Source organism: Lontra canadensis, unplaced genomic scaffold (assembly GCF_010015895.1).
Source record: "Lontra canadensis isolate GAN:19392208 unplaced genomic scaffold, GSC_riverotter_1.0 scaffold23, whole genome shotgun sequence".
Lineage (NCBI taxonomy): Eukaryota > Metazoa > Chordata > Mammalia > Carnivora > Mustelidae > Lontra > Lontra canadensis.
This window is the reverse complement of record NW_022631017.1, coordinates 11719094-11779648: the sequence shown is the minus strand read 5'-3', so window position 1 is coordinate 11779648 and position 60555 is coordinate 11719094. Positions and strand designations below refer to the sequence as shown.

Genomic DNA, 60555 nt, shown 5'->3' with positions numbered 1-60555 from the left:
ATTCTGCCTACCATGATCTGCTCTGTGATCCCCAAAGATTTATGTCCATCTCATATGCCAAATATATTTACCCCCTTCCAAGATCTCCAAAATCGCAACCCATGAGAGCATGAACTCAAAGTCTAAAATCTCATCATTGAAATCACTTAAATTAGGTATGGGTGAGACTCTGGATATAGACCATCCTGGGGTAAAATTCCTCTCCATCTGTGGACCTGTAAAACTGCAAAGTTTTCTGCTCCCAAAACACAATGGTGGGACTGGCACAGGACAGCAGTTATAAACATTCCTATTTTAGAAGGAAAAAAAGGAATCACTTGTCCTGAGAAATTTCAAAATTCAGTCAGGTAAACTCCCATTAGGTTTCAAGGCCTTGGGAATAATCCTCTGTGATCCTTACCTCTGTTTTCTGGGTTTAAGTCTTCATCCTGAGTTGTCTTCCCCTTTTCATGAAAGGATTAAGTGTTCAAAGCTGAATAGTTTTATCAGTCTCCTTCCTGTCTGTAGAATTTTGGGGATCCGGCAGCCTTTCATTTTATCTTCTTCATCCCTTTCAGTCCAAGCTCCTCCACTGAGTATAAACTTCTCCAGAGCCTTGTGGGTCTCCTGTGAATGGTGTGGGGATTCATTCCAGTAGACAAGAGATCTTTCCACTTATCTTTTCTAGATAATCCTACTTTTTTCTTTTATTGAGACGGCTAAGGGGATCTATGAGTCATACCCTTAATCTCTTCAAAGAGTTTTTTGGGGCTTTTACAAAGAAATCCTCTGCAAACATTCATGTATAAGTCTTTGTGGGGACGTAACGCTTCTATTTCTCATGGGTTAAATACCTAGGCATGGAATGGCTGAGTCATATGATGGATATTTGTTTAACTTTTTAAAAAATTGCCAAACTGTTTTCCAAAGTGTTTGTACATTTTACATTCCTTATCCCCTCCCACCATTGCATGAGAATTCCAATGCCTCCAAATCCTTGCTAACATTTAGTATGGTCGGTGTTCTTAGTTTTAATACTAGTTGACAATCCTTGCTTGCATTAACTTTATTAGAGCTTGCAAAATGCTGATTTTATATTTCTTTTTTTTCAAGATTTTATTTATTTGAGAGAGAATGAGTTGGAGGGAGCAGGTGGTGAAGAGAGAAGAGCAGACTCTCAGAGGAGCCAGAGAAGCAGGGATCCCAGGGAGCACAACAGGGGGCTGGGTCCAGGACTCTGGTATCATGACCTGAGCGGAAGGCAGGCACTTAACTGATGGAGCCACCCAGGCACCACTGGTTCGTTTGTTTGTTCTTTCTTTCCTTCTTTCTTATTTGAGAGAGAGAGAGGGCACATGCACATGAGCAGGGGGAGGGGCAGAGAGAGTGGGAGAAGCAGACTCCCTACTTAGCAGGGAACCCAATGAGGGTCTCGATCCCAGGACCCTGGGATCATGACCTGACCCGAAGGCAGACGCCCAACTGACTGAGCCACCCAGACCCCACTGGTTTGATATTGTTAACATTACTTCTACGCTGATCAGCTGGTTTTCTTAGTAAAATGGAGCTTTCTCTGATCAACTGAGGTTACATAGTTACCCTAAACATAGTTTGCATTAGAACAGAGCTTAAATCTTTAAGCTCTCCCTTTAGTTGCCCATTTTCAAAACAAAGAGTTGTTTTAATTCTCACATGCCTTTTTTTTTTTTAAGATTTTATTTATTTATTTGTCAGAGAGAGAGACAGTGCGAGCGAGCACAGGCAGAGCGGCAGGCAGAGGCAGAGGGAGAAGCAGGCTTCCTGCCAAGCTAGGAGCCCGATGTGGGACTCAATCCCAGGACACTGGGATCATGACCTGAGCCGAAGGCAGCTGCTTAACCAACTGAGCCACCCAGGCATCCCTGACATGCCTTTTTTAATTCAGGTCAGTCATTCTTCTTTTCCTAATTTGTAAAACAAGAGATATGATAGCAGGACTCAAAAGAGTTCGAGACTGAAAAGTTGCTGAAGGTCTCAGTCTTAGCCGACAATCAAAAATTCTGATATGAGTTTGCTTCTAGACTTAAAGGTCTCGGTTGTTAAGGTACTTCGAAGACTTGTCACAATATGCTCTTCCTGGGTGCCTGCTTCCTAGCAACGTGGTCAGAGTCTACTGAGAAGCATTTTTTCTCCCGGCCATTAACTCCCTCATTGGCAGCAGGGTCATTACCAAGTGTCTTCCAGTATATTACATCGTGCTTCCCAGCACCTGCCGGTGTGTCACAGAATCTGAACACTGTGGCCCAACAGGCCTGGAATACATTCCTTTTCCATTAAAGCCCCTTCATTGACTTCTGTCTGAGCAGATTGCTTTTCTCTCAGAAATTAGAATTAATTAGGCGTGACCTCCTGGGCTGTTTTCCAAGCAAGGATGAGGCATAAAGTAGTGAGAAGCAGAAAAGCCAGGAATCTGAAAGCAGGTTTAGACATGAAGTTAAGGGGTAGGCAGAACTGATTTTCAGTTGGAAGTCTCTGGAACAGAGGTAATAGTTGTTAAAATATTCAAATACTGGAGCGCCTGGGTGGCTCAGTTGGTTAAATGTCTGAGACTTGATTTTGGCTCAGGTCATGATCTCAGGGTTGTGGGATCGAGCCCCTGAGTTGGGTTCCATACTGAGCATGGGGCCTGATTAAAATTCTCTCTCGGGGCGTCTGGGTGGCTCAGTGGGTTAAAGCCTCTGCCTTCGGCTCGGGTCATGGTTCCAGGGTCCTGGGATTGAGCCCCATATCGGGCTCTCTGCTCATCAGGGAGCCTGCTTCCCTCTCTCTCTCTGCCTGCCTCTCTGCCTACTTGTGATCTCTGTCTGTTGGATAAATAAATAAAATCTTAAAAAAAAAAAAAAAAGATTCTCTCTTGCCCGGGTGGCTCAGTGGGTAAAGCTTCTACCTTCGGCTCAGGTCGTGATCTCAGGGTCCTGGGATGGAGTCCCGTGTCCAGCTCTCTGCACAGCAGGGAGCCTCCTTCCCCCCCTACCCCCGTCTGCCTCTCTGCCTACTTGTGATCTCTCTCTGCCAAATAAATAAATAAAAATCTTAAAAAAAAATTCTCTCTCTCTCCCTCTCCCCCTGCTCCTCCCACCCCACTCTCTCTTCGTTTGCATGCTCTCTCTCTCTCTCTTAAAAAAAAAAAAAAATCCAAATACCTCTGTTTGTTGGTAAAAAGCTGCTACTCTGAGAACCCCATTCCCTATCCCAGGACCTAACCCATCTTGAACCCTAGTCTCTTCTCTTGCCACCCACTCCTGACTGTTTTGATCAGCTGGGGTCTAGGCTCAACTACGGTTAAATATTTTTAATAACTCCCCTGGGTGTGGACACAAACTGGATTGGAATTCTAACTGGTGTGACTTGACACCTGTATTCTAAATTGAACATGACCCTAGTATTGTCAACCACTGTGGAGATGTGCCCACTCTTGGGTTGTGTACTTGTGGGTACTGGGTTGTGTTGTCACACATATTTTTTACTGTTGGGATCAAAAGTTTGGAAAACCCTAGCTAGGGCATTCCAGACAAAGGGGACCAAATACAGAGGTATGCAGCTTGTTTCTGAAAAGGAAAGACAAGATGACTAGAAGGTAGGTAGAGCCAGGCATGAAGGCCATTAGGTTCCCTGTCAGTCAAGAGTAGCCTGGAAGTTGGAGTGCCTGGGTGGTTCAGGTCATGATCTCAGGGTCCTGGGATGGAGCCCCAGGGAATCTGCTTCTCTCTCTCCTTGTGCCCCTCCCCGCACTCTCTCTCTCAAATAAATAACATCTTAAAAAAGTGGGGGGTGGGGGGGAGTATCCTAGAAGCAGTGAGACTCAACTCTGGGGCATAGAATGGAAAGAGTGAATTGGGGTCTGAAGAATGCTGGGGACATAAGGGCATGTGTAATATTTGGATATATGGGTTTTTTTTAAATTTTATTTTATTTTAAGTAAACTCTATGGTCAATGTAGGGCTCACACCCAAGACCCCGAGATCTAGAGTCACATGTTCCATCAGCTGGGTCAGCCAGGTGCCCTTGGATGTATGTTTTAAGCATGAAGGGAATAAGCACCCCAACAAAGATAAAGCAATGAACTTAGGTCCCGAAACTCGACAAGCTCCCTCCTGGAGAGAGATATACAGGGAGCCAGAAGGAGACAGTAGACGCCACTTTCAGCCAACAAATTTGAGCACTGAAAACCTGAATAAGGCAAAAGAGCCCACAGTACCTGCCCCCCCCCATCTGAATGCAAATAGACTCATTTGGTGACCCACCTCAAATCTCCCATAGGCCCTAAAGGATCAATTACAACCAGGCACAGCTCCTAAAATTACCAAAAAAGGGAAAATTCCATTTGTCCCCATACTCTCTCAATCTGCCCTGTTACTCTACCCCACCACAAGCAGCTTGTCATAGACAGTCTCTCCTTTGCCATCCTGCCTGCTGTTCCCTTGCGGAGTAGTCAATGAACTTCTATCTCTTTTGTTCTGCCTTGGGTGAATTCTTTCATTGCATAAGCCGCTGCTGCCAGCCCCCTCCCAGTTTGGACATCCCACATTTGGTGGCCCCCATCTGATTGGAGCACCCCACAGAGGCGGAGAGGAAACCATGAGGGCTCCCTGCATTAGTGGGCACTGAGAAGGAGGAGCCAGATAGTTGGGAACTTATAAAACTGAGAGGGAGGAGGGGTGCCTGGGTGGCTCAGTGGGTTAAAACCTCTGCCTTTAGCTCAGGCCCTGATCTCAGGGTGCTGGGGTCGAGTCCCACATCAGGCTCTCTGCTTGGCAGGGAGCCTGCTTCCTCCTCTCTCTGCCTACTTGTGATCTGTCTCTGTCAAAGAAATAAATAAAACCTTTAAAAAAATTATTAAAAAAAAAAAACTGAGAGGGAGGAGATAGAGATGCTGGAGGAAGGGAATCATCTGTGATGGGTTAGGTGGAGTAAGGAATCAGAGGGCTCAGAAGCAGAGTGGGCCTGTGGCTGGTATCCTGACTCAGGGGTCAACCCTGGCACTGGTAATTCTGAGCTCTGGGACCTTGAGTAAGTGATTTTTTATTTATTTATTTGATGGAGAGAAAGAGAGATCAGAAGTAGGCAGACAGGCAGAGAGAGAGAGAGGGAAGCAGGCTCCCTGCTGAGTAGAGAGCCTGATGTGGGGCTCGATGTGGGGCTCGATCCCAGGACCCTGAGATCATGACCCGAGCTGAAGGCAGAGGCTTCACCCACTGAGACACCCAGGTGCCCCAAAAAGTAAATCTTAAAAAAAAAAAAAAATGAGTAGGGGAAAGAGGAGATAGACACTCTTTAAGCCCAGTTTACAAGGCTGTTTAAGTGCTACAGGCAAGCATTGCTAAATTATGACAGCAGTTATAGTACCAGCTACCTAAAATTTTTTGCACTTTCTAGACTTGTGAGTTTCCTTGGCTATAAACTAGAGATTGGTGGGTGTAGGCCCTAGCAACTCAGAAAAGAAGGGAAAAAAGAAAGACAGCGGGGAGCTGAAAAATAAATCTCTTTCCAAGCACAGAATTAAGCACAAACTAGAACTTGTGACATCTTGATACCTCTGTTGGCCCTCTTCAGTTGCTTCTTATAGTTTCTTTTGAGCAAACTCATTCCCCTACATGTATGATCTCCACAGTACCAGTCAGGATCCGTGAAATAAAGATTTCTCATCCCCTAGCTGCAGAAGCAATTCCTTTACTCGGGCCTGGATCCTTTTCCAGACCTCTTTGTGGGCTTGAGAACCAAATAAGGCAATACACAGAGGCAGGCACGCATTGACGTTTACCGGAGGGGGTGGGGTTAGAGGGTGGAGCTGAAGTCAGCAAGGGAGACTCAGGAACCCAGCTGCCAGAGGGGGCTGGCACAGCAAGGAAGGACATGTGTTCATGTAACATGTTGTTCCTTGGAGCTGAAAAAACAAACACACACACCCAGATATGTCAGAGGCAGCCTTTCCAAATGGCCACAATTTCTGAACATTGCTACATTGCGCTCCTGGGATGATCTTCAGTCTCCAAAGCCAGACCTGAGGTTTGAATCCCATCTCCATCCCTTCCAAGCTGTGTGACCTCAGGCAATTTACTTAACCCTTCTGTATCCCACTTTCTACTTGTTTCAAGTGTACAATTAACATTTTATAAATCAGGTAAATCCCAGAGAAAACCAAGGTGAAAGATTAGTGCCTGTGTGGCTTGGAGAGGCTGGAAAGAGACCAAGAGCAAAAGAGGTGCTGTTGTGAGGGTTCCCTATGTTATAGTCTGTCTTTGCTCTCAGGCCAAGCTTGAGAGGAACTGATCGCTGCAGAGCCTCTGGGCAAGTGTGGGCAGGACTGGGAACGAGAGCTTTCATACTCGCTTCTGATGAACATTTATTGTTTTCTATGTGTCAGTCTGGCCTCGGTCCCAAGGCAGTCAGGCTTGTGGTTGGGAGGGAAGAGGTTTACCAAGAAGCTGGGAGCTCATCTATCATCTCTGAATGACTGCATGTAAATGTGCTGTAATCCACAGATTCTTCTTTTTAAAGATTTATTTAATTATTTATTTATTTTTTGGAAAGAGAGGAATTGCGTCTGTGTGTGCATGGGTTGGGGGAGGGGTAGAGGGACAAACAGACTCCCTGATGAGCTGGGAGCCCAATTTGGGGCTCCATCCCAGGACCCTGAGATCATGCCCCGAGCTGAAAGCAGATGCTTAACCGACTGAGCCACCCTGGTGCCCCTAAATGAGCCATAATCTATAAAACGCTACAGTATTATGACATCAGCAGCAGAATAATTATTTCTTCTCCCTTTTTCTTTCCACTCTCCTCTTTCTGCTTCTCTCCTTTTTTTTTTTATTATGGAAAATTTCAAACATATAATAAAAGTAGACAGGAGAGTATAATGAACCCCATATCTGTTGCCCAGCTTCAGCTAACCCTTCTAAGCTTGCTTGATCTGTGCTCCCATCCACTTCCTCCATCCCCATATTATTTTGAAGCAAATCTAGAACCTCATATCATTTCATGTGTATCTCAGCACATATCTTTAAAAGGCAGACACTTTAAAAATCATAAGCATGGTATTGTTAAAATTCTTTAAAGATTAATTGTAATTCCTTAATGTCATCAAATACTTAGCGTTCAGATCCCACATGCTGGTCCAGAGTCAACACCTTGATGTATCATATCTATAGATTTATTTGATTTTTAAATTTTTTTTATTTTGTATAGATTTGACTTACTAAATGTCCTAGCTTGGGCTGCACTAATGAAGTACTGTAGGCTAGGTGGCTTATAAACAACATAAATTTATTTCACACAGTTTTGGAGGCTGGAAGTCCAGGATCAGGGTGCCAGCCAGCCTGGTCTGGTTCTGGTGAGTCCCCTGTTCATATTTGCTATGTTTCTATATGTCTCTATATGTTCCCGCTTCTCTGTGTCTTCACATAGTCAAAAGAGGGCTAGAGAGTCCTCTAGCTTCTTCTTTTAAGGGCTCAGATGCCGTTCATGAGGACTCCAAGCTCATGACCTAATTACCTCCTAAAGGCCTGCCTCTAAATACAATCACAAGGATTAGCATTTCAACATATGAATTTGGTGGGGGGTGGACACAAATATTCAGCCTATTATATTACATTTATAAGAGTTCTCTTAGAGGTTTAGAAGACTCCAAAAATATTTTCATCATCCCCAAAGGAAACCTGGCACCCATTAAGAATCTGCCCCCCCGGGGCCCCTGGGTGGCTCAGTCGGTTAAGCATCTGCCTTCAGCTCAGGTCATGATCCCAGGGTCCTGGAATAGGGTCCCAAGCCAGGCTCCCTGCTTGGCAGGGGAGTCTGTTTCCCCCTCCCCTCTGCCCCTCCCGCACTTGTGCCCACACACCCCACTCTCTCTCACTCTCTCTCTCTTCAAATAAATAAAATCTTTAAAAAATCTGCTCTCCACTCATCTTTGACAATTCCCAGTCTGCATTCTAACTGTGAATTTACTCATTCTGAATATTTCCTATCCATGGAATCATACAGTATGTGACCTTTTGTGCCTGGCTTCTTTCACTCAGCATGTTTTCAAGGCTCATATACCAGTACTTTAACCCTTCTTGTAGCTGAATCGTATTTCATGGTATGTATATACCATGATTTGTTTATTCATTGATGGACATTGGGCTGTTTCTGCCTGTTGGCAATTGTGAATCCAGCGGCTGTATGTATGTGCCTGAACTTGTTTGAGGAACAGTCTTCAATTCTTTTGGGTCTATACCTAGAAGTGAGACTATGTCACAAGGCCATTCTATGTTCCACTTTGTGAAGAATGGCAAAACTTTTCCATAGCAGCTGTACTATTTTATATTCCCACCAGCTGTGTATGAGGTTCTGATTTCTCCACACCCTCCCCAGAATTTGTCATTTTCCTTTCAAAGATTATTATAGTCAACCAAATGGGTGTGACGTTATATCTCACTGTGATTTTGGTTTGCATTTTCCTAATAATTAATGAGGTTGAGCATCTTTTCAGGTGCTCATTTTTTAAACTGAGTTATCTTTTTGTTGTTGGGCATTTTTTAAATTGAGTTATCTTTTTGTTGTTGACTTGTAAGAGTGCTCTATACTAGTTCCAAGTATTAGACTCTTACCAGATATATGACTTCTTTTTTTATCGAATATGTGATTTGCAAAATATTTTCTTTCTTTTTTCTTTTAAAGATAGTATGTATTTGCTTGAGAGAGAGAACGAGAGAGAGCATGAGCAGGAAGGAGAGGCAGAAGCAGGTTCCCTGCAAGCAGGGAGCCCAACACGGGGCTCGATCCCAGGACCCTGAGCCCAAAGCAGATGCTTCACCGACTGAGCCGTCCTGGTGCCCCTGAAAAATATTTTCTTCTGCTCTGCAGGCTCTTATTCCGTTTCAGCTCCACTTGTTGCAATTCAGCTTGATATTAGACACCCAGAGTTAGTGTCAGAAACTAGAGGTTTAAGGGTACGGTTCCTGACAAGACAACTTCCACTTCAGACACCAGCTTCAGCATCTGGAGGTCTCTAGGCCACCTGCACTCTTGAACATGTGGCTACAAATGTAGGGGTTTCCATGACCCCCTAGGTTGGATAATTCACAAGAGTGACTCATAGAATGCGAGAAACCATTTTTATGCAGTTCCATTTTTATTATAAAGAATGTAGGTCATGGGGTGCCTGGCTGGCTCAGTCGGTAGAGCATGTGACTCTTGATCTCAGGGTCCTGAGTTCAATCCCATATGGGGTATGGAGAATCCTTACCAAAAAAAAAAAAAAAAAAAAGAAAGGATATAGGTCAGGAAGAACCAAACAGGGAGAGGCATAAGGGAAGTACTGGGAGGGGAGCATCCCCAACACAGAGCTGGGCTCTCTCCTCATAGAATCAGAGTACATCACTCTCCATGCACATCAATATATTTACCAACCGGAAAGTTCCATTGAGCTTCAGCTTAGAGTTTGTTTTTGTTTGTTTGTTTGTTTGTTTGTTTGTTTTTAAAGATTATTTATTTATTTGACAGAGAGAGATCACAAGTAGACAGAGAGGCAGGCAGAGAGAGATAGGGGGAAGCAGGCTCCCTGCTGAGCAGAGAGCCCGATGTGGGGCTCCATCCCAGCACCCTGAGATCATGACCTGAGGCAGAGGCTTCACCCGCTGAGCCACCCAGACACCCTCAGCCTAGAGTTTTTAATGGGAGTTTGATTATATAGGTTTAACTGATTAAACCACTGGCTACATGATTGATTTCATCATCAGGCCCCACCCCCACCCCCCTCTGCCCAGCAGTAGGGCTGGTTGCTCAGGAAATTCCAAGGGTTTTAGAAGCTCAGTGTCAGGAGACTGAGAAGACACTGACCAGACAAATTCTTTATTACAGAGCAGCTGCCTGCAAACTTTTTAAATAATGCCTTTTAACATGCAAACATTTTTAATTTTGTTGAAGTTCAATTTCACTGTTTTTTCTTTTGTTGCTAGTACTTTTGGTGTCATATCTAGGAATCCATTGCCAAATTCTAGATTATGAAGATTTACCCTCATGTTTTCCTATAACAGTTTACGGTTTGGAATCTAATACTCAGGTCATTGGTGAATTCGCAGTTAATTCTCTTTTATATGGTATGAGGTAGGATTTCAACTTTTTTTTTTTTTTTTGCTTGTGGATATTCAGTTGTCACAACATCTTTGGTTGAAAAGACTATTCTTTCCTCATTGAATAGGTTTGGCCCTTGTTCAAAAATCAGTTGCCCACAGATGTATGGGTTTATTTCCAGACTCTTAATTCTATTCCATTGGTCTATATGTCTATCTTTGTGCTAATACTACAGTCTATTGAGTACTATAGCTTAGTACTATAGTAGGTTCTGGAGTTAGGAAGTGTTAGTACCCCAAATTTGTTCTTATTTTTTAATATTTTTGTTTACTGGGGCCTCTTCTGAAATCATATGAATTTGAGGATTGATTTGTTCATTTCTGCAAAAAACCTTTAGAATTTTGGTAGGGATTACTTTGAATCTGTAGATTGCTTTGGGTGGGATTGCCATCTTAACAATATTAAGCCTTCCAATCCATGAACACCAGAGATCTTGCTTGTTAGAATTCTCAGTCTGCTATGATAGACCTTTGCAATGTTTCAGAAAATTCAGAGTGTTAAATGTACAAATGTTGCTGGATATATTTAAAGGAATTAAATCAGTCAAGTGTATAAGGTTTGGTTAGGGTAATTCTGATTAATTTTTTATTCTATTACCTTTTTTTTTTTTTTAAGTAATCTCTACACTCAACATGGGGCTTGAACTCACAACCTGAGATCAAAAGTTGCATGCTCAACTGACTGAGCCAGGCAGGCATCCCAAATTTCTGATTCTATTAAAGACTTATCTAAGGACAGTGGGAAATATTTATTTTATTATGAAACATTAGTTTTTAGAAAATAAGATAACAATGATTGGAAGTTTAGCTTAACGGTACAAAAAGAAATGGATTCAAGAATTTGAGACTGATTAATTTAATATTAATCAAAACACCAGAATTAGGGGTACCTGGGTAGCTCAGTCGGTTGGGCATTTGCCTTTGGCACAGATCATGACCGGGAGTCCTGGGATAGAGCCCCATTGTCTGGCTCCCTGCTCAGTGGGGAATCTGCCTCTCCCTTTCCCTCTGCCCCTCCTCCTGCTCATGCTCTCTGTCTCTTGCACACAAATAAATAAAATCTTAAACAAACAAACAAAAAACCAACCCCAGAATCAACCATTATTCCTTTCCAGGTACAAGAACCCTGCCCTGCTTTGAAAATAAAAAGTCCAGGGGCGCCTGGGTGGCTCAGCGTGTTAAGCCTCTGCCTTCAGCTCAGGTCATGGTCCCAGTGTCCTGGGATCGAGCCCCGCATCGGGCTCTCTGCTCATTGGGGAGCCTGCTTCCCCCTCTCTCTCCCTGCCTACCTCTCTGCCTACTTGTGATCTCTGTCGAATAAATAAATAAAATATTAAAAAAAAAAAAGAAAAAGTCCAGTTGTCTCCTGGAACATTCCATGTGGAGGAGGAGAAAGTCTAGTGGGTACATACCTTTTCTTTTCTTTTTTTTTTTGGTGCACATACGTCTAACATAGCATTATAACAACAGCTCTCAGCCTATCTCAGAGAAATGTAAATACTCAATTAATTTGATTGACTGAATGTGACTGATCAATCTTTTCAAAAACATTTTTTAAAGATTTATTTATTTGAGAGAGAGAGAGAGATCATGAGCATGGGGGAGGGGTAGAGGGAGAAGCAGACTCCCCGCTGAGCAGGGAGCCCAATGCAGGTCTTGATCCCCGGGATCACGACCTGAGCCAAAGGCAGACATTTAACCAATTGGCACCGTATAGTTGACACACAATGTTACATTAGTTTCAGGTATAGAACATAGTGATTGGATAAGCTTATACATTATGCTATTTTCACCCTAAAATGTAGCTACCATCTGCTACCATATGTTATTACAGTATCATTGACTATATTCCTTACACTGTTTTTTATTCCCATGATTTATTCATTCCATAATTGGAAACCTGTATCTCCCACTTCCCTTCATCCATTTTGCCCATCTCCTTACCCACCTTCCTCTGGCAAACACCAAATACATTCTCTGTACTTACAGGTCTGATTTTGCTTTTTGTTTGTTTATTCATTTGGGTTTGTTTTTAATTCCACATATGAGTGAAATCATATGCTATTTGACTTTCTCAGTCTGACTTATTTCACTTAGCATAACGCCCTCCAGTTCCATCCATGTTGTCAAAAATGGCACAAACCCATCCCTTTTTATGGCTGCATAATATTTGTCACTGATTCACCTTTCTTCTTTGAAAGCACTTAGTAGGCACTTGGTAAGTACTTGTTGATACTTGTATAAATGAATATTTTACATATTAATAAAATTTCAAATTATTTCTTTGTGTTGCAGCCACATTGGATTTTTTTTTTTTTAACTCCTCTAACTTACTACAGGAACTTTACACATTCTGTACCCTTTTCCAAAACATTCTCTCACTCCTCTCACAAATTTTGCCCTCTTGCTTTTGTTCAATCATAACTTCCTTTGGAAAGCCTTCTTGGGCCAATCTTCCCTATGATACACTCTTTTTTTTTTCCTCCTATGATGTGTTCTTCTTCTTCTTCTTTTTTTTTTTTTGTGGAAGATATTTTATTTATTTATTTATTTGAGAGAGACAGAAAGGAAGCAAGAGGAGAAATAGAAGGGAGAGAGAGAATCTCAAGCAGATTCCATGCTGATCACAGAGTCTGACTCGGGCCTCAGTCTCAGAATCCTAAGATCATGACCTGAGCTGAAGTCAAGAGTTGGGCCCTTAACCAAGTCAGCCACCCAGGGGGCCTTCCTATGATATAGTCTTAAGGCACCATTTCCCTCTCCGGACCATTTTGCACATAAATAATTTCACAACTGCTTGTGTCATTCTTCCTGTAATTCCCCCTATATTAGAATTTAGACCCATGATGTCAGATGCCTGAGGCTCTGTTTGGGCTTATTGTTTTTTCCTCCAAATCCATCTTGGCATTTAGAAAATAGAAGGTAACTAATAAATGCTTTTTGAATGAATGAATGATTATTAAATATGTAATATGATCCCCAAAACTATTTCAAGGAATCATATAAAAAAAAAGCATAGAAAAGTTAGCTATCAAAGCAATTAGGTTAAAAAAAGCTTAAAATGATATAATTTTCAGAAACACTATTTTCAAGTAATTGTCCAGGAATAGAATGAGTTTTTAAATGTTTATTAATCATAATTGTGTGTGGTTTTTTTTCATTTGTCCCTTGAGATCAACACCATCCAATAGAAATATAATGTGAGTCAAACATGTAATTTTATTATTTTTTTAAATTTTTAAAAAAGATTTTATTTAGGGGCACCTGGGTGGCTCAGTGGGTTAAGCACCTGCCTTTGGCTCAGGTCATGATCTCAGGGTCCTGGGATCAAGCCCCGCATAGGGCTCTCTCCTCAGTGGGGAGCCTGCTTCCCTTTCTCCCTCTGCCTGCCTCTCTGACTACTTGTGATCTCTTTCTGTCTGTCAAATAAATAAATAAAATCTTTTTTAAAAAATATGTTATTTATTTATTTATTTATTTGAGAGAGAGAGAGAGAGAGAAAGTGCACACAAGCAATGGGGAGGAGCAGAGGGGGAAGGAGAAGCAGACTCTCTGCTGAGTGGAGAGCCTGATGCAGGATCTACCCTGATCACAAACTATCTATCAGATCAAGACCTGACCAGAAGGCAGAAGCCCAATTCACTGAGCCACCCAATCAACTGAGTCACCCAGGCTCCTCTAAACATGTAATTTAAATGTGCTGGTAGGCACAATTAAAAAGTATGGAGAAAGAGATGAAGTTAATTTTATTTTTTTTTATTTTTTTTTTAAAGATTTTATTTATTTATTTGACAGAGAGATCACAAGCAGGCAGAGAGGCAGGCAGAGAGAGAGGAGGAAGCAGGCTCCCCGCCGAGCAGAGAGCCCGATGCGGGGCTCGATCCCAGGACTCTGAGATCATGACCTGAGCCGAAGGCAGCGGCTTAACCCACTGAGCCACCCAGGCGCCCTTTGAAGTTAATTTTAATAATATCATTTATTTAAACCAATACATAAAAAAATTATCATTTTAATATACCATTAATATAAAAATGAGATATTTTACATTCTTTCTTTATACACTAAGTGCATGTATTTTACATTTACAGCACATGTAAATTGGGACTCAAATAGCTATGTGTGTCCAATGGCTGCTGTATTGGACAACACAGTGCTGAATCAGTTTTCTGGTCTTCTCTGACCTGCTCTGTGCCTGTGAGCTCTAAGCTTGCATCACTCAGCTCTCTTGCCCTCAGGTTTCCTGATGGCTTTTGGGCAGTGGGAGTCACCATTAAAAGAGGGGATATGGGAAGAGAGGTTAAGTCCAGTTATGCCACTTCCAAACATCCCTACTCACAAACCCCCTCCCCAAACTGGGCTGCTGCAGTTCCTCTACATAAGGCCAGAGTGGTCTCTATTCATAGCCATAGCATTTGGCTGCTTTTGGTAATCTTGCTCCATTTCTTGCTTCGGGGTCTAAGAACTGCCACAGGGAGCAAACCCTTCCCAAGCGGGTTTCCTTAGCCCTGTAAATAATTACCTCTTCAGTTAACTCTTTGTTGAATGTGCCATCTGCTTCCTGCCAGTACAGTCACTGAACCAAGTAGTTACTGAACTATTATCATGGCCCATGCTCTTACTAGATTTTTTTCTATACTTGAAGTCAATCAAATACTTAAAGTATTAATTTTTTAAAAAGATTTTATTTATTTATTTGAAAGAGAGAGACAGAGATAGCAATAGTGAGAGAGAGCATGAGTGGAGAAGAGAGGGAGAAGCAGGCTCCCTGCTAAGCAAGGAGCCCGATGAGGGGCTTAATCCCAATGACCCTGACCCGAGCTGGAGGCAGACACTTAACCGACTGCAACACCGAGGTGCCTCTAAAGTATTAATTCTTTTTTTTTTTTTTAAGATTTAATTTATTTATTTGACAGAGAGAGAGATCACAAGTAGGCAGAGCAGAGGCAGAGAGTGGGGGGGAAAGCAGGTCCCCTGCTGAGCAGAAAGCCCAATGCAGAGCTGGATCCCAGGACTCTGGGATCATGACCAGAGCTGAAGGCAGAGGTGTAGCCCACTGAGCCATCCAGGCGCCCCTAAAGTATTAATTCTTATACATAGATATTTATGCCTGGCCACCAGTCATTTTTTTCCCTTAAAAAGAAAAAAAGTGCTTAGGAAATTGGTAAGGGGTGAATTTGCGAATCAGAAAAAAACTCAGTGCCATGATTCTCAACTTGAGGTACCGAGAAGTGTGTGCCAAAGTAATTTCTGTATTCAGAATCTTTTTTTTTTTAACTCTTTTAATTGGATTAATTAACATATGTTTATTGGTTTCAGAGGAAAGGTCTGTGAAGTATTTCGAATCTTTCTGTTTGCTAGTGTCAGAAAAATAAAAACAACTCAACCGGCTTAGGCAAATTGGGTGAGGTGTTAGGGAAGGTACATTAGGGAATTCCAGAAGTGGAACTGGGTTCAGGGCTTCTTAAACAAGAGTTCTAGGACTCTGTTCTCCATCCCTCAGCTCTCTCCCTTCCTTCAGATTGGATCCACTGCAGGCTGCCTCTTTCCTCATGGAAATAAGATGGCTGCCCAGGCTCAGGAGCCACTAGTCAGAGGAAGTGAGCACACCTCTAGTTGACCTAGCAGTAGGGCTAGAATTAGCAAATTAGCAGCTGACTGGTCTGATCGGATTGCTCATCCATTCCTGAACTAATTGGGGTGGGGAAGGAGTGCTAAGCACCGGAATGATTTAATTAACCCAACTGCCCCTGAATCAATACCAGGGTCTACGATGAGAAAGGTAGTTCCCCGGAAGAAATCAAGAAATGTTTACTACAATATATGATCCCTATTCCCTGTCCCTACCAAGAAATACTGATATGGCCCTTTGAAGATTCATGTGGTTTAAGAGTGGTTGGTGGTTGAATAAATTTAAAGTAACATTAAAATAATCTATAATTTAAATGGATAATTCACTTTTTATGCTATTATCAGAAGATGGAAAGTGTGTGTGGTTGGCTGTAGGAGGTTCAAAATGCATTCTGGAATACAGCTGGAGGGATTAAGACTGCTCCATTGAAAGATGCATGCTGGACGAGCATTACATACATTAACCCAAAAAAACAGGAAAGATGGTAGGAAATAGGATACTCTTTGAAAAGAGCATTTTTTGAATAGAGTTTGTCAACTGATCTACATACATACTTTCTTTAGGTCATTAAATGGTTAAAGAAATATGTTTAGGGGCGCCTGGGTGGCTCAGTTGGTTAAGCAGCTCCCTTAGGCTCAGGTCATGATCCCAGGGTCCTGGCATTGAGCCCCAAATCAGGCTCCCTGCTCAGTGGGGAGTCTGCTTCTCCCTCTTCTTCTGCTTGCTGCTTTCCCTGCTTGTGCTCTCTCTGTCAAATAATAAATAAAATCTTAAGTATGTATGTATGTATCTATCTATCTATCTAAAATATATTTATGTGCTCTGTGCCAGATTTGTTTCTAGGCCCAGGGATGCAGGAGTGACCACAACAGACAAAAGCTGAAGTTCCTGTAGGAAGAGACAACACATAACAACCCTGCAAGGCTGATATTATCCCATTTTACAGAAAAAAATAATTCTGAGACAGGTTAAGGGGTTCTTCTCAAGATACTTTAGTAGTAAGTAGGGGGACTTGGGTAGTTCAGATCCAGGAATGTCTGCCTTTAAAGCTTTTGCTTTGGCAGAAGAAAATAAAATTTAAAAGAAGAGAAAAGCTTACACAGAGGAGGGGATCAAATCAAGGCAATATAAGTGAGCCAGAAGAGAAAAACATAAAGAGAAGAAAAGTAAGAAGAGAAAGAGAAAAGGGTTTGCTAAAATCCCCCCTCACCTGGGAAACACCCCAAGTTAGGCCAGCACAAGTCCTGGTTCAAGAACTGTAGTTCCCATTCCCTCTCTTTCCCTGCGGTATGAAATTCCTATTTTACAGTGAGAAAACTAAGGCTCAGAGCCATTAAATTTCTGTATTTTTTCCCCAACGACGCATAAATATTTTAGAGCCACAATAGAAGATAAGATTTCAAAAGAAAATATCTGGGAGCAGTAAGTAAATAATGGCATATCCTTCACCTTGTGACTGAAAATACAAGGTACTGCTATTTTTCTTTTTCTGGGGAGATTTAAATTTTAGCAATAAGTCGGGCAGCACTGAAAGGGGTTAGGAGAGTAGATTTCAGGACACCAGACAAACTTCCCAGCGTAACTCACTGTTCCAGAGAGGGAGAGCTTAACCATTTTCGGAGCACGATTGAGGTATTTCTCTCCCAGTAGTTAACTATTCTTGTGGCTCTCTTTCTCTAGAGGGAAGTGGAAAACAGAGGAAGATGTGAGTGGTCTAAGGACCCGAGCCCCACCCTCAAGTCAACGTAGCAACCTAGCCTCTTTGAGGAGAAAGGCCGGAGGTGCCCTTCCTGGCATTCGTCTGGGGGCCCAGTATTGAAACTATTTCTTCTTCAGGAAGTTCCTTTTGCTGTTATTTGCTAAAGGTGAGCGTCCAGACCTCACCAGGTGAGGTCTCATTGGCCTTTGAGTTTCTATTAAACATTTTGAGTCCCGGCTAATGACGCCACCCCTCTCTGCCAAAAGCTTCGGTTTGGGTGAGAGGCGGGAAACCAGCCAGAGTCCGGCCGGCTTTCCGGGATCGGGCTTTTCCATAGTGTGGGACGTGGGCGGGTACAGCTTGGTGTGCAGCTCTGCTGGCTTGGTCATACATAGCTCAGTGACCTTGGGAGAAACTCGAAAGCACGTTTGTAAACGCGAGGGTCTTAATCCCAGTCTAACCGCTCTCGAGGATTAAGTAATTAACGAATTCATCTACTATCTAAATCTTATTTGGAGGAAACGGCTCAATCGGTGTTTGGGAGCGACTACAGTAGTGTTATGAAACCTCAGCCTATCCGGAGAAGAGGGAAAGGGGACTTGAGGGTAACTTGGAGAACGTCCACGCGTAAACACCCGAGGATGCCCCAGGGCCGAGTCGACTGGAGCTAGGCGGCTTAGGTCTCCCGCGGTCCCAGCGCCACAGCCAGAGCGCGCTCCCAGCAACCGCGATTCTCGTTGCGTTTCTGGCTGTAACGTCACGGCCTCCTTCGCCTCTCATTGGACGAGCCCGTCCAATCATGTGACTGCAGCGGGGCGTATAAATAGGGGCGAGGAGAAGGCGGTGGTCCGCCATTTCGTGGACGCCGGGTCAGCGGGAGCATCTGCTGGAGCCGGGAGGGGTGGGGAGCGGGAAGCGGGAAGACCCATCCGAGGGTGTGTTGATTTGAGCGTCAGCTTTTTAATCCAAGATCTCGGTAAGTGACCGGCTACTAAAGGAATGTAGTGGGAAATGGCATCTAACAGGACCGCGGAAGGACCAGGCCCAATGGCGGCGCCAGGTTGAGACAAAGAGACGCCGCCGCCATTTTGTGACGTTCGGCATGGGGCGGTGGCGGGGGCTTTTGGCCCATCAGAGAATGTACCTGGGCCTCGAAGTGGAGGTGTTTATAAACTTCTCCGGGGGCGAGGGGTAAATTGAGAAGTGGGATTACCCGAAAGTTAAGGCGAAGTGGGGGAGCCGCTAGCCGAATTGTATTCCGTGCTGCGGCCTTTCAATTTATGGCGCCTCCCCCCCCCCCCCCACGTTTTCTTTGGGAGCTAATCTGAAATATTTTTTCTGAAGTCACCAATCGAGATTGGACCTTTTGATCCATATTACGGGGTTTCTGTACTCACCTGTATTTTTATCTAATTTTAATGTGATTTTCTGTACCTTGTCACTTTTTTTTTTTTTTTTAACTGGAGGATCTTGCTTGAGTAGCCTTGTTCTCGTAGCAGCTTCCCGTTGATAGTTAACTCTGAAACGGTTTACGGCTAAGTTCTTAAAAAACCAATCTCCAATCTCCAGCAATGATTTGGCTTCAGAACTCCAGGGTACAGGGTGGGGTCATGCAAATAGGATGTGTCTGGACTAGTTTTTTTAATTGGATAAGCCCAAGAGTGCGAAGAGCGTACTGTTTATGAGAAACCCTTAAGCTGGGTTATTGGGTTGGCTACTCTTTTGTAGTTGAAACCGGTCTACAGGTTGATTTTGATTGATTGTCGAGGTGATTTTTTTTGAAGATCTATCAGATGCAAGACCCCAAAGGGCAGTAAATACGTGCTCTAAGAAATCCCCCCCCCCGTGAAATTAACAAATTTTGTTTTATTTATTTATTTATTTTTTTTTTTTTAAAAGATTTTATTTATTTATGTCAGAGAGCACAGGCAGACAGAGTGTCAGAGGGAGAAGCAGGCTCCCTGCCGAGCAAGGAGCCGGATGCGGGACTAGATCCCAAGTCGTTGGGATCATGACCTGAGCCGAAGGCAGCCGCTTAACTAACTGAGCCACCCAGGCATCCCACAGATTTCGTTTTAAAGTGCAAATCTGTACATTCCTAGTGCTGAGTGTCCATCCTCCCTAGTTCCAAACCATTTTTGTTATCGCCTGAGGAGTCCTGTACCTTATTAAGCAGCTGTTCCCTATGTCCCCTGCCCTCTTCCCCAGCTGCTGGTAACCAGTAATCTGTCTCTGGGTTTACTTGTTCTATATCTCATATATGTAGAATCTTAGCATGTGTACTTTTGTGTCTGGCATCTGTAAATAGCATGTTTGCATTCATGTTGGAAGCATTTATCAGTACTTCATTCTGAATAATCATTGTGTGGATAACACATTTTGATTATCCCTATCTTTTGATTTTGGCTGTTGAGAATAGTGCTGCTGTGATGGACATTTCTTAAAAAATTTTTAATAAACATACAATGTATTATTGGCCCGGGGTACAGGTCTGTGAATCTCCAGGTTTACACACTTCATAGCACTGTGATGTACATTTATTTTTTAAAAACTTAACACTAAGCTGCTTGAGGAGTGATGCTGGTTAAGTTTTTGTTTAGGAGGGCACATTAGTACCATTTTTCAAGGGGCTCAGCCTTAACTACTGTCGTGTTTTAAGCATTGTTTCATTTGGGTTTTGTGTCTCCAGGATTTGCTTCAGCAAGTTATCCTACTTTTTCGAAGAGCTTTATTTTTGAGATTAATTGTAAAAGTCCCTAATTCAGTCCCGAGATTGTAGTAAATGCCCCTTCGGTGTTTGTTTTCCTCCCTGGATTTTTCAGTGAGACCTTTTTTTCTTAATACAATTTGTGCTGGCTTCCTGGTGTTTGTCAGTACAGATTAGAGAGAAATAGGTGGTTCGAGGGTAGTAGTTGTTTGGTTTTTAGTATTTCGGCATTCCTTTTTAAGGATCTGTTGTTAACTGTGTCAATTATTAAATAAATGATTAATGTCTGGGGTATTTCTTTTTGTTACAGAAATGCATCGTGATTCCTGTCCATTGGACTGTAAGGTTTATGTAGGTAATCTTGGAAACAATGGTAACAAGACTGAATTGGAACGAGCTTTTGGCTACTACGGACCACTCCGAAGTGTGTGGGTTGCTAGAAACCCTCCCGGCTTTGCTTTTGTTGAATTTGAAGATCCCCGAGATGCAGCCGATGCTGTCCGAGAACTAGATGGGAGGTAATTTAATGACTAATTTATACTGATGGTAAATATTAATATTAAAATTTTCTAGGACATGTGGCTTTTAGAAGGCTTCTTGGCTATCTGAAGTTAATGTTATTAGAGACTTCTATAAGTCTTTGCTACAATGAAAAAGGACTGAACAGTTTTACTGAAGATACACAAGAAGGTTCCTTTTATTCTGGTGGCCAGAGAAGAGAATAAGTTTAGTGGGTCAGTTCTTGGTGGGTGGATTTTTGCATCCAGAATGTGATTAAAACATTTTAATCTACATCTCAAAGTGTCACCTATGGTGTCACCTTTGAGTTGTTTCTGAAACCATTGGAAATCAGATACTCTTTTCAAATAAGAATGGCCACAGACTGACAATTGTTGGATGATGATTACATGGGGCTTATTATACCATCATCATTTACGTGTTTTAGATATTTAGGAAGGGTGAAGTATGTAGCTATTTCCTTTTGTGTTTATGGTGTCCTCTTAACTGGCTGATAAGTAACACCTAAGTCTTAGAGGAAATGGGTGCTGCCCTTCCCCTCCTTCCTGGTCTTTGAGAACTATTGGATCTCATGAAACCAGGGGAAATGGTTAATACTTAAGATCCAAAAGTTAAGGGGTCTGAGTATTGACTGCAAAGCTGTATAAAAGGTCATTTATACAGGCAGATTATAGAAAGATTTTTCCAGGTCCCCACCTCTTCCTGATCATTGTCCAAATAAATAATGGTTTATCTAAACAGATGTGGAATAACAAAGAGGTGGGGGATTACTTTTCTCAGCAGCAGTTTCCTTAAGTGTCAGTTACTGAGTGACCACTGAGGGGTGATGGCGATGTGAAATGGCCAAAATGCTTCAGTTCACTGCTTTGCACGGAGATGGGTTGTGGAGGGAGGAGAAAGACCAGCACATACAGTAAGATCAATAAACAGGTGTTGGGATCTCAGGATCTCAAAGTCCCAGCAGGATGTACAGATGAACTAGTTCTTTGAGGATGAATCCATGGGTTTCACACTTGAAATGTTAACAAATAAACAAAACTCCCCCATTTCCATGGAGTTGAACAAAGCACTAAAATGTAAGAAAGTTTGTTTTATTAGAAAAACTTGCTTTGCTATTGAGGATTCTGTAGACATTGAGGTGTGTACTTTGCGAGAAGCTAAAATAGGAGTGCTTGCTTTTTGCTTTAATACACATCTCTTAGAAAGTTGGTTCAACTCGTTTAAATGTAATAATGTTTCTTCCCTTAGAACATTATGTGGCTGCCGAGTAAGAGTGGAACTCTCTAATGGTGAAAAGAGAAGTCGAAATCGTGGCCCACCTCCGTCTTGGGGTCGTCGCCCTCGAGATGATTATCGGAGAAGAAGTCCTCCACCTCGCCGCAGGTACTTGAGAGCGTGTTTAGAGGTATTGGTGTAATGGAGTAGCTAATAGGAGCAGGTATTTCTCTTAAGTTCGTTGGTGGGTTTTAAACTTTGAAGAATCGGAGGTTTTTATGAAACATTGGCTGGGTGTAGTTTGGGGTATGTGAGTTGTGCTGAGTGTTGGCTTTTGTCTTTAGGTCACTGTTCATGTTGGTAGTCAGTAACTTCTATCTTGGATCTATCTTCTAGTTCATCTTCTAGTTGCATCTTTCCAAGTCTTCCCTTATACTTCAATTTAGGCCTTTTTCCATTTCTTGACTCCATAATGACAAACATTACATTCAACTCTAGCTCTTCACAAAAATGTGTTTTCTACTATCAGCACGGTTGTAGTATTTATCAACCAGGCAGCTGTTGTAATGTTACAACTGGTAAAGTAGAAATCATTCTGAAACTAACTTAAGTCACTGACCGAAAAAGGGGGCTAAAAAAGTAATCCCAGTCATCTATTCTTCAAACCCAAATAGGAGAGATTTCAGTTTTTTTATAATTGAAAATGGCATCATTCTTGGACCAGGCAGTATTGTCTGGATGCTAACTCCACATCTCCTCAAACCTCCAAAATAGTTTCTATAGGACTGAATTTACCTCTTACAGGTGAGTGAAGTCCTTCTAGGAGATAGGAGTTCAAAATCTTGCCCCTTTTGCTATTTTGAAAAACAAAACAACACACTGTTGCCCATCATAATAAAGAGTATTTGTTAGCTAAATAGATGGTTGTACTGATGGCTTGTTTTTCATTTTTTTTTGTGCTTTTTGGTCCATCTATTAATAAAAATGAACCCCGTTACAGAGTCACCATCATGTCTCTTCTCACCACCCTCTGAGTCTGCATTAGCCAGTCAACTAGCCCTTTCAGCGTCATGTGACCAGCGCGCCCCATTCAGCTTGGCTGGTGTCGTTTCACATGACCCAGGCATGGCCAGTCGTCAGGTTGCACCGCCCTTTGGTTCCCGAGCATGCTGTTTTCTCTCAGCCTTCTCTCCAACCTTAACCAAATCGGCAGCAGCCACCTCGACCGCCCACACATTCCTGGCCAATCAGCTCAGCTGTTTATTTACCAAATGTCTTCACAACAACTACAGCAGCAGCCTTCGGCTAACAAAAAAGCAGGAAAAATCCACAACACCCCCTTCGCCAACCAACTAAATCCAACGCAACATCTGGCAAAACCTTTTCAGCAAATTCTTCCTGGCCGTCAGTCCGGCAGCCTCACCTCACCATTTCTAGCTTGTTGAAACCCAAAACTAGTAAGTTTTTCCTGCTTATACAGTTTACTGCTGGTTAAAATAAGGAGTAAGCGGCTTAAAGTAATTCTTTTTTCTGGATCAAAGGCTGGCTGTGCATAATTGAATGGTAACGTACATATATATTGCTTGAATAAAACTTTTAAGGGTGATAGGGAACTCATAATGTAACTAGACCTTCAAGTGAAACTTATTTGCATGTGTGAGATGCCAAACTAAAAATTTTAATAACTCTAACAGATTTAGCTTTCCTTTCTAGCAAAAATTTGTTGAATCCTATCACCTTTAAATGGTTTTACTAACAGTTTTCAAAATTTAAATTTTGGGGGTGAAGTGGGCCAAGCTTAAGGTAATTTTTTATAAGCCTAAACACACTCTTAAATGTGACGATCACAAATGCAGTTCTAATGTAGCACTTAATGGCATCAGTATTTTACACCTAGCGCGTTTTCACAAAATTACACTATCCACCTGGTACCTAAGTCTTGTCGTGGACTTATAGGTTTGCATGGGTTCCAAATACTGGTTTATGGTACTGTTTTTGGAACTACTTGTGGGACTATATTTTGGTGTGGTGTTTGGGTAGTGGAGTTAGTTTGACATGAAGTTTTGCATTGGACAGATCTGCTGTGAAGCATTCTTTGTTAAAGTGAATCCATGGTTGGAATACCTGCTTTTCACACTTGAGCTTTTGGTTCCTTAATCCTTCTGTGCCTTTTTTTCTTTTCTGTTTTTTTTTCCTATTTTTTATTTTTTTAGTTTCATTTATTTTTTTGGACGATGGGTGCCAGTTCTTCGGCACAATCACTGGGCCCAACAGTGAGATTGAAAAGTTGGGAAATGCCTCACGCCATAAATACTAATTGACAATTAGCCTAATTTTCCTGTTTCTGCTTTTAGATCTCCAAGACGGAGAAGCTTCTCCCGCAGCCGGAGCAGGTAAATAACTACCTTTTTTGGTTACGTTCTCAGAAATGACAACATTCTGTTCTTAAACTGTTCTATAAATGACGTGGTTAAAGGTAAAAAGACTGTGGCTTTAGTAATTAATCAAGTGGTCTATAGAGCCAGTGTTGCAGGAATGAACCAACTTCTCGTTTTTGAAGACTTTGTACAGATGTTTGTTGTGTGTAATTCTGAATGGTCCTGATTTTCTTCCTCTGGTTTTAGGTCCCTTTCTAGAGATAGGAGGAGAGAGAGATCACTGTCTCGGGAGAGAAATCACAAGCCGTCCCGATCCTTTTCTAGGTCTCGTAGGTAAGATCTTTAAGGATTTAGACTGTTTATAAATAACATAGTTAAAACAGGAATTGGTCATCTTAAGCCATTTTGATTATTTTTAACTATTTTTCCATAAAAGCCTTTGATGTAGTTGTGTTACTGAGAAATGCATGTAACTTTTGTTCTTGTTTTTTTAGCCGATCTAGATCAAATGAAAGGAAATAGAAGACCAGTTTGCAAGAGGAGTGGTGTACAGGAAATAACTTCATTTGACAGGAGTATGTACAGAAAATTCAAGTTTTGTTTGAGACTTCATAAGCTTTGGTGCATTTTTAAGATGTTTTAGCTGTTCACATTTGTTTGTCTCTTGGAACAGTGACACATAAAGATGTAATTCTCTATGATTTGAATGGATCATACGAGGCATGTAATATCAAGAATTGTTACTTTACAATGTTCCCTTAAGCAAAATTGAATTTGCTTTGAAGTTTCGTCTTACATAGACTGATAATAAACCTCCTAACTCCTGCCCAGCTAAACCTTGACATTTAATATTACGAGAACAAAACTGGCAAAAATTGAATGAAGTCTTTCCATAGCTGGGATAATAGTATGCAGCTGTAGTTAAATAAGCAGCCTTTAAAAGCTGGTATGAACACAAGCCAGCAGGTAAAAATTAAGCTGCACTGTTAAACTAGATTAGAGGTTTAAAAAAAAAAAGAATCCAACTAGTCTTCGTACTGGGCAGGGTGTCCAGTTGGTATAGAATTGGAAGTTTCGAGAAAGTTAGTTTAACTTTGTTTTAGGTCCTAAGTTCCTTATATGATTGCTGTATATGAACACACAGCTCTTGTAACATTCTCTATTTGGTAATTTGAAACTTAAAGATACCAGTGTTCTGCCAGTTTAAGGGTACATTGTAGAGCTGAACTTTGAGTTACTGTGCAAGATTTTTTTTTTTCATGCTGTCATTTGTAATATGTTTGTGAGAATCCTTGGGATTAAAGTTTTGGTTACAAATTGTTGTTTAACCTGAAAGCCTGTTTTTCCTTGCAAAACTAAAATCTGTGAGCTTGGTATCAAGTCCAGGTATAACATTCCTATTGGAAGCCATACTTATATTTTCTTGTAAAGTGCTTTTGAATTAATAAAATATTAGCATAATTGTATAACAGTCGAACCCACTATTACCATAGTTCTTGTCCCATGGAAATCAGTTGGTTACACAAATCTTACAAGAAACACAATTGAGGCTGAAGGGAACTTTTGGTTGTCACCTACGTGATTGTTCGTACTTAACCATTTTTTAGGAATAGGAGCTAGTTCAAAGACCATGATACTCTGTGACCAACATTTTTAAAGTATAGCAAACATGGTACATTATAACCCAAAGTGACCCATTAAAAAAGGGTTTTATCATTAGCATGAGACCTTTGCAAAGCTTTAAAAATTGCTTCCATTTTATAATTTGAGGTGTTGCATGGGAATTCTAAATTGATCCATCATGATGTAAAATTCTCTATATGGTTCAAATGTAACAGTGCAGAATTGAATTGGAGGCATGCATAACCTTCCTCTTAGAAATCCAGAGGAGTTGTAATTTCAAATTTTTGTGCAATTAGATTAAATCACAATGCAACAGTCTTGTGGCTTAGTTTCCTTAAATGTGCTACTTAAAGGTAGTTTGGGATTATTGCTGTACTGACTTTAATATGAAAGATGAGTCATTGCATTGAGTCTATAAAGATTTTCTAAGATGTAGGTCCTAAAAAAATTGTTTGCAATGGTCATTTTTAACCTTTCATGCAGATCCCAACAAAGGAGGAGAGTCCTTGGTATCCTAAGGTAGAATTGTCAGATTGCGTATGAGAGCCGCTTTAGAGAAGACCTCTAAGACTATTGATGTATTGGGAGCTCTGGTTTTTTGGGCCTTCTGTCTTTCTGCATTTTTTCAAAGCCTAAAATTGTCCGGGTTTAGAACAAGGAAAGATAGCTAAGAGGTTATGGAAGGAATACGGTGTATCAATAATCAAACTGCTCTTATAAATGGACATTCATATGCATGTTTTTGGCAGTATACAACTTGCAGACTTGTAAGTTGGGTTTTTGTAAAAAGGATAGTAGGTTATGGGTACAATGTGGCTTTATAAGTTGATCTCAGAGTGATCCCGACATAACAGGCCAAATTTGCAATCACTTTAACCAGAAGCACCCAGCACAGTTTTTATGGCTTGTTTAAAAAAAAAAGTAGGGAAGGTGGTAGAAGCTGTTAAAATCCCTGCACATTCAGCTTCTGGCTATTAAAAGTTTTGGTTACTGTAATTTCTAAAATTGTAGATTTTCACTAGCCAGTTTTGTCCCTGCATCCTTTTAAGTACAATAATGAAAGATGAGTGACAAAAATTGACTTCTAGTGTAATGACTACAGGTGTTCACTGAGGTCACTATTAATACTGGGTGGTGATTTAAGGAAATAAGCATTTATAGTTGGTTTTTATACTTTTCCAGAATAATTATCTGGTTCTCACCTAATTGTGGGTTACTTCTGACCTTCATGTCTTAAGCAGAAAGGTGAATATAAATTAGCCAGAGAAATTTTAAATTTATCAGATGTAGATACCTTTTATTTACTGTTAACATACTTTCACAGTTCTTTACCTAGTTGTGATCCATAGACGTCATTCCCCCTTTTTAGTTAGACTCACCCATATCGGATGGGAAGTCCTGGTTGCTTTTTCTTAGAGTGTTAATATGGTTCATGTTAGTATAGTGCTTTACCAGGAATGCTGTTGATAAAAGTTTTTCCAAAATACAGCCTTGATTCCAGGCCTGTTAGCATTTTTTTTTTTAAAGAGTAATCAAACACTGGTTATTTGAAAGAGTTCTAGGTGATAAACATCCCTGATTAAATAAATTACTGGTTTAGTGCTTTGTTTTAATTTGTTTTTATTTTCAGAGTCCTGAACATGATTTTTAGTTGTCAGATCTAGTTGGTGGTAATTGTCTTCCAGTTGTTAATTTTTGTACTAGACTGTTGCCTTCTGCTTTTCTTTTCTTCTTCTCTCTTTTTTTTTTGAGACCATGATAGATTTTTATAATTAAAGTAGCTGAAGAAAAACTGGGTTGGAGTATATTTTTATCAAAACAGTTTGATAGTGTTGAATTCAATTTTCTATACCTACACAAATGCTCTTAAAGATTTCTTTGGAGTATGGCAAAAGAATTCAGCTGTATAGCAGACTTGCAAGATCCTGAGAAGAAATCATTGAAAATTTATCTCTAAACCTAGGATAACTGCTCGATTTTCTTCTTTCCCTTTATTAGATTGCAGAAATTTAGGATAACAGTATTTAGACTCGTTAAGTATTCCATTTCTTGTTACAGAACATATGACAACAGCTGAAATGTTTCCAAGACTAACATGATACACAGGTATAATAATTAGCTTAATTAGTTTTTCTTCCATTCCCTGTGACCTATATATAAAACACTGTAGTACAGGTCTGTACTTGGTCTTGAGGAAGTGAAACTTTCTGGAAACATTGTTACTTCTTGTCATTTGGAGAGGTCCTTATATGGAGAATATTTAACAATTTCCAGAGCAAAGTTGAGCTTTCTAGAAAAATTAGGTGACTTTTATTTTTATTTAATCTCTACAACCAACATGACTCAGAGTCAAGTGACCTGCTGTACCCACGGATCCAGCCGGGTGCCCCAGATTTTACCCTGCTTTTCAAGTCCCATTTACTTGTAAATAGCACCTTTATTTCAGTGTGTACCTCATTAAGGTTTCATATGGGGAAAGTTAGCATCCTTTAGGGGTGTGGTTTTTACCTCCAAATCTGCAGATCAAGCCAAGGGGGAAAGTTGCTTAATGCTACCCTTTTTGGGGGTGTTAACTGTTAGTATTGTTCATTTGGGAAAGGAAATGTAAATTACCAGTATAAAAAACTAAGGATAGCTAAAAGTTCCTCCCTGAAAATGATTTCTTAATTTTTTTTTAAATTTTTTCCCCCCAAAGATTTTGAGAGCAAGCATGAGAGAAGGGAGCCTAAGCAAGAGGAAGGGCAGAGGTAGAAGCAGGCTACTCACTGAATAGGGAGCCCCATACAAGGACCCTGGGATAATGACCTGAGCTGATGGCAGACGCCCAACCTACCAAACCACCCAGGCACAAATTTTTGAGAGCGCAGGAGGGAGGGGCAAAGAAGGTTCTTTTCTGAGCAGGTAGCCCCATGCAGGGCCTGAATTAGGGCAGATCCTTAACTGACTGAGCCATCCAGACACCCCTAAGTTCCTTTAAGCTTAAAGCAGCTGGTAATCCTGGGGCACCTGGGTGGCTCAGTGGGTTAAAGCCTCTGTCTTTGGCTCAGGACATGATCCCAGGACCGAGCCCCGCATCGGGCTCTTTGCTCAGCAGGGAGCCTGCTTCCTCCTCTCTCTGTCCGTCTTTCTGCCTACTTGTGATCTCTGTCAAATAAATAAAATCTTTAAAAAAAAAAAAAACAGCTGGTAATCCTTAACCCATTCCAGCTGGCTCTCTGCCACCAGAATTTCTTTATAGTTTAGATAAAATCCATGTTGTTTAAATGAGAGCCCTTACAAATAAATACAAATTGGAATTTTGTAAATTAAATTTTTATTTTTAATTTTTAAATATTACTTATTTGACAGGGATACAGAGCACAAGAAGGCAGAGTGGCAGGGAGCCCGATGTGGGGCTTGATCCCAGGACCCTGAGATCATGACATGAGTTGAAGGCAGACGCTCAACCGACAGACCCACCCATTCACCCTTGTCATTAAATTGTTAAACCTATCTCACATGGTAGTACATGACACATGACACAGGGACTTAGTGGAATGGGGTACAGGGAGGTATACCACCACCAAGCCTGGTACCTAGAAACAATTGTTTGACCTGAGTTCAAGTTCAGGAATTGAGGCCTAAACTATGCTACTTCCAAGTTTCACCCATTATAGGCTAGGATAATTTAAGAGGTGTTGGGAAGGAGAGCGCCGAATCCTAAACACTAGACCACCAGGAATAAGAGGTGTTGGTTGTAGAGCTTTACATCCCCTAAGAGGAAGGTTCTTAGAATGAGGTGGCAAATCTTCAGTTGAGGGTCCTTCGAAAAGTCCCTGTATTAAGGGGACTAAAAGCTTATTAAGAATCTGAGGCCTGAGGCACCTGGATGGCATCTGCCTTTGGCTCAGTTATGATCTCAGGGTCCTGGGATCTAACCCTGCATTGGGCTCCCTGCTCAGCAGGGAGCAAGCTTCTCTACCTGGCACTCCTGCTTTGGGCTGTTTCTCTTTCTGTCAAATCTTAAAAAAAAAAAAAAATGAGGTGAAGAAATGAGTAACTTAATTACAAAGCAGTTCAGAGAACGAGCAATTGAGTGTGTAGCTGCATTAAAGGGTTTGGAGGTAAAAATAGAAGGATTTTACAACTGAATTGGAAGTGGTTCCAGTCACAATTTTTTACTTCCCTTAAGTCCTACTACCAAATAAAACAGGTGAGGGATAACTTGTTCGATGTGAGTCCTTGCAGGATGCCAAGAAGTTGGGAGTATCAGCACTAGTGGCTGGCTCATGTGTTACAGCTGTTAGGTTTGACGGGGATACAAAATTGACCAAACTTGGCAGCTCTGCTTGGACCTCAGTGGGCAATATATAACTGTCCATCTGACCTTAAAGTGGCTCCCAGGAATGAGGTTGGGAGTAGAAGCTGCCTTCTTTGTAAGTAGTATGGAGTAGATGAATGCCGATCATTTGGAGAGCGCTAGGAACCGAAAAGTTTGAAAGGAGATGGCCTTTAAGAGTGCCGGAAGCTTCAGTGAAGACAGTTGAAGTGGTCAGGAAAGGGAAGTTTTGTCTTTGAGTACCACTCTGCCAGTCATGGTGCAGGGCCTTTTTCTTACGTGATGTTTAACCACTTGAGAGGTGAATAAACACTGTTAGGGCAGAAAGAAGTTCCTCACACATTACTCATCTGACTAAACAAGTAGTGTATTCATAACCCATGCCGGGCCTTGTTTTCTGTTCCATTACACTGCAGCTTTCTAAGCCCACTCATAAGATAGCATTTCATTGTCATGAAGTGATGATCAGGATTTGGGGCCTCTTTATTTTTATAAAAATTTTTTATTTTTTAAGTAGGTTGCATGCCCAGTGTGGGGCTCGAACTCAATCCTGAGTTCAGGATTCACGTGCTGTATGCTGTACTGACTGAGCCATCTGGGGCCTCTAATAAGACATACTCATGGGTCTCCTGGGCAGCTCAGTTTGTTAAGCAACTGCCTTGAGCTCAGGTCATGATCTCAGGGTCCTGGGATCCAGCTGTGCATCGGGCTCCCCCACTGAGGCTCCCTCCCCCCAGTGGGGGAGTCAGCTTGTCCCTCTCACTCTGCCTTCCCCCTGTCCACCCCCCACTGCTGTGCTCACTAGCTTGCGTGCATATACACATACACTCAAAATCTTTTTTGAAAAAAATAAAAACATACTCCTGGTAAAGAGTGTAAATCATACATACATTGGAAAATAATGTCTAGTCTTTTTTAGAGGTAACTTGTTGAAGTTTTCTTCTAGAAAGCTGTGTGGTAAGCAAGTATTTATACAGCTAGAAATGCTAACCACATGTCCAGCTTTTTCCTTTTTACACATCTGGCACCTGCCCATCTGAGGTCTATATACTAAATACATGCCATCCTCTGGGCAGGTACCACAAGCAATAAGATGTAAGACATTTCTTGGCAAAAGCCAGTCATTGTCAGCAGAAGACGAAGCTGTGCCGTTGTGCATAGGTTGGCATTCTGTGTCTGTGTTCATGATTAGCCATGTGAGCGTGCCTTAAACTGTGGCTAGTCGTGGTGCCTACTCCATTCTCCTGCTCTTGACATCTCCATAGTTTTAACTCAGGAATGTGAGAGCAACATCGGTGAGTGGCATTTTATATCAGGACCAGTAAATTTTGGCGGCTTTTTATAAACTTAATAGAGAAAAATGCATAATTTCCCCCCCTTCTGTTTTTTAATGGAGTCTTACAAAGAATACCACAGAATTCTGTGGCTTGGCAAAGGCTGTTGCAGATTCACGAGAGCACCTTCTCTGGTTTCAAAACTGGGTGGCTCAAGTTAGGTGTCTGTTGTGCAACATTTCTTAGTTGCTGGGGAAACAAAGCAGGCACATTTGAGTGATCACTTAGATTTTGACAGTGGACTTGTTGATTAAAGCTATTTAATTGTCCCCCAGCAGCTGCAGTCTGTTGACCTGGACGAATGCTCCATTCCTTTCTTCAGATGATTTTGATTAATTCTTAAGGTATGGATGAAAGGAAGGGTTTTTAAGTACTTACCATGTGCATCATCCAAGACTGGTTCCTGAACCAGGGCCAACTTTTTAGGTTGGATAGCAAGTTGACAGGAAGGAAAATGATTAAGAAGGGTATTAGTTATAGGACGGATGTGATCATCCCGCATTGTTGAAATTGAAGTACAGAGAAGGCTGGGCAAGTTATCCCAAGTTGCACTCTAGTAATGCTTGAGTTAGAACAGCATAACTCCTGATTGCACAGCCAGGTGTAGGTTCATGGGAAAGGGTCTTAGAATCGTAGCCCCACTCCTATGTTTAGAGGTGAGAAGGTGGATTTGCCTGAGGTCACACAAGGATCCCTTGGCAGAGCTGAGATGAGGGACCTCTTCCAACAGCTAATCTGTTTTTAGTTTCAGGGAGCAACATAATGTTAAGGCCTTCAGGCTTTGAAGCCAGTAGCCAGAGTCTGAATCCTGCCCGCCTTCCTTCTAGCTCATGACTTTAGCTACATTATCTCTTAAGGTTTTATTTTCTCATCCATAACACAGCAGTAGAAAGTTTCTGTCTTGTGAATGTAATGATGTGATGTGTAGGTCACTCAACATGTCATGACACATTGCTAAGTTAGCAATAGCTGTTACGTGCTAGGCTCACACACCTATGTAGTAAGTACTCAAGGAATGGCTTTTAAGTGAAATTGACCCCTTTTGTTGCCAGGCAGGCAAGAGTGCCCCCCCCATTAAAAAATAAAAGCAAAGCAGTTTATAAAAAGTATATGTTTCTGTATGAAAGTGTCAGGTTAGACTGCTAGAAGCCGTAACAAGTGAGATGCTTGAAACTGCTTGAAGCCATTCCATACTTGCCCTATGGGAAAATTAAGAGTGAAGGTATTTACATAAACCTGGATAAAAACTAGAGCCAGGAGGTAATGATAGATTAGACTTACTTGAATATGATGAGAGGGAGAAATCAGCTTAATTGAAGTAAGGATAGTGTGCCTAGACAACAGACTGCTGTACTGGAGAAATGAGGAAGTACCATGCTCTCACAGATGTGCTGGGCCTGAACACTAATATTCAAAATAACTTCCCTATTACAACATGGAGCTGGGGGAGTGGAGTAAATGATGAGGGCCTACCCCATGGGGTTATGAGGTTTTAAGTGAATTATTAATGTGCTTGATCAAAACAGTTCCTGGCACTGAAATACTGCTTAAGTATTAAATAGTACATATCCTTTGATAGAAGGAGAATTAACTGGTGAAGAAAAATTGAGCAGTCTGAAGTTATTTCTAGCCAATGTCTTTATTCCATTTAGTTAACACTCTCCATAATGGCCTTATGCAGCACTTTTTATACTTCATACCCGCAGTTGGCTCAGTCCCATAGGCACGGGCAATCCTTTGTGTGTCAGACATCTAGTATGTCTGTCGCCGTCCCCTAAAGCCTGTTGTGCTCCATGGCTGGTGTGACAGCCTTAAAAACACATCAGTTCCCCCAAACAACCACTAGGAGGCATTACTACCCCGTTGTGAATACTGGGCCAAATTTTTTTGTCTCAGGTTACACATTTACTGCTTAGATTGCATCTCCATTGACTCCAAAGCCTCTTCCACGGTGACAATAACAATATTGACAGTAATAAAGAGAATAGTTAGCATTCCTTGAACTCCTGTGTTAGCATTTTGCTAAGTGTTTTAGATCTACTTACCACCAGCTTCCTTAAAACCTCTGTCTTCATTTCTGTTCTGCTGTCATTTTGCAGGTGAAGAAACGGGATTAGGTCCAAGACCCATATGAGGTGTTTTGTGTAGACAAGGTTGTACTGGAGCTAAGTGCTGAAGCATGGGATTTGGATACAAAAGCCTTATGCATAAAAGCAAAAGCAGGAAGTTTCAAGGTTCTGTGTGGACTGACAAGTTTAAGACCCTATGAATGGGTTCAGGGTTTAGAATGGGAGGTTAATGGTAAGTCAGAGCTAGTGGAGAGTTTGGGGGTTATCGGGGATTGTGATTTTCAGAGCTGAAAACTAGCCAAACCCATTTTGGGAATGAAATCTTATGCATAAAACAATTTAAATGGTATTGCTATAAAAAGTGCTAAGTTCTAGTAGATGATACTAGCTCAGAAAGACAGGAAAAATGAATGTTGTTTTGGTAAATGCAGCCTTAGATTGACCTTCGAACCCAATTTTTCCTGTATTTTGGTCATAGAAGTAAATGCAAATGGTTACATTTACATTCTAACACCATGTTGCAATTCTAGAAGTGACAGGACAGGAAGATCTACCCTAAAACAACCTAAAAACACAGGTTAACTTCAGCCTGTTAATATGCATATCGTTGAATAGGTTTTATGTTTAAAAAAAACACGTGAAAAAAATCATTGGACATATGACAATGAAATGCTTGTGAGACTCCTGCAGCACAGATGAGAATTCCTTATGCTGCCCACATCTTTTCAGAAGCAGAGCCCCAAGTGAAGGATTAGGGGGAGCGTGTCGCTCAGACCAAGTTGCTCAGCCGGAGCCATCTCTGGGCGCTCAGCTCCCTGACTCCTGGCCCAGGGCTGCTTCAAGAGGCCGGTCGTGACATCTGGTCTGGCGGCATGCTGCAGCCTGGCTGTCCCACCCCTTACTGGGGAGGGCCCTGGCCGCTGGCCCATCTCCCTGGCAGATAAAGGCTCAGACGGAGAGCAAACAGTATGCGGCTCCAGGAGTCCGTGAGGGTCTGATTCAGCCGTGGTTTGTGCTCCTGCCAGCCCCAAGGCTGTCCCCTGATCTCTGCTCTCTTTGTATCACTTCCCTTGCTGTGGCCAGATTGGAACTCTTTTTTTCTTTTTTTTTTTTTTCTTTTGATTTTGGAACTCTTTATTTTTTTAAGTATTTATTTATTTTTAGTAATCCCTAAACCCACCATGGGGCTCAAACCCATGAGTTGCCGACTCAAGAGTCGCCCCCCTCTCTTCCAACTGAGCCAGCTGGGCGCCCTGACATGGGAACTCTTGAGCAACAGGCAGACCCCTGTGAGTGTGAGAATGGTGCCAGCTCTTTAAGGAGGGTTTTCCCAGCCTCAGAGGGCCTTATCGGCCCCACTCCTCTGGGCAGCTCAGAGCCTGGCCCTATCAGCCTCGGTTTCAGTATCGGGGTGGGGCATGCCCGCGTTGTGGCGTGGGGCACCGGGTCACTAGGGCGCAGATGCGTTGTAGTGGCAGGTGGTGGCTCGTGTGCACGGGGAGAACAGGTGAGCTGCCTACACCGGGGATTTCAAAAACACCATTTATCAGTATTTGCTTTTTGGAAAAAGCAGTCTGCTTATAAATGGCAGGACATTTAGAGATTTAACTTGCTCTTTTTTTCAGAGAAACGTTCATATTAAACCATTATTAGGGCATGTTTCTTTTCATTCTTTTAATTTTTTTTTCTTTTTTTTTTTTTTGAGAGGGAGAATGGAGGGGAGGGAAGGAGGGAGAAACAGAAGCTCAAGCAGACTCCCTGCTGAGTGCAGAGCATGCTGCAGGGCTCCATCCCAGGACCCTGAGATCCTGACCTGAGCTGAAATCAAGAGCTGGTGGCAAAGCCTTTGACGGCTTTGGGAGCTGGGTCTTTGCAGTTGAGAAGGGGGAGCTCCACTGCTTCCATCCCTGGCGTGTTGAGACAGAATCCTGAGGTAACCACGTCCGTGTAAAGCATCAGCAAGCGTGCCCGGTTCAGAGGCAGCCCCGAAAGTCGCCAAGCTCAGCATTTTCCTTCACATCGGCTCCCTTCCGTCCCCTTTAATTTAATTACATTTAATTCAACCATGACTGTGGTGGAAAGAGAACACATATCAACAAAAAGACACAAAGGCGACCCCAAAGCTTCTGGTTTGCATAAGCAGTTTTGTTTTGTTTTGTTTTGTTTTGTTTTTTGTTTTGTTTTGTTTTGTTTAATGCTGTTTTCTTTATTTTGTGTGCCTGGAGTGGGAAGTTTCTTCATTTGTGTTTAGAGGGGATCAGAGAGGCGATACCACGGCTCCACTCTGCAAATGAGGAAACTGAATTCCAGAAAGAGGAAGTGCCTTCCGGGAAGTCACAAAGATAGTAAGAAGGCTAAGCTGATTTCTGAAATTCACAGCTTCTGAGTCCAGGCCCAGCACTTCTGTCAGGCCCAGGAGGGGCCTCAGATGTGGGTCTCAGACACCTGTCCTTGCACTGTCACGTGTGCTGGGGGCCTGTGCCCGGAACACCACGTTTCCCTCATGACCACTTGAGGCACTTAACATTCCCCACTGAAGACAGACTCCTAAGTCCTAGAGTCCCAGGAATGGGCGGGTTGTGAAAAACAACCCAGTTAGGTGGGATTTTGGGGCCCCTCCGTTTTGCTTTCCCATGTTTTGCACTGTCCTTAGGCCTGCCAACACATAAGTGCTATCCTGAGCTTTCCCCTCACCTTTAAGGGTGCTCTATACCCTGTGTTTGCTTTTTTTCCCCCCTGGCCTTTTCTTCTAGCTGGCTGTCTTGGGGTTCCCAGCAAGTATTTCCATTGTTTGCTAAGAGAAAAACAATCATGCACTGTTTTAATGGCTGAGGTAACAAATATGCATTGTTTCAATGGTTAAAATTGTGCATTGAAGTGGAGGTCAAGTGGACTGTGGGCAGATTGTTTCCTGGAGGTCTACTATTGTAATTCTAAAGAATGCCGAAAAGATAGAGACATCAGCCCAGGAACCCCAACTGTGTGTTGATTGTAAACTTACACCATGTGTGATATAGGCCCTGCCCTACGCTGGTCCGAATGATGTGCAAACCTATCTCCCGTGCCAACAAGACAGTCAGAACTGGGAGCCCTGAGAGTCAGGTGAAGCACGACAAGAGACCTTCATTGACTCCGTTTGCCCATCTGTAAGAGGGGGCAGTAGCGCTTGAGGTGGCATGTACCTCACGAGGTGGCCTGCGCCCCCTCTGTGCCAAACCTGGGAGCAGAAGGACCACAGTGTTCTTCCATCTGCGCTCTGACTCTGGCCTCATCCACTGCTTCGGGCTGAGGAAGCCCTCGACAGAGACAAGTTTGCCACACCGGGACCAGAAGGCCCACGAGGTCCCTTCCAACGCTGACATTCTAGGATTTGGCAACTCCCCCCAAAAAAGAAGGTTGTTTCTTTGTAAAGATGGCAGGGGGAGGCAGTCATCTTCCCTGAGGGGGAAGGAAAGATGTCAAATGCATACGGTGGGTGACAATTCAGCCGAGGCCACATCAGTCTATAAGGCATTTTTGTTCTAAGGGGATAAGGCAACTAACGGTTAGTATTTGGTCAAGATTGGAAGAGTCTCTTAAAACTTGGTTCTTTGTTACTTGGTCCTTGGCAACTTTGTTAAGAGTTCTTTGGCACAGATGTGGAAGCAGAGCTCAGAGAAAGGGATACAACGTAGCCCAGAGGAAATGGCACATCCAGGACTAGAACCCAGGGCCTGACTTCCTCAGACCTGCGCTCTTCCAGCACGTCCGCCGAGAGGAGAAGCTGCTAACAGGCCTGATGTTGGGCTTCATGGTGGCTCAGAGGCCACTTGGGGAACATGAATACCCACAGAAGCCCCAGAGGGAAGCAGGTTCTTTCTCAGAAAGGGTCACAGTGTGGGGGAAGGATGCCGATGAAAGCTGCAGATCACCAGGGCCAGGGGTTGGCTCCACAGCAGCCCCTGGGTCACCTCACATCACTCAGATCAGCGGCAAGCAAGTTGTGCCCAACACCTGCTTGCATACTGAGGACTGAGGGTCTATGGCTGCCTGGGGTGGGAAGGGCACAGCACTCAGGCTGGAGACCCGCATTCGGCTCCTGGCAATACTGTTACACAAGCCTAGGCAAATTACGTTGCTCCTTGAACCTGAGTCTTGTCATCTGTAAAATGGAGCTAATTATCCTACTTCATAGGGTTATTACAGGGTTTAAATAAAAAGACCAGTAACCTTGCTGAACGCTTGGTAGGTGCCAGGTGCTGTTCACCTGTATTAACTCAATCTTCAGAGCAGCTTTCAGAGAGGAAGTGCTATTCGTCTTTCCAGTTCAGGAACGAAAACTAATTTGCTTGATGTTGCATAGCTGGAATTGGGACCTGGACAGTCCGGTTTCAGAGTAGCTGTTTGGTGGGGATCTTAGATAAATACATTCTCGGGCTGGTGAATCCTGGACAATGGCTTTATTTTTTTTATTTTTAAAATTTGTATTTATTTATTTGAGAGAGAGCACAAGTAGTGGGGGGTGGGGGAGAAGGAAGAGGGAGAGAAGCAGACTCCCCACTGAGCAGGGAGCCTGATGTGAGGCTCCATCCCAGGACCCTGGGATCATGACCTGAGCTGAAGGCAGATGCTTAACCGACTGAGCCACCCGTGCATCCCAGGACAACAGCTTTCAAAGACTATTGAAGGTACATGGAACCTTAGAAGGGTCCTAGGCTAACTGTTTGTTGAATGAGGACCCCAGAGGTCAGAGGGTAAAAGACCTGCTAGAGCTCTTGGTGCTTCTGGTGGAGCCCAGCGGAGGACCCAGGCCTCCAGGCTGTCATGCCTAGTCAGGGTGCCATGGCTTACAGTCCTGCTGTTCTGTTCTAGGAAACACAACCCAGTGAGAAAGTGCATTCACTTCCATTATCATTAATGCAGAGTCTCGGTGAACTCTTAAGGTGCTGCCATCTTGCCCACATGTTGTATCCATTGACCCCGTCCCCAGACACAGGAAATAAAGTGCATCTCAAATGATAATGAAAGAATACAGCACTATGCAATGCTCAGTGGTAATACCTCCGAAATCCTGCATTCTAGAACACATAAGGATAAAAAAATTATATCAGAATGGCTGCCTGTGGGGCAGGGGAAGGAGAGGGACCCACGGGTTAAAGGGGAACATGTAGAACAAGAGGGGACTAGCCAGGACCAATGATGACTGCGAGCCATCCCCTAGGGGATAGAATTAACTCATCCCATTGCACCAAAGGGCCAAAAATAAAACTGAGTAAAATTAAGAGGCTGAATGAAATCACTTTGCCTGAAACACGTTGGCTCTGGGCTCAAGGAGGAAAGGTGGGGACACATCCTGGGCTGCCACACAAAGGCCAAGTCCCGGAAGAGTGTTCCTGGGCGGGACAAGTGAGATCAGGGGAAAGTCAGTCACACCTACCTCTGAGCTCAATCTCCAGGTGCGAGACCAAAGGCAGAGTCTCCCAAACCCTAGGGAAGGAGTGAGGGAGCAGCATCTGGATTAATGTTAGAGGTCACACAGTCACCTGCTGTCACGCCTTCCTCACCAAGGTTTAGCCAAACCCAAACCCACTATCAGGAAGGTTCTAAGGGTGTCAGGAAGACATGGATATAAGCCAATAACCCCACGATTGTATGATGATTGTAGGCTTAGTTGTCACAGGGGTCCTGCTAGGTGCTGGCCCAAGTGGCATCCGCCTCCCATGCCAACAGCGTGCCTGTGAGGATCGGGTGAAGGAAGAGGGCGTCTTCACCACTCAGCTTATCCATCTGTAGATAGGGAACAGTTGGAGGTAGATCTCCCTTAACAGCCCACCTGGCTGCTGGCACTTCTCTGGGAAGTGGTCCACCCCTCCCATTTTCCTCCGCTGCCCCCTCTGCCCCCTGCACGGAGGCTGCAGTTCTGGACTTAGGCCACCAGGTGGCAGCATGGGAGAAGAAAGCGGGTTCCCAACACCAGGCTGAGGACGCCCAGATTTGCCCGTGGGCCAAAGAAGGGTTCCCTGCGGTGCGGCGAGAGAGTGGCTCATTATTACACGTAGAATGAGGCAGAAGCCTGTAAGCCCAGTGGCTGGGGAGGGGCAGCAAGGAGAAGCAGGCATGATTTTCTAGAAAGTAAACCTCTAGGCCTCAGTCCTCATCCATTCACCACCACAGAGGTGGGTGATTTTTTTTTTTTTTTAAAGATTTTATTTATTTATTTGACAGAGAGAGATCACAAGTAGACAGAGAGGCAGGCAGGCAGAGAGAGAGAAGCAGGCTCCCTGCTGAGCAGAGAGCCCGATGTGGGACTCGATCCCAGGACCCTGAGATCATGACCCGAGCCGAAGGCAGCGGCTTAACCCACTGAGCCACCCAGGCGCCCGAGGTGGGTGATTTTGTGTGTGTGTGTGTGTGAATGTAAGAGTGGCTATGTGTCTATATGTGAATGTGGGTGTGTATATGTGTAATTGTGTGTGTGAGGGTGTGACTGGTGACCCCGTTGCGGGAGTGTGGGGGTGGGGGAAGGGGGAAGAGGCAATCTCAGGTGTCGCCAGCGAGGCGGGGAGGAAACCATAAAACCTGGGCGATGTCCTCTTTATCAGCAGGCCCTTCTCCTGGGTCAAGAAGGGCAGAGCCCAAAGTTCACGCAGATAGTAGCAACTGGGAGGCCTGAAGCAGGACGTTGGCACTGGAGGGGAGGAGGTGGCTCTCCAGTGGGACAGGAAGGGCCGACATGAAGCTACATTTAGTCTGAGACTTAAGAATGGACCCCGGGCGGGGCGCCTGGGTGGCTCAGTGGGTTAAAGTCTCTGCCCGCGGCTCAGGTCATGGTCCCAGGGTCCTGGGATCGAGCCCCGCATCAGCCTCTCTGCTCTGCAGGGAGCCTGCTTCCTCTTCTCTCTGCCTGCCTCTCTGCCTCTTGTGATCTCTGTCAAATAAATAAATAAAATCTTAAAAAAAAAAAAAAATGGACTCCGGGCCCAGCAGAACCAGGTTCCAAGCAGCCCAGCTGTTTTCAAGTGAGCCATATATGGGGCACCTGGGTGACTCAGTCAGTTAAGTGATGGCCTTCAGCTCAGGTTATGATCTCAGGGTCCTGGGATCAAGCTCAGGTTGGGACTCCCTGCTCAGTGAAGAACCTGCTTCTCCCATGCCCTCTGCCCCTCCCCCTGCTGGTGCTCACTCATTCTCAAATGAATAAAAATAAAATCTTAAAAAAGAGAGAGCCATGTACGTAATGCTCTTAGAAGGTCTAGAATGTGATGAGTGTGTGTGTGTCTGTTCGCTGTGGAGGAAACATGAAATCGTGCTGTTCCAGAAGGCCCTTGTACAGACCCGGTCCTTACCTGCCACTCCTAAGGTCAGTCTCCTCTGCCCATCCCCAGCCTTCCAGAGAGGACCTTTCTAGTGGTGGAATGGGCCTTGTTAAAAAGCCGCAGGTGCCCTGTCTCTGGAGCAGAGTCATTTTCAGGGGTACAAGCCTGCCTGGAGAGGCCTGCCAGGCCAACACCTTCTAGATCCAACGTCAGCTCTGACACTGCCCCCTCTAGGCGGCTTTGAGTACTGACTCACGCTTCCTCCTCAAGTTTGCCCTTGTTTTTTCTTTTCTCTGTATTAAGGACTGGGTGGGGAGCAGTTGGTGTCATCAGGGATTACTTTGAAACTACCGCTGCTTCACTTTGGGAGCTGGCCTGAGTCAACTGGTCACCATGGAATTTCTTTTTTTAGTGCATAAACAGCCAAGCTCTCAGGCAGCTGTTGCCCCGTCCAGGGCGGAAAGCAGCCTGTTGGTGTGGAGTCGCCTGGCTCATATTTCTTGGGCAAACAGATGCCATGTCTCTCAACTCACCGATTAGGAAGCCCAGAAACCATGCTTTGGAGACCCCATGTCTGGTTATGTCTAGTTATTCAGGTGACTTCACCTGGGAAGCCCTCTCTGAATGCAAAAACTACAAGATATGAACAGGTATAGTCACTGGGGTGCTCCGTGTCTTAGGGGCCACCCCAGCAGGCAGTGAGTGCTGAGTGCCAAGTCGGTGAGGAAACTCTGTTTTGGAGCCAAAGCATTAAAAAAAAAAACAACAACCCAGCCACAAACCACTGAGCCTTTAGTGAGGGCTTGTTTGGTGCAGGTTCTGAACCCAGGGAACGCCTCTGAGGGGAGAGGAGGAAGGAGCTGGAAATTTATAGTAGGAGGAATTACGCTGGATGGGGTAAGGCCCTTCCAGAGGTAGGACCAGCATGAGCAAAGGTGTGGAGGTAGGGAAGGATACATAATGAAGAGTTTGGTTGGAACAGAGTTTACAACAACAAAAGTTTATTTAGTTAAGAGAAGAGGGAAGGGGGAGAAAGGAAGAGAGAACCCTTGAGCAGACTCCCCACTGAGTGCAGATATGGGGGATCCCTCCTAGGAACCCGGGATCATGATGTGAGCCCAAACCAAGAGCCAGACGCTTACCTGACGGAGCCACCCGGGGGGAGCAGCGGGAAATAAACCCACCATACATCCACTGAGTGTCTTCTGTGTGCTAAACACTGTTCAAATCACCAAGATGAAGAGAGTGAATGAAAGTCCCTCCTCTTTGGTATTCTAGTTTAATAACAGATATAAATCACAAATATGACTTGTTATAAGAATAAATATAAATAGTAACAATATAAATAATGATAGACCGCTTTTAATGAGAGCTTACTACATGCTCTAAGTATTTTATATTTATTTACTCACTTAATCCTCCAAACACCCACATAAAGGAGGCCTGGGTCTTGTCTCCAGTTCACCGGTGAGGAAGGTTAGGCACGGAGCCACGGAGCGGAATCCAAACCCAGAGCCAGTGCTCTGACCATGACACTTCCCTACTCCAGTAGCCTCAGTAAGAAGGGGTGAGAGGTCAGGTTGCCGGGTAACGTGGACTAATCTGGAGGGGAGCAGAGGCCGGGCAGGGGTGTGGGGATCCAGTGCTTTCCAGAAGACTAATCTAGGGATATGTCTGGAGTCGACTGGCGGACAGGAGGGACCTGGGGGCCCAGTGGGGTAGTGCAGCCCCCTGGCCACACTGAAGAGGGGAGAGGCGTGAAGAGGAATCAGTAGGTAGGACCTGGAACATTTCTCAGGCCTTACCTTGCCTGGAATTAATGAGCTTGGCAGATCACTCCCCATCAGTGGACTGACAGTTGACCGTGGATTGTTTTTATTAGTATCAATTGCAGTTCATGAGGGGTGAGAGGGCCTTTCTGGTAGGTTTGAGCCCTGAGCACACAGCAAGGAGCTCGAAGGGCCTTCAGGGCTCCGTCAGAAGACAGGATGATTTGCAGTATCCAGACTCCCCCTTCTCCGCAAATTCCATTAGGCAACCCCCAAGCTCCGCCTTCAGGTGAGCCACAGACCCACTCCCACTTCCCCACCCCTGCTCCTCTCCCAGCCCTGCCCTGCAGGACTCCCCCCAGTTCTTTGTCAGAAGGCGGAGCCCCAGCCCCTTACAAGTGGGCAGACTACTGGTCCCGTGCCCGCTGGGACACCGATGGGGGGAGGGGGCGGGAGGATTCCCTGCTCTTTTCTCTCCGACTGCCCCTGCCCAGGACTCCCCAGAAGCACAAGCCGACTGCCCGTTTTAGCCTCTTCCAGCTCGGGTCCACATTAAGAGCGGCCCAGCCGCTGCCTTTGCAGCGCCGCTCCCCACGCTCCCCACGCTCCCCACGCTCCCCACACTCCCCACACAAGGGCACCCTCTTGGCCCCTCGTTGTCTTCTGCCCCAGGGAAAGGCCCACCCCTGAAATCCCAGAAGGGCTTGGACCCTCAGGTCAACCTTCCCACCAGGGTCTCTGCCCTCTCAGTGTACCCCTTCTCCCTTCCTTCTTCTTCTCCCTCCCACTTGCACTTTGCTTGGACCCCCAAAAAACAGGGCCAGCATTGCACACGTACCCCCTCTGAGGTGAAGGGGACAGGGCTGAGGTTACCCCCTTGCACTGGCCAACGATGTCAAGAACGAATTTTAGGGTTGTCCTTTAAGTCCTGTCCTCAGAGCAGCAGGGCCCTTGAGGGCTGGGGATTCCCGCCTGGGAATTTTTCCAATTTTCTGCCAGCTGTTTCTGCTCTTTCAGTGGTTTTATTATTTTCCTTTCTGTTCCAACCCCTCCTTTCGCTTTCAGTATGGCAGGTCAGGCCAAATGGTGGTGGAGGGTGGGGACCTGGCGTTTGCTGAGGCAGGAGCTGTGGCCAGGGCCGGCTGTGCCAAGGGAGGGGATGGGACAAAGGAGGAAACAGGAGGGGAACAGGGAAGTGAGACCAGCAGCAGGGCAGCCTCTGGGTCTTCTGGTGATTTTCGAGTCATTCAGCCTGGGCACACGGCCTCGGCTTCTTCTGGCCCCCATTGAAAACGCACATGGGCTCCTTGGGAGGGTGACACATTAACCCAGTAACACCAATCCCCTGGGCAGATGTTCTAGCTGCCGCCTGACAGAGGAGAAACCAAGGAGAGGGGAGCAGAGAACACATCAGTGGTAAAGAAGAGCACAGGAGGGGTTGGGAGAGGGGAGCACATGTCTGTGGCAGTGCCAGATAAAAGGGGTGAACCCCTACCTAGGAGAACTTTTTTTTTTTTTTCACTGCATCATTAGGCTCCAAGAGGGCAGGTGGGGTGAATAGGATCCCTTGGTGAGATCATTTCCCTGGTGTGATGTCGACCCCACAGCACCTGCCTGGGCCACTGGGTCTCTGTGGGATCATTGGACAATTTCCTGATGGGACAGCCTCTGGCGTCTGTCTTCAGGTAAAGATGAAACTCAGCTGCGTGTAACAGAGAAGCAAAATAAGGGCTTAAATCAGAGAAAGCGGGGTGACTGGGTGGCTCAGTGGGTTAAAGCCTCTGCCTTCAGCTCAGGTCATGATCCCAGGGTCCTGGAATGGAGCCCCACATCGAGCTCTCTGCTCAGCAGGGAGCCTGCTTCCCCCCCTTCCTCTCTCTGCCTGCCTCTCGCCTACTTGTGATCTCTGTCTGTCAAATAAATAAATAAAATCTTAAAAAAAATCAGAGAAAGCTTTATTTTGCTCTCCTGTAAATGAACGGTGGAGGCAGACAAACCCGAGCATTTAAAAAAGCAGACTTAAAGGAAGAAATACCCGGGTTCCCCTCATCTTCCTGACCTACGTCCAGGCATTTTCCTCCAGCACACAGCTCGTTCTGCACCCCATGTGGGTTTCTTTCCTTCCCTGTCTCATGTCCCCAAGACCCCACTAGCCTCCTGGGCTCCCCTTCCAAATCCTTGTTTTAGGGTCTGCATCTATGGGGACCCTAACCAAGAAGGGTCCAAGAAGCTAACATTTTTGAGCCCTTACTGCATGTGAGGCATTGTCTCATTTTTTCCTCAATCCTGGGTGATGGGATCCAATTATTAAGTCCTAGTTTAGGGATGAAGCCATTAGCTTGCCCTGGGTCACTCACTGTTGGAGCCAAGACTCAAATCAAGCTGATCATTTCGTGGGTGATCATTTCCTTGGGATGGGTTCCTCAGCCAGAACCCTGGGTCAGAGGGTGCACATCTTCAGGCTTTTTTTTTTGTTTAATTCAGAAAGGATTTTTTTTTTTTTTTTTAATAGATGGGGAGAGAAAGAGAGAGAGGCCAGGGGAGGGGCAGAGGGAGAGAGAGAAAACCTTAAGCAGGCTCTGCGCACATCAGGGAGCCCCACATGGGGCTCGATCTCACAACCCCAAGATCATGACCTGAGTGGGAATCAAGAGTTGGTCGCTTCGCTGATTCAGCCGCCCAGGCGCCTCAGAAAGCATTAACAAGCCGGTCAGCCTTATGCTAACAGATCCGCTGCAGCTGTCTGTGAGTTGAACTGAAAAGGGATGGAGCCAAGTAAATGAGTTCCTGACCCAGCAGAATAGTCCATTTCCTGCCTCCCCCTCAGCTTTCCTGGAGGGGCAGCTCTTGCCCAGCTCCCCGCCCCAGAGCTGGCGGGCGGAGGTGCACGGGTGGGCAGACAGGAAGGAGAGGGAAGGATCAAGGAGGAAGGGCACCTGGGTGGCCACCATGTGGAGAGGGCCTGGGGAGGGAATCTTTGATGCACAGCTCTTCTAGCACATTCCTTTTCTTAACAGAACTGCTGGTGGGGCTTGCGGGGGGGGGGAGGCTGTGCCCCAGCCGCCTATCTCTCCCCCTTAGATGTCTGAAGCGCCAACCAGCCACTCCCTAACCCAGGCGTGCCAAATGCCTGAGGGTGGCAGGCAGACAGGCCACTGGAAAGAGGCACGAGAATCCTTCCCTCCCCAGCATGTGAACACGCTTCAGATGTCCTCGCTGAGCTCCAGTTGAGGGCTGTGCCTTCCTGACCCTCTTTCTAATAAAACTCTCCTACCAGGCTTTATAGTAACCCAAACACGTTCACATCAGGGAACTCCTTTGATCCTTCCAGAACCTTAAAATGGGCTGTACCGGGGAATCATTATTCCCATTTCACAGATGGGGAAGCTGAGGCTCTGATTAAAATGATGGTTCCAAGGAACACGCTATAGCTCCAGACCTCTGTAGCCTTGTCGACGAATTGTCATGCCATCGTAGTGATGACAATAACAATGTCCATTCACCTTTCTTACAGACAGGCGCCGTGAGGCTCTTTGTCTTACGGAAGTGGTCTTCCAAGCTTCATTGAACCGTCTCAGGTGAATAGTTAACAGCAGAGCTGGGATTTGAACCTGAGCTGTCCGGCTCCAGAGCCAGGGCTTCTCAGAGTGTGGTCCCCAGACCAGGATCTTATAAGAAATGCACATTCTCGGGCCCTGCCTCCGACCTACTGAGCTCTGGGCAGGAGGCTGGGAAGCCTCTGGTTTAACGAGGCCTCCAGGTCATTCTGATGCACTCTCCCATTTGAGAACTGCCATCCTAATATGTTCTTTTAACTCAGTGCATTTCAATCCTGGCTGCCCAGTTGAATCACTGGGGAGCTTTAATTAATAAATACCAGTGCTGTGCAGGACTGGCATCTCTGGGGTGGGGCTCCAGCATCAGCATTCTTAGAAGCTCCACAAGCTTACCTGTCTGCCTTTGACACGCACTGCACCAGGAAGGTGAGCCCCAGAAAGTTCCACATTTTACCAGAAGGTTCTAGAGTAGAATGAGAGGGCATCTTGTTTCAGAAGATCCTGGAGGGCATGAGGGAAGACTTGGAGGAATCCAGGAAGGAGAGACTCTGGGGGCCCAGCCCCTCCTTCTTGAGATGACTCCATGCCAGCCCAGGAAGCCCGCAGCCCTGGTGGGGCCACAACTGTTTGTTTTGGCTTTTGCCCAAGCAGGCAGTTCTGTGTGGAGCTGCAGCTCTTTTTTTTCTGTGGTTTAACTGTTGGCCCAGTTTTTCCAGGGCTGATTAGATATTCCTCTTGGGTCCCCAGGATTCCCGAAAACAGCTGTTTCCCCTTAGAGCCGAAGCAAGGTGCAAGGTGGGGTCTGTCCCACTCTGAGCCTCAGGTTCAAGGATGCATGAGTTTATCACTCAGGGTCCATCCAGGAGACAGAGAACACACCAGTCATTCTCCCAGAGAGAATCCAATATGAAGAATTGTGGATTAGGTACCGAAGGATAGAAAAGACAGAGAGAGAATGCTGGAGGGTCCCAGGGTCCCAAGCACAGGAAGCAGTAAGTAGGGTTTCCTTAGGGCTGGAGGAGCAAGACAAAGACAAGTTTGCAATTTTTCAAACTCAGACACTCTGAGGACCGTTTGCAGAGCTGGAAGACATTTGGGGAGGGGATGCCCGCTGGTGGTGCTGGTGTTCCTGAGGGAAAACCATGAGCCTGGTCCTAAAAGTATTAGGGAAAAAACCAAACTGGAATTAATTGCTCCTCTTGGAATGAACTGCTGGCCGTCAGATGGAAAAAGCTTTGCTCGGGTCCAGGGAGGTGGGGAGCAGCTGGGTTTCTGGTTGCCTGACTTCTCTCTGTCCTCGTGGACCCACCCTCCTCACCTCAGCTTCACTCTTATCTCTCAGTTTACTTCTTTCCATAACCAATCCCAAAGGTGGCTGGTTCAATCAATGAACCTTTACTGAACACCTGGTATGGCCCCGGCTCTGTGGACTGGGTATCTGAGAAACGGAAATACAGTAATAGCACCCACATTCACCAAGTGCTTACCTGCCTTACCCTGCTCTAAGCATCTCTCACGCAGTCGCTCGTTTACGATTACGCTCATTTTACAGATGGGGACACTGAGGCACAGAGCCATTTGGTAACTGACAGAAGGTGATTAATGAGCTAGCAAGTGGCAGAGCCAGTGTGACTCCACTGCCCACGTTCTTCAGCAAGTTACCTCATCACCTCAAGTCCTAGAGAGCCGGACCTGGGAACAGCTGACTGCCCCACAGCTAGAGAAAGCCATGTGGGGCGGGCCTCCCAGAACTGGTAACTCATGTCATCCATTCAGTCAAATAAGTCTTTAGACTGGGGTGCAATGGTGAGCAAAAATAGACATTCTACCTGCTCTTGGGAAGCTTCTAGTGGACACACAGATATTAATCTAATCATCACACCCAAAAAAAGTTAGCAGCAATACATAATTCCCTTGGCTGTGAAAGCTGCAATCACAGAGGTTTGTTATAAATGTGGAAATGAGAAGGCTACTCCCTGGGGCACTTGGGTGGCTCAGCCTGGGGCCCCAACAGCCCTCCTCCCCCACCCCACACATCTGCCTTCTGCTCAAGTCATGATCCCAGGGTCCTGGGATTGAGTCCCGTGTCCGGCTCCCTGCTCAGTGGGGAGTCTGCTTGTCCCTCTCCTTCTGCTCTGCTCGTGCTCTCTCTCTCTATCTCTCTCTCTGGTGAATAGATAAATAAAATCTTTAAAAAAAGAAGAAGAAGGCTGCTTCCTGGAGAATGTGATGGTTGGGCTGGAACAGAAAAAATGAGTGGGAGTTAATCAGATGAAGAACAGAAAGAAGAGAATTCCAGGCAGAGGGAATAGCATGTGAAAATGTTCTGAGATAGGTGGGCATATGAGTACGAGGACTGTCAGTCCTGCCCCTGAACTCTGACCATCGCTCCCAGGCATGAAGCCCACCTGTTGGAACCTCCACCACTCCAGTTGGGAGCCCTATGGCCAATCCATCCTGGATCATGCTGGAGGCTGGGCCCCCTCCCTAGTAGTGTGGTTATGAGTTTCCCTCAGCTTCAGGTAACAGGCTGGCCTCAGAGACCTCTGGAGGGAGGCCCGAGAAAGCTCCAAAGCTGGAAGATGGTCAAGGGACCAAGAGAGACAGTCCTGTTGGATAGGGAGTGGGGCAAGACCCTGCTGAGTCTTTGAAGAATGAGTGAATGGAGGCACTGTGTAAATGACCTTTGTAAAAAGAAGCATCAGGCCACTGGGGGCCACATGGGCCATGAAGGCCCCCTCCCACAGTCCCCAGAGCCTCCACTGGGAGTCTTGGAGCCCTCGGCTCACACCAATTAACTCCTACTCCTTGACTGGGTGGGGAGGCAATGATTAAGCCCATTTTACAGGCAGGAAAAGGGAAAGGCGAGGCTAGCGAGGAAAGCTGGGGTTTGGGGCCACTTCTCAGCCTAACCCTTTCGGGATGCAGTTGGGCCTTTGGAGAGTGAGATTCTGGGAAGCCATGCAAAGTTTTCATGCAGGATCCAGAGGCTTGGGGATGAGCGGGCAAGATCTTAGCCTCCTTATGGGTCAGAAAGGGGGGACAGACAGACTAGAGGAGAGGGAGGCACCACTTCCTGTCCTCAGCTCCCTCTCTCTGCCCTGTTTACAGAAAACAAAGTGCCTTTGGCTGACTCTAGCCTGGGTCCCCTGAAGCAATTAGAGCAAGCACGTCAGTGTTCCTCCTCCCCCTCCTTTCATCAGACAGAGCGGCTGTCAGCCCAAGGTGGGGAGGGCGCATGCTGGCATCTGCTGGGATCTGAGGGCCCCAACAGCCCTCCTCCCTCACCCCAGACAGCACTGAAAGTTGCCCAAAGCCGTCCAAGTTTCCAGGGGCCCAGCCTCATCGAGACTAATTGAAGGCTGTGTCATCCTCATCGCTGGGAATATCTGGTGAGAAGGCACATCATTGAATGGGCCCCTCTGGTTCCCAGTGGGAACGCGAGCCCCTCCCTTCCTGACTCCCCTTGCCAGCCCGAGGTAGGCCTTTCAGCAGAACCACTGGACCAGAGGCACTGAACAAAGATGATCTGAGTTCTCTGAGCCTCCCTTCAGGGCAAGGGTGAGGGCGTGCGCACAGATCCCTGTTGTGCCTTGTTGGGTTGCGGGGTCCATCTGTCACCCAGACGAGGCCTTGGGGCTGTTGGAGGACAGGGGAACCACCCCGAGGGCTTGACAGGGGCCAGGACCCAGGGACTGGGGCAGAGACTCAGTCGCTGACAGAGGGGCAGCCCCCCGTTGATTTGCGGGCGTCCAGAGAACACCTGACACCATCTTTCCTCCCAGCCTGCCGTGATGCTTGGGTGTCAGAGGGGGGTTCTTTCTCTCTCCCACCAGCCTCGAGTCAAGCACAGTGTGGTGGAGCAGGCTTGCATAGTCTTTCTCGAGAGAGTCCATTGTTAAATATTCAGGAATTCTGTGAGCTGATGGTGAAGCACAGCCAGCTTCACCGAAGATTAAATTACATAGACTGGCATTTCTCAACCTTTTGCTCATTATTGCCTATTAAACAGCCTTTTCAGACATTTTCCCCCTAATTTCTATCAATCTCCCCATAAAAAAATCTAACGTGCTGTATGTTTGTTTATGCATTGAATGTGTATCTGTACCTTATACATAAGAAGAGTAAAATTGTTCTTGTCCCTCACCAAAGGAACACCTCTGTTGAAAATGCAGGACACAAACTCACAAGGTAATAAATTATATGTATATATATGTATATATATAGATACACACATATAATTAAATATGTATAAATTCAATATATATATTTAAGCTTTTATTTATTTATTTGACAGAGAGAGAGAGCACAAGCAGGGGGGTGGGGCAGAGGGAGAAGGAGAAGTAGACTCCCCACTGATCAGGGAGCCCAATGAGGGGCTTGATTCCAGGACCCTAGGATCATGACCTGAGCTGACGGCGATTGAGCCAACCAGGCATGCCCAGCTCCCCGTCTTTAAACCAGGAAGGAGGCCCACAGCGCCCAGGCTGGATTGAAACTGCATGAGCGAATGTGCCTAACACAGAGTCGGTCCTAGTGGCCGGAGTTGCCCACCCCCTCCCCCCACCTCATACATTTGAAGTCCTAACCCCTAGTAGCTTAGCATGTGATTATATTTGGGAAGAGGGTTCTTAAAGAGGTAATTAAGTTAAAATGAGGCCATTAAGGTGGGCCTTAATCCAATATAACCGGTATCCTCAAGAACAGAGAAGATTAGGATGCACAGAGAGATGCGTGGGGGGTGGAGGGGCAGGAATACATGGAGGGTCAACCACGTGGAGGGGCAGCAAGACAGCCGCTGTCTGTCTGCAAGCCAAGGAGAGGCCTCCGGAGAAATCAAGCCTTCTGTCAACCTTGATCTTGGCCGTCCAGCCTCCAGAACTGTGAGAAAGCCAACTTGCTTATTTGTTTTATTTATTTATTTGGGAAATAAGTTATAGATGTAATTTATATTTATATTTTATAGATATTATATTATATGTAATATACAATACAAATTTAATATAATATATAATATTATATAAATTATATAAAAATCATTTTGTTTGTTTTTTTTTAATGTATTTATTTGAAAGAGAGTGGGGCAAAAACCAAGCAGAGACAGCCTTAAGCAGACTCCACAGGGAGCACAGAGCCCGACGTGGGGCTCGATCTCATGACACTGTGGTCAGGACCTGAGCCGGAATGAAAAATTATACATACACTTGACCACCTGCGCCACCCAGGCACCCCAAAAGTAAGTTTGTTTAAACCATAGTCTGGTGTTTCGTTGTGGCTGCTATAGAACAGTCTTTAAGAGGCACTGATTCTTTCTGCCATTAACTTGCGGCAGCCGTGTTTTCTGTGTGGGAAGTCTTGTTCCTCTGCTTATAAACAAATGGACTTGTGATCCAGGCAAATGTTTCTTCCCCGGGTCTTCAGAGGGCAAGCTCAATGCCAAGCATAGAGTGTGCTTACCTCTGTCCCCACTGCCCACCTTGCCCACCTACCAGCAAGGGCAAGGGAACCACCAAGATGCTATTCAAACTTTAGGTCAGGAAATCAAAGCAGTGAATCCCTTGAGCACTTTTCCAAAAATAATGATGCTAGAGAGCAGAGAATGAGTGCAGCTCAGGTAGTGAGGGAAAGCACTATCTCATGAAACTTGTGTTTGGTTTTGCACATTTGTAAATAGACAAACGAAGTCACTACAAATTATTCTAAGTGCTGGGAATTACGCCTGGGTGCCTGTGTCCTTTGGGTTCCGTTGTGGTGGTAAATGCATTTCTTGCTGTGAGTTACAATCAATAAAGTCTGAAAAAACCCTGACCTACCAGTGTTCTTCAGTTTTTTCTCTGAGCAAGTTGATGGTTGAAAAGCCAGTATAATGTCCAGGGGCACCTTGAGGTGGGTTGGAGTTAGGGCCTGGGCCTTCAGCTGAGGGAGGGCCTGAATGGGCAGAGTCACTTGGTCCTGGCCAATAGCCACAGAACCCTGGCCTGGGGCTCTCTTGGGTTCTTTCCTCTCTGTGTTCTGGAACAAGGGAAGTGACTGCCCTGGCCTCAGTTTCCCGATCTTATAAAAACCTACTTACAAGTGTGTTGGGAAGATTACCAGGAACCGAAGAACGTGAAAGTACACACCCATTGAGGTAAGAGGCAGTTTTGTTGTTTTCTCATTCCCTTCAGGTCTGTCTGCTCTGAGTAGGCAAATTGTTTCTTTTTCTACTATCTCAGGAGAAGGGAATGAACGTGCCCCTCACTCCTCCGGAATCCCTGGCTGGGGGTAGGCCAGGCCCTCAGGGGGTATCCGGAAAGTTATTTCAGAGGCTAAATCCCCAGGGGAGACTCTCTTAAGGATTTTATGCAGATAAAGTCAAATTCTGGTAAACTCTCAAAGCAGTTTCAAAGGTGAGTCAATGTCCCCAGAGGCCAGGAGGAGTAGCCTCCCACCCTAGGAAACATAGGGGTCTGGCCCTCCCCATCTGGCTGCGCTCCCAGAAACATTGCCTGCAAGTCCTGAGTCACTGCAAGAGGCCATCTTGGGCTCTCAGGGGTGCAGGGCTGGGACAGAAGCCCCCTGACCCTGGCGGTCCCATGAACCCAAGGGCCAGGCCCTTTCTCTACGGTGCACACATCTCTCCTCTGCACCAACACCTCTCCAAAAGCCATGTTGGCAAACCCACTTCCAAGCAGAGAACTTGGACATGAGTGGAATATCTGGAATTCCTGGAGGATTTGTAGCCCAGCAGTTGGGACAAGTATGGGTGGCTGACCCCAACCCTACCCCAGCGCTGACCTGGCCTCCAGCTCTGGCACTGGTCTCCCTTCTCTGGCCCCAGAGCCAAATCTAGGTGACCATCCTGGCCTGCATCCGCTGGGGCAGAGCAGACAGTACTGGACCCAGGGTCCAGAGCTAAAGATCTGCCTCGTGCTCTCTGCACGACCCAGAGGGAGGGGGCGGTCCACCTCACGTCTGCAGACCTCAGTTTTCTCATCTGTAAAACAGGCCGGCTAATCAAAGATAGGCTACTGCTTGATTTTCTGTAAGAGTCAGATCTTTTTTTTTTTTTTAAAGATTTTATTTATTTATTTGACAGGCAGAGAGGCAGGCAGAGAGAGAGAGGGGAGAAGCAGGCTCCCTGCTGAGCAGAGAGCCCGATGCAGGGCTCAATCCCAGGACGCCGGGATCATGACCTGAGCCGAAGGCAGAGGCTTTAACCCACTGAGCCACCCAGGCACCCCTGTAAGAGTCAGATCTTGAACTGTTCTTTCTATAATTCTAGGAAATGAACCAGAGGAGCTGAAACTAGTTTCCAGGCTGGTTTCCTCTCTGAACAGAGGAATGGACACCTGTGTACCTGTGGATAGAGCCAGGGCTTCTGAGCTGTCAGACCAGCCTCCAGGGTTTGGAATCTTCGGTGGGACCTGGGGCAGGCATCTTCTGTGCAGCCCACAGCAGCAGGGTGTGGACTCTGGATGGCACAGGGTGTACTCAAGTCTGGGGCGGGGCGGAGAGAGTGGTAATTCCCCGCGCAGCTGCATTCCTCGCCAGAGTGGGGGAAATGGGGAACTTCTCTCTGGCGGTCCTCACCAGTCGTTCTCTCTTCTCCTCCTCTGTCTCAGTGCCGGGACCCTCTGCCTTATTTTGGAGATGTCCGTTGCCCAGGGCTGATCAGAGGGACCCCCTAAACCACACCCACTCAGATCTGCCCCCAGATCGCTGCTGTCACCCACCACTTCCCCTCCTCCAGACACCTGCCCAGCTGTCCTTTGTGAGTAGGGACAGACCGACACCTCTTCAGCCCCTCTGGCTTGGACTTTCACTTGGTGAAATTAATTCTCAAAAAAGTGGCCCTCAAATGTTCTTCCTCCTCTGTGAAACCTGCTCCGACCACTACCCGTGGTTCCCATGCCTCTCCCCACTTCCTCCACACCAGACATTCAATGACTTAATCGCTTGTCCACTCAATGTGTACTGAGCACAGCCTACTTATCCTGTGATCTGGGGAGCTCTGGGATAAGGAGAGCAGAACCAGACCCAACTCCCCCTCGGTGGGAATTTAGGGTCCACCGGATAGGGCCAGGGGCTCTTCTTACATATCCCTTCCTCCTTGCCCGCCCCCCCTCCCCCAACACACCCCCAGCCTCCACTCCCTCCCAGACCAGCACCCTGTCTCACACATCGTTGCAGCTCAGCGCCCAGCAAGTGCCCACCATCTAGCGGGCCCTCAGTGTGCTGCACATTACATCCGAGCGCCCTGAAGGGAGATTGGTTCCTGCCTGAAGTTGGTCCTCACTCTGTTATTTAGGGATAACAGAGGATAGGGAAAGTAATTAAAGCTAGACACTGGGTTAAATCATATGTTGCTGCTGCCTACAGGGTACACTTGGGCCACAGCTCTCAAAATTACAAATGCATTCACTTTTGGACCCAGCAGTTCTGCTGCTCTGAGTTTATCGGACAGATGGATGCTCACACATGGGAAAGGATACATGTACAGTGTCCATCTCTGTAGTATTGTTTGCAACAGATCAGCAACAACTTAATTGTTTGTCTCTGGGGCCCTGGTATACCTTATGCTATGCCCACATGGAGCAGAATCCTATGCAGGGTGGGGGAAAAAAGGATAAGGAAGCTCTCCTTATTTTAATTTTTTTAAAAGATCTTTTATTTTTTTATTTGAGAGAGAGAATGAGAGAGGGAGAGAGAGCACAAGCAGGGGGAGCAGCAGGCAGAGGGAGAAGCAGACCCCCCTGCTGAGCTGGGAGCCCAACGCGGGACTTGATCCTGAAACTCCAGGATCGTGACCTGAGCTGAAGGCAGTTGCCCACCTAACTGAGCCACCCAGGCGCCCCTATTTTATTTTTAAGTAAGCTCCGCACCTAATGTGGGGCTCGAACTCAGAGCCCTGAGATCAAGAGTCACGGGCTCTAGTCGTAGTGCACTGTACAGACTGAGCTGGCCAGGCGCTCTGAAGAAGTTCTCTTTGTATATAAATAGGAAGACCTCTGAGACATCCTGTTGTACTGAAAAGGAAGTTGAGAAAGAGTGTAGTCGTTCGTTTAGTGTAAAAGCTGGAGTGATGGGAAAGGCATGCATTTAAATATACACATATTTGTTTTGATATACACAGAAGGGTCCTCAGGGAGGAGTCACAGGAAACAGGCAACAGTGAGCACCGTGGGAGGGAAAATTGGCAAGTGGGGAACAAGGTGGGAAGAGACCTTTCCACTGACTACCCTTTGAATTTTTTTTTTTTAAGATTTCATTTTTATGTATTTGAGAGAGAGAGAGTGAGCATATGGGTAGGGGGAGCTGCAGAGGGAGAGGGAGAAGCAGACTCCCTGCTGGGCAGAGTGGGCTCCATGCCAGGGCTCTGGGATCATGACTGGAGCTGAAGGCAGACGCTTGACCAACTGAGCCACCCAGGTGTCCCTTTATTTACTTATTTTAGAGAGAAAGGGAGAGAGAGAGAGAGAAAAGCCATGCGTACTAGTATGGGGAGGGGCAGAGGGGGAGGGAGAGGGAGAGAATTTCAAGCAGGCTCTGTGCTGAGAGCCCCATGTGGGGCTCAATCTCACGATCCTGAGATCATGACCTGAGCCGAAACCAGGAGTTGATCAATCAACTGACTGAGCCACCCAGATGCTCCAGGCTTTGAATCTTGAATATCATATTAGGTAATATGTGACCTGTTAAAAATTAAAATAAAATAAAATTAATTTTGAAGACTATGAGGCAACTTATAGTTGGAAAAATGTTTATAGGATAGGTGGGGGAAAAAGCTAAAAAAAAAAACCAACAACAATGAAACAAAACCCTGTATTCAGTAGGATTATAAATGTGTAAAATAAATGCATGTTAAAATTTCTATCTGTGGAAGGAACAGTCTGGGTAATTTTTATTTTCTTCCTTTTTTGTAATTTTCCCCACAAATTTCTATTGTAAACACACATTGCTTTTATTATTAGAAAAAAATTATGACCAAAGAAAAAATATATATAGTAAGAGAAATGTATAGTATAATCTCAATCAGGAAAACAAGGTTGAAAAAGACTGGAAGGAAATATGCAAAATGTTCACAGTGGTTGCCATGATATACTAGGTAATTTTTAAAACATGTTATTTTGTATTATTTTCAGGACAGACAGAAGGAGTGAAGGAAGGGAGGGAGGGAGGGAAGGAGGGAGGAAGGGACTTCGTGGAAGGGAGTTCTTCAAAATAACAGTTGTGTTAGGGTAGTAAAGATTATGAGTCATTTTTGTTGTTTTGTTCAGTTTTCCAAACTTTTCATTATGTGGTTTTGTTATTTTAGCAGGAATGGAACCCTCACTGCTGTAGAGTGGGATTCCCCTCCCCAAAGTCCTGCTGATTTGTGTTGAGCTGGAGCTCCCTAATGGTACGTTATTCATTCCAAGGGGTTGCTCTGGATGGCAGGAGATGGCTACCGATGACATGCTGCTGGGGAGAGAGAGGGCAAAAATCAGAGCACCTCAGGTCCCTTCACACATCTTAGTTGGCAAACATTTAGGGAACCCTGACTGTTAGACTTGGTGCTGAGAGTATAGGATTCCAAGACCCAGTCCCTGCCCTGCCTGGGCTCTAGACTCCAATGGCATCCACAATGTTTCAGGCAGAGATAGAACAGGGGTCCTTAAGAAGGACCTCATCTGAGCAGAGGCCGGGCAAGATCAGGCCTTGTAGGCAGTGACAGACTTTGACAGTGGAAAAAATTAGGCCTGTCTCCGGGGGTTGGACCCTCTCTGGCCCTAAACTGCCTTGCCATAGTGAGCACCTATCCCCTCAGACTCTTGGTGGAAGGACGCGGCTAGTGATTATAAAGCAAACTGCCTAGCAAATATTGTGGTCCTCCAAACTTGAAAGACCTGGGTTCTGATTCTGGCTCTGCCATTAACCAGCTATGGGATCTTGGGCAAGTAATTCCACCTTTATGAGCCTCAGTCTCCCTATCTGCAAAATGGGGAGAATCATAATAATAATGAACAGTCTTTGCTCTGACTACCTCCCGGAGTTCTTGTGAGGGTCGGGTGACATGATGTACATAAAAGCACCTTCTTTTAAAAGTATGAAGGATGTCCGCTGATGAACGGACCCAAAATGGGGCTTACCAATACAAGGGAATACTATTCAATCTTAGAAAGGAACGAAGTACTGATACCTGAAAACATGGATGAACTCCAAAAATGTAATGCTCTGGGTGCCTGGGTGGCTCAGTCAGTGGAGTGTCTGACTCTTGGTTTCTGCTCAGGTCATGGTCTAGGTGTGCTGGAGGGTTGGGGGGTGGGGGGGTGGTCTGTGCTCAGCAGGGAGTCTGCTTGAAGAGTCTCTCCTTCACCTCCCTCAACTCGTGCCATTGGAGCATTCTCTCAAATAAATAAATCTTCAAAAAAACCCAACACACACGATGCTCAGTGAAAGAAGCCAGACACTAAAGGCCACATGTTATATAATTCCATTTACGGGAAATACCCACAACAGGCAAATATACGGAGAAAGAAAGATTAGTGGTTGCCGGTGGCTGGGGGAGGGAGAAGTGGAAAGTGCCTGCTTAGTGGGGATGGGGTTTCCTTTTGAGCTGCTGAAAATGTTCAGGAACTAGGCAGAAGTGATGGCTGTACAACACCATGAATGTACTAAATGCCACCAGATTGTTCACTCTGAGTGCTTCACCAGATGGTAAATTTTACATTACATTTATTTTACCACAGTTTCTTTTTTTTATAATTTTTTTATTTTTTAATAAATATATAATGTATTATTAGCCCCAGGGTTACCACAGTTTCTTAAAACTTAAAAACGGTATCAGTGGTGATTCAAATCTGAATTTATTGTAGTTACTATTTCCATAATTAGTAATCAAACAGATTTGATGTCCAGAATTTCAGAGTTTTGCATCTGACCCAGGGCAGAGTGAGAAATGACTAGAAAAAACAAGAAGAAAAACAAGGAAATCCCCCTCAAGTTTTGCAGAGCTCCAGGGACACGCACCCTTCAGTCCAGGAGCAGTGTAACCAGAGGGGAAATCCAGAATGCCAAGGCCAGGGAAACACAATGATCTGGAAACTTCAAAATCCATCTGCGTGGGCTCACCCCCTTCATTTGGTGGCTGTGCAAGCCCTTGAGGAAGATTCCATCCCCGAGCTCCTGCACCCCAAACTGTTTCCCAGCCTGACTGGAGGAGTGCAGTTTGGTTCCTGCCCTGAGGGGCTAAGGGCAGCTTCTGTGACATAAAGGGGCCCAAACCCAGCTTAGTACCCCAGTGACCCCAGACCCATAGGCTTTAAAGCCTGAGAGACTGACTAACGAGGACTTCTTGATGACAATGATGTGATATTTTGATAATGTCAAAAGTTGTGAGTTGTAACAAGAACAATAATTCCCTGACAGGACCCTCAGGAGTTCAAAGAAGATGTGCAGACACTCAGATGTGTGTCTTTCTTCCTTCCTTCCTTCCCTTCTTTCCTTTTTTTTCTGTCACTGATTTAATCTGCCTCAGGAGCCCCACCTCAGGGAGTGGGAGTCAGCAAGGGTGGGGCAGCTTGCCACTTTGGCATCTTGGTCTTTTCCCATTTAAACTGCCCCTAGCAGGTAAATATTCAGTCACCTCATTAACAGCAGCCCTCCTGCCTGCCCCCCCACCCCCTCGCCCCTGTGACACCTTGGGGAAGGGTCAGTCTGCACTCAGGAAACTTGCTGCTTCCCCTGTTGCTTTCCTTCTCCTCCCCTCAATGCACCAGGGCACGAGGGGCAGACACACATTCCCTTCCAGGGGTTTCTAAGCTTCCCTGACAAGAAGCAGTGACTTAGGCACTGGTTTAAAATGCCCATTCTGGACACCTGGGAGGCTCAGTAGGTTAAGCATCTGCCTTCAGCTCGGGTCATGATCTCAGGGTCCTGGGATTGAGTCCCGCTTCAGGCTCCCTGCTCAGCCGGGAGTCTGCTTCTCCCTCTCCCTCTGCCCCTCTCCCTGCTCATGCTCTATCTCTCTCTCTCTCAAAATAATGAATGAATGGATGGATAGATAAATAAATAAATGAATAAATAAATAAATAGCATTTAAAAAATAAATAAAAATGAAATGCCCATTCTGAGGCTCCTAGCCTGGAGAGTCCAATCAAGTCAACTGGAGGGGGCTAGGCACCAGGAATGCGAGTTTCCTTCTCTCCCAAGGAAGTTAGGGAACTACTGCTCTGTGCCTTACACTGAGTTCTGTCTAGCCTGGCTTATAGTAAGCCTCATGAGCGAGTCCTCCAGGCTGAAAACATTTACAAAATCATTTTCTTCTCCCAAACCCGGCTTTCAAGATTATCGTCTTGAGAGGAACCCCCAGCCCCACTGAAAAAGGGAGCTTGTTAGTTGAAGGAAAGTGATGACTTTGTTGTATAAACTGCTATCAGCTCCTCTTGCCATTCCAAAAACCCGTGGATTCTGACCTGGAGAGCCCCAGAGGTCAACATAATGTGCTTTCAAAACTATTTTTTTTCAATTCTCATTCACGAACCATAACAATAGCTAACATCGAGAACTTACTATGGACAAAGCATTGTGTTACAGGCATTTGTGGATTACCTTTTTTATCTTCACAGCAACCTTACACTAGGACTCTCCTCGGTTTACAGATCAGGAAACTGAGGCCTGGAGAGGTTAAACAACTTGGCCTGGGGTCATGCAGTGGAAGCAACAGGATTTGAACTGATGTCCCGGTCGTTGTAAGGGTTCTTTTAATGACTAAGATACCCCTCCCTTACTTGAGTTTGAGGCCTCTTGGAAGGCCTTAATCACTTCCTTCAGCCTCTGTATTTCATAGGTGTGGACACCCGGGCTTGGAGAGGGAGTGACTTGTCCCAGGACACACAGCTGGTAGGCGGCAGGGCTGGGAATAGACCCCAGGGGTCCTCCCTGCCACTCAGGGCTGGCATCTGGCATGTGATGTTGGGCATTCAGTATCTGCTGCTGACCAGAGCTGTGGCCAGACTGCCCAAGGACAGTGAGTCTTCTGGGGACTGAGACCTGCCCTGTGGTTTCATAATTTCACTGAGTTCTTAAAATGGGAGGGGCACACCCAAAAGCCTCGCTTCAATGTTGTGGCACCATAGGTTTCTTTTTTTTTTTTCTTTTTTCTTTCTTTTTTTTTTTTTAAAGATTTTATTTATTATTTGACAGAGAGAGACACAGTGAGAGAGGGAACACAAGCAGGGGGAGTGGGAGAGGGAGAAGCAGGCTTTCCACTGAGCAGGGAGCCCAATGCGGGGCTGATCCGAGCACCCCAGGATCATGAACTGAACAGAAGGCAGATGCCCAGCAAAGGAG

General features: G+C 45.3%; 1 protein-coding gene across 1 annotated transcript; it reads left to right on the top strand.

The window, feature by feature from the left end:
• Positions 1-18312: 18312 nt before the first annotated feature.
• Positions 18313-26217, top strand: SRSF3 (serine and arginine rich splicing factor 3). Its single transcript, XM_032862361.1, has 6 exons — positions 18313-18434; positions 20476-20683; positions 21933-22067; positions 24254-24292; positions 24524-24610; positions 24772-26217. Exons 2-6 carry the CDS (start codon positions 20478-20480, stop codon positions 24797-24799), a joined length of 495 nt encoding a protein of 164 aa, XP_032718252.1. The 5' UTR covers positions 18313-18434; positions 20476-20477; the 3' UTR covers positions 24800-26217.
• Positions 26218-60555: the final 34338 nt, after the last annotated feature.

What these genes read in the sequence shown, in the direction of transcription:
- SRSF3 (XM_032862361.1), top strand. Translation starts at nt 20,478, where the DNA reads ATGCATCGTGATTCCTGTCCATTGGACTGTAAGGTTTATGTAGGTAAT. An exon ending in AGTCCTCCACCTCGCCGCAG is followed by an intron (nt 22,068 to 24,253) that starts GTACTTGAGAGC and finishes TTCTGCTTTTAG; the next exon opens with ATCTCCAAGACGGAGAAGCT. An exon ending in TTCTCCCGCAGCCGGAGCAG is followed by an intron (nt 24,293 to 24,523) that starts GTAAATAACTAC and finishes CTCTGGTTTTAG; the next exon opens with GTCCCTTTCTAGAGATAGGA.